Source organism: Gossypium raimondii, chromosome 1, assembly GCF_025698545.1.
Source record: "Gossypium raimondii isolate GPD5lz chromosome 1, ASM2569854v1, whole genome shotgun sequence".
NCBI classification, from domain to species: Eukaryota; Viridiplantae; Streptophyta; class Magnoliopsida; order Malvales; family Malvaceae; genus Gossypium; species Gossypium raimondii.
Window position 1 is genome coordinate 44,746,622 of NC_068565.1, and position 70,376 is coordinate 44,816,997.

A 70,376-nucleotide genomic window follows, 5' to 3' on the forward strand; every position below is an offset into this window, starting at 1 on the left:
ATATACTTATGGTACCAATGAGGGTACATTGGTTAGGTACTTATTAGGTTGGTTTTGATGTGTTTTTGGCTCGATTAATGTCATTTTGAAATGGTATTTTGGTTGGTATTTGAGTTTCTTAAGGTCCAAGCAAACTTGAAATGATGAACTTGTGATTTAAGGTTCATTTTGCGGCCACACGACTTGAGACATGGACGTGTGTCTTAGCCGTGTGTGACACACGACCATACGACAAGGCCATGCGTCCCCTATAGGTTCAAGGTATACAAGTCAGGCAGTCACATGGCCTAGCACTCGGCCTGATACACAAGCGTGTGAGGCCATTTCGAGGGTGACACGGCTTGGCACACGAAAGTGTGGCTTGGCAATGTGACCCAAGTTAGTGAGTTACACAGGTATGGGCACGGGATAGGACACGACCGTGTGTCCCTATTTTGAATGTCCATACGGCCTGAGACACGGGCGTGTGTCTCAGCCGTGTGGGTCACACGGCTGTGTGACCCCTGTAGTCTAAATATTTTCAACTTTTTCTATATATTTTTAGGGCCTCGAGGGCTCGATTAAGGGATATTATGAATGTTTTGATTGTAATTAGATTATGTTTGCATTGATGTATGAATTGAATGGTTTACTATTCCATTTGACTAGTAATGCTCTGTAACCTTGTTCCAACGACGGATATGAGTTAGAGGTGTTACAAACACTATGGCTCACTTAGCTCTTTAAAGGTGGGTAATGGAAGTCCTAGTAGCAAGTCTGATCGATCGATGGTTGGACACAATGATGACAACAGCTAGAGGGGAAGAGAGAAAGAGGAGAAGAACACAGAAGATGAAAACAAAATGAATAAAAGAAGAATTTTGTTAAACATTTTTTTAAATGATATCATCTATGACCTCATGCTTATGTGGCACACCACATAGGCTACTTCGTCGACCTCTCATGTTTCCTATTAAAATTGGGCTGATTTTTGGAAAATAGTAATGTTGAGGGTGTTAATCCAAAAGAAAAGGTTAAGGACTCAAATTCAAAACCCATAAACATTGAGGGTATTTTCGACAATTATGTCATCTCATTATAGGTTCTTATCATATCTGCTCTTTTTTATACAATGCTTAGAACTACACGTAACCCCTTCCCAACCCTTAAATAGAAGGATAATGGGTTTCAGCACACGAACTCACGTCCTCCTACACTTGCAACAATGTTGATGCCAATCGAGTTAAAACTCAATTGGCTTAATTCGACGATTTTAAATGTAAAGTTACTTTATAATTTATGGGCTGAAACATTATTGATGGTATGTTATATCCCTTCAAAAACATGAAGGCCTCCATGCAAGATGCTAAAAAATGGGTGGTATTCAAGTAAAGCAAAAAAACTAAACTTTTATTATCTCTCTTTGTTATTCTTAAAAAATTTTGGGTAAGTGAAATATAATATTTTGGTCGAATCGATTGGATTTAGTATCCATCAATATACTTTTCAAATAATTTTTTATAATATTTTTAAAATTTTATATGAACATATATAATTAATCAATTGTTATTGGACCATCTATCCAATCAACCAAATTGAATCGACACCAGCCCAATTTTTGAAACATAGGTGAAAAGTCGAAATTCTCTAAATTCTAAAGAGGCATTTACGTTTGGCAAAAAGAGAAGAGGCATTAAAGTAAAGTAACGGATAACGGTTAGAACCTGAACACGTGAGGGGTCCGTGCCAAAGCTTCATCTCTCATTCTGAGTCTCGACTCACTTTTGGCGTTTTTGGCCCCCCATGTTCAATCGATCAAAGCTTTTTCTTGTGCTTTCAAATTTCCGTTTCATTTCAATTAAAACCTTCCTTTTTTGAATTAAATGGAAAAGGCGATGATCGTTCTTTGATTTCTAACATTTTTATTTTAAATGAATTATGCTGATTATCATCAAATTGAGAGAAAGTGTAGTAGCAGATGAAGATTATAGATTATCTATTGGGCTATTCGCCTCCCATTTGGGCGACTTTTGTTGCTGGAGTTTTTTCAGTCATAACAATTTCCCTTTCGTTGTTTCTTATTTTCGAGCACCTTTCATCATACAAGAATCCTGAGGCAAGTTTTTGTGTTTTTCTTTTTTTCTAATTGAAATTTTCATTTTTTTTCTTATTTGGTTTTGCTTTTTTTTTTAAAAAAAATTCTGTGTTCTTGGATTGACAGGAGCAAAAGTTCTTGATCGGAGTTGTTCTTATGGTTCCTTGCTATTCTGTAGAATCGGTGAGTTTATTTGTATTAGTTGAATGGAAGCATTTGAATCTTACAGATACATATTTTATGTAATTCAGATCGTGACACTCCTAGTGTTTTGCATTAATTTCTTCTATATTGTTTGATTAAAATAAGAGTCTCTAATAATGTAAGGCTAAAATCATTATAAATTAAAATTTTTACAATGCTTGAAATTGTTGTTTATTGTTGCTCCATTTTCTGGACCGTTAGGTGATAGTTGGTTCTTTGGCGATATAATGGAATGCATGTCTGAGTGAATTCACTAGCTAAATGTTTTATGATCAATGCTGGAAACTTTTGCTTCTAAAGATGCTTGCAGTGGGAATTTTTGTTGTTAGACTCCTATGACTTCTTTTATGACTCTTTAACAGTCTGATCTGATGTTGCTAACATGCTTATTTGAAGCTATGAAGTTAATCTACATTGAAAGGTGTGGTTGTTAGTTGGATATGTTCGTTCATAAAAAAATTGACCTATATTCAACCTAGGTTACTATTTAAGTTTTGAGTATAGTTTTGGCACAGCATGCAACATGTTAATTTTGCACCATGCATCTGGTGTAATTATATGTTATTTTCAGTTTTACTAACCTGGATTATTTTAACAGTTTGTATCATTGGTGCATCCATCAATTAGTGTTGATTGTTCGATACTACGTGATTGCTATGAATCATTTGCGATGTATTGCTTTGGAAGATACCTTGTTGCTTGCTTGGGTATGTTCACTTCAAAGACCTTGAACTTCAAATAAAGATTTTATTTCTTATCTTTGGATCAGCCTTGCACGATATTTCATTTAGTTTACAGTTTCTGTGGTGACATTGTCGTTATTTGCTTTGCTTATGCCCTTGAATATGAATTTTGGACACCCAAATATTATTTTCAATGTCATTGAATAGTCATTTCAACACTTCGCTTTTTCATATCTTTACTGTTTTAGAATATATAGGTTCTTCTGATGTCTAACATACCATAATCATAATTCCCCTTAATGCACTAAAAGGAATATGCACTACTTTGTTAGTAAGCAAGGTACAGGATGTGATTTGCAGCTCTTCCCTTTAGCATTGATGACCAGCTCAAGGCTCGACATTGCACGTTCTACATGGTGGCCATAGGCTGTTTCAGTTACTAGCCAACAACTGGTTTTAGTTTTAAAGTTATTTGGTGCTAGCAATGTCTTGCATTGAGTTACTGATGACAAACATTTGAAATAACATGCCTTAAGAAGCACAACCATTGAGAAAAGGGATACGGTAAATATTTCATTAAAGAGATTTGAAAGAAGAATGGATAGTTCTGAACTTATGTCAAACTTATTTATACATGCTTTTTTTCTCTTCATGTATTTGACATTATGGATCTATTTGTCAGAATTCATAAATCAAAGCTAGTCCAAGATATATGAATTTATGGTTTATGGATCTTTCAAAGCTCTATCTTACAGGACACGCGTCAAAGTGCAGAAATAGTTTTTTGTGCTTTGACAGCACAGGTTAATTTTAAATATTTCATTTTGCATTGCTCTTCTCCCTTTTATTTTCTAATGCTCTTCATTTTTCGGCGTTAATATTGTTTATAGCTGTGGCTGATGTTGAGAAAATTTATTTTCTTATTGGAATCTTTCCTTCAATTTCTGCTTTAAGGTGGGGAAGAGAGGACAATTGCTTTCATGAGAAGACTGGGACGTGCAAGTTCTAAAACTCCACTATTGGGACACAGTTGTGAAAAAGGAACTATTAAGCACCCATTTCCTATGAAATATTTCCTAAAACCATGGAAACTTGGTCGATGGTTTTACCAAGTTGTCAAGTTCGGCATTGTTCAATATGTAAGTTCTCTTTAGCTTGAAGAAACTGAAATACTTATTTTTTATTTTGTTGTTGGTTTCCTTTTTTAATAGATTTGTATGCTTCCTTAACAGATGATAATCAAGATATTGACTGCTCTTTTAGCAGTAATTCTTGAAGCTTTTGGTGTGTATTGTGAAGGAGAATTCAACTGGGAATGTGGGTAAGATGATCTTAATGTAGAATGTTGCTGGTGATATTGAGGATTTTGTGTGATTTATCAGTAGAAAGACCTTTTTTTTCTGGTTAGAAGAAAGTAATTCTAAAAGATTGTGATCCACATTGATGCCTCTTTTGGTGCTTCACCCGTTAAGCAACAAGCCACCTAAAACCTAAACTTATGATGTTGTTTCACTTGTGAGCCCAAGTTTGTGTTTAAAATATTCTGGTATTCCATTGTTGCATTGAAAATGGTGAACATTCATTACTGAAACAGAAATATTTGAATGGCCCCTCTTAAGAAATTTCTCATTATCTTGGCAATTTGTTTCCTGATTGTGCAGATATCCTTATATGGCAGTGGTTCTCAATTTCAGTCAAACATGGGCTTTTTATTGTTTAGTTCAATTTTATACTGTTACAAAGGATGAACTGGCACCCATAAAACCATTGGCCAAGTTTTTGACTTTTAAATCAATTGTATTTTTGACTTGGTGGCAAGGTGTGGCGATTGCCCTTTTTTATGCTCTTGATCTGTTTAGACATCCAGTTACCGAAGGCTTGCATCTGAAGTCAAGTGTCCAAGACTTCATCATTTGTATAGAGGTAGATGTCTTCAATCACCAATGTATATCTTCTAGTTCGTACTTCGATTTATGATATGAAATGCAACTATGTAATAAATAAGCAGAAGATTTACCTATCCGTATGTAATCTCAAACAACTTGCAAATTCTAATACAGAACTTTGACATGTCATGGTATTCCTCCAGCGCAGATGGGCATTGCTTCTGTTGTTCACCTATACGTTTTCCCTTCCAAACCATATGAGCTAATGGGAGATCCCATTCCTGGAAGAGTTTCAGTCCTTGGAGACTATGCATGTGCTGATTGCGCTCCGGATCCTGATGAGATTAGGGAAAGTGAGCGACCCACAAAACTACGCTTACCGCAGCCTGACATAGAGGCTCGAAGTGGAATGACCATAAAAGAAAGTGTGAAGGACGTATTCATTGGTGGTGGTGAATATGTAAGGCCACTTTGTAAATGGAGATTAGTGGACATTATTACTAATGTTGAAACTGCTCTTTTGTTTTGCAGATCGTAAATGATGTAAAATTTACTGTAAACCAAGCAGTTGAGCCAGTTGAGAAGGGGATTACCAAGTTCAATGAGAAGCTGCACAAGATCAAAGACCGGAGAAAGACAAAGGATGATAGTTGCATTGCCACTGCCGAACCGAGGGTAATTCGTGGAATAGACGATCCCCTCTTAACTGGGAGCATGAGTGATAGTGCGGTAGCAAGGGGAAAGAAACATTGTAAAAAATCAGGAAGCACTACCAGTGCGGAAAGTGGAGACAGTAGCTGCTATCTAAACTCTGGCGGATATCTTATTAGGGGCCGTAGATGGGTCACAAAGGATTAAAAGCTTATATGAATTATTGTGGTTATATGATGAACTACAAACACACCTTGTGATGGCTTAAAATATAGTCATCTCCTACTCTTAGTTTCTGGACTGCTAGCTTGCTTCCCATGCCTAACAGCATTCATTATTTTCTGCCTAAGGCGGTTGAAGAACTTTTTTTTTTCTTTCACTTTCCTGAAATTTTAGAACCATTGTTCTATTTATAGTCCGTCTAGGCAAGTGTTTTCAGGTCGAATCAAGCTTGAGTAATGTCTGGAAATCATTGCCCAGGGAAAAAAGAGAGTTATAAACACATTAACAGCTGTTTTGTATTCTGGCTCTGAATATATATGTACGGTATTTGAGATCATTTTCCACATGGATCATCGTTTTCTTCCATATTTCTTGAAACTGTTTTTAATGTATATCTCAAGCTAGGAAAGGCTAAAAAGTGCCCAAATGATCTATAGTTTATACAATCAAGAAAAGTAAAGGTTGAAACCAAGTTCTTAGAAATTTCAATGCCTCCTTTGAATCTTTTAATTCAACCAAGACTTAATGTCTAATATTTTTAAATTATTATAAATATACTTATATTTTTATTATATAATAAATAATTATCAATAGACTAAGTAAAGATTTTTATTTAAGTTTTCAAATTTAAAATACATCATGCACAATTATATATATATATATGTGTAAGTATCTTAATACACTCATGTTTGGGAGTTTTAATCTAATCCTAATTGTATAAAAATAAAACTAAATTAACCATATAAGCTAAAGAAAAAAGTTATATTCGCCAAATAAACCGATTTTCCCAACTTTTCGAAAAAACGACTTATTACCAGTAATTTAGGCAAAAAAATAACGATGGAAAATTATTTTTTATTGAAGTTTTTAGTTCATTTTATTTTAGGGAAAAAATAAAAGAGGAAAAAGGGGTTGTCGCCCTACTAAAAAATTCTGTTCTCCCCAAGCTGAAGCAATACGTGAAGGTTTGTCGAAATCAAAGGTAGCAACTAGTGAGAACCCAAAGAAATCGAAGAATGTTGGTAAGATTAGTTTGAGTTCTTTAATTGTTTCCTTTCCTCTATCAGCTTCGGTATTGACTGGATTTTTGAGTACATACTCTCAATATCATTCACTCTTGCTTAAAATCAGTTTGGGTTTAGGGTTTTTACTGATATCGTTTGGGATTTTTTAAAAGGGGAGATGAGTTTACTGGGTTTTGATTTCGATTTTGATTGGGAATCAAGATGGTTTGAGCCAAAATCAAGACTATTTATTTAGTTTGGTTCTATACTCTTTTTAACATGGACTGCAGGTTGCAGTGTTTATCATAAAGTATAGCTCCCAACTTGGGCTACTGATGGAGTTTTAGCATGTTCAGCTACACTTGGCTCCACTTTCTGATAATTTTCACTCAAATCATGTCATGTTTTTGAGCGTTGTAATGTGCTTGTCAGTGTGTTAATCTGTCACTAATTATTTTCAACTTGTTCTGCTAACATAGTTTCTACTTTGAATGCTGTTTTGGTGTATACATATTCGCAGACACTGAGTAGTTATATGTTTCAAATTAGATGTAAGATAATTTCTTATCAATCTAATTACAGATGTAATTTGTTTCAAAAAAATGTTATCATGATATTTTTTTTTTTTTTTTGTTCTTTTAACTATCGCTAGTCTGTAGTCTGTGAAAGAAGATTGCAATTTCTGGTCACTTTCAGTCTAACCCGGATTTACTTAGTTAGTCGGGACTTGCTTCTTAGCGTGTAGTGGATCAACCAGGCTAGCTTTCCTGTAGTAGAGCGCGGGGGGAGTGACCATCAGGGCCTTGAATAGGGTGTGCCTTTTTTTCTGTACATTTTTTATGATTAGTACTCTTGAATGTACTATACAGTAGGTTCTCAGTGCCCTAAGATCCCAATCCCAGATCGAGTTCCAATCGCCGAATTGTTCTCAAGCGAATGGCTTTTACTCAACCTCAATTCATTCAGTTAGGACCTCCCTTTTAATCACTCAACCAATCAATTCCTACTTTAATTTTGGATCATTTTTACTTTTGAATTATTTTCAACCTTGGAGTGGTAATTTTAATTTTGTATTACTTTTAATGCCTTATTCACTCACTCAATCAGCTCCTATTTTAATTTCGATTATTTTTAATTTTGAATTATTTTCAACCTTCTTGGCAGTCCTGATTTGACTTGAGAATTCATTCTGAAATTTTCGCTTTCACCATCGTTGAATAAAGTCTCTCTCTAGCTTCCATGAAATATTAATTGTTTACTTTGTTAGTATTATTAGGACTGCAATTTAAAGACCAAAACTTTAATCAATCAGTATCTAATTATGTTTCATATCAGTTTTCCATGGTTGATATATGGAACGAAGATTAAGAAACTTTTTTCCAGATATGTATCAAGATTCAACTTAGTTTGAAATTATAAAAGCAAGTCCTTTTGTCAATTGAAGAAGAAGACAGAAGAATAGTGAGCAGAATCAGAAAGGTTGGTTGTTTTAATTTATTTTGGGTTGTTTTTTTAATAGTAAATTTAGTTTTTTTGTGGTTCATGAGCAAAATCAGAGATACCCTTTTTATAAATTTGGCTCCTTTTTAATTGTTTCCTCATTCCAGAATTATATCTAGGTATGCTGTCTTTTTTTTAAGTTTGTTTGGTTTGCATTATATTTAATAATTTGTTATATTGGATCTATAGGTATTATTTTTGTTCAATAAAGATTTGCCTCCTAAAGGAGGATGCTTTTCCAATTTTTTGTTATTGTTTGTGATTTTGCTCTTTAAATTTAACAAATTTTAAATCTTCTGGTTATGCTTTAATTAAAAATTGAGGCATGCTGTTTTTATGATGTAATAATGAAGAAATTCTTGTCAGTTTTAAGATCAAGAAGGTTTGATTTTGTTTTAGGATCATAGGAAAACATAGGAATGTAGGGAAAAATACCATTAAGGTTAAGAATTGAATTTAATATTGATCCAATCTTATCGGCTACAAATTAGTTTGCCACATCAACTAAAGTAAAAATATGAAGCAAAAAAAAAAAAAACAAAGCAAGTAAGACTTGATTGTATATATTTCTCTTTATCTGTATATACATATGTCTAATTACCTAAGTAGATTAAAAATTAGTATCTAATCACCTATCATATCAGCTTCCAGATCTGGTGGAATTTTCTGTAATATTTAGATTTTCCCTGATTTTTGTTTTAAGTAGATTAAAATTAGTATCTAATCACCTATCATATCAGCTTCCAGATCTGGTGGAATTTTCTGTAATATTTGGATTTTCCCTGATTTTTGGTTTTATAAAATATTTTTAATTTGAATGTTTACAAAAACTAGGAATTTCTAAAATTTTATAAATTTTCTTTTTTTAATTTACAGAAATTTTCACATTTTTGAATCTTTTATAAAAATTATAATTTTAAATAATTTATTGATGTGGCATATATGATAAAATAGTCCGGTCTGCATTTTAGTGCATGTACATCAGCAAATATCATTGACCATTGGTCAACTAACTGCCACATCTAATTCTGATTTATTTGATAAAGATTAAAAGCATTAGTCAACTACTGCCACATCTAATTCTGATTTATTTGATAAAGATTAAAAGATTAAGGTGGCAATAGGGAAAAAAAAGAATCAGTGCGAAATTCACAAAACAGTCAAATGTTAAGAGCAAAATTTGCAATTAGGCCTTTATTATTTTTTAAAGTAGCATAAAAAATTTGGACTTTTTGTTTTTATTTTTTTCAATATTCTTATTTGGAAATATATATAAAAATAAAAATTCATGGGCTTGATCCTAGTTGGCTAGCCTACTAATTGAAGTTAAATGTCTAACTTATACCCTAGACCCTAAGCCTCTCTTCCTGGCTCCTGCAGATACCTATTTTTGTAATGGCTTCTTCAATGTTCCTAGCCCAACGTCGGTGGTTCCTTTCCCTTCCAAGAAACCTTTCCAATGCTCGGTTCTTCTCTGCTTTACCTTCTGAACACCCTGTTTCTGTTTCTGGACCTCAAAACAATGTTGGCCCTGAATCTAACAAGTTCGAAAAGGCTTCTTCAGCTCCCTCTTCGTTGAAGGAACCTGAACTCGCCAAGTTCTCTGCAATTGCCGATACTTGGTCAGAAAAAAATTTGGGATTATTTCAGTTCTATTCAACAAAGACTTTGAAATGCTCTAAGATGTTGCTTTTTTTTTTTTAACTTTTTTATTATGTGCAGGTGGGATTCTGAAGGACCATTTAAACCATTGCATAAAATGAATCCTACCAGGCTCGCTTTTTTACGCTCTACTCTTTGTCGACATTTCCGGTATATATCACTTGTGTTTCAAAAAGACAGAATCTTTTACTAGCTGAACTTGTTTTGTAACTGTGTTTTGGAATACTGATTTCGACATTTATGGATTTTTCAATTTAATCCCTAATTGCATTCGTTTGTGCATGTTTGTTATTGTAGAAAGGATCCTCTCTCTGCTAGGCCCTTTGAAGGACTAAGGTTTATCGATGTCGGTTGCGGTGGTGGTATTCTGTCAGAGGTATTTACACATGTCTGCCACTGGAATTCATTTTTCTTATAATTAATATTCTTTCATGCTTAACATCATTAAATCTGGAAGAGCATCAATTTCTAGTTGGTCCCTGCCTTGTTCATTGAAAAGCTACAACGAGCACTCACATAAAATCTTGTTGGCATTCTCATTAAATGACATCTCTATTTGTTACTTAAGATTTCTTGAAAATCTAGTGTTTAGTGCCTTTTTATTGAATGGGCTACTGTAAGCAATTAATCCTCGTTAGGCATTTGACTGTTTTACATTACTTCCATTCATTGGTAATCTAGATTTCAGGAAATCTATGGAAGAATCGGTTAGCATAACCCTATAACAATATGATATTATGAGGTTCTCTATTGTCTTTTAAATTTGCACTTGGTTAACTATTGAGGATCAAGACGAGCTTGGGCATAGAGCAGTGGAAATGGTTGATTGGTCAACTAATTTGGGAAAAAGAAAAGGTTAATACCCAAATAAGCTAGTGATCTTTTACTACGTGGAACTAAGGCAAGTTTTTCTTTTTCCAATGTGATTATACCTATTAAATTTAAAAATGGCTGAATATAATTCAATTCAAAAACTATTAAAACAGCATCTCTTTAGTATTTGTCATCCAACTCAACTAAGTTTAGAAACACTTTTTCTATGGATACATAAATCATCCAACAGATGTGTAATATTTTGTAATGTCAAGGTTCTCATTATAGTCAAATGAAGTCCATGGTCTTTAATTCCATGCAATAAAAGATCAAAAGCATTTTTTTTTTTTACTCTTAGTGAAGTTAGGTATTTGGACATTATCCCCAAAGAGGTAACATGGAAACCATAAAGATGACTGGGAAACCTACTATATATTTTCAGGTGTTATCAGAAAAGAATATTCTTTTTGTAGCTATTATATTTGATTTGACTATGTTAAGGTTCAAGAAATATTGATCTAAATGCTTTTTTTCATTTTCCTTTTAAATTTATATTCTTTTGAGGAGTTTGTGCAGAATTTCAGATAGTTCCATCTACTTACGAAAACATCAAGCATCTGAGTAGGAAAATAACCTTTTTAAATTTCATATATTTATTAATGGATGCTATGATGCTTTATTCCACTTTTCTTTGTTTTTTCTTTCTTTCCTTTTTCCCTTTTTGCTTTTTTCTCCTAGTAGACATTGGTACAAACTTCTAAAGTTAGATCTGCTATTTTGTTGGTATCTATAATGTTCCTTTATCTTCTCAGCCGCTGGCTCGAATGGGAGCAACTGTCACTGGAATTGATGCAATAGAGAAAAACATCAAGATTGCCCGTCTTCATGCTGTATGTTATTTTCTTTTCAACCATTTCATGATATGTTGATGGTGTTATTTTTTGTACATGCAAGTGTAGTCTTTCATAATTTTCTTATTACTAGAAATATTCCAGTTTTTGGAGCATTATTTCTTCCATTCATGTTAGCCTGAGCATGTCTACATCTTAGGTTGATTTTAGTTATTACTGCACATGGGGTTGTAAGAAAAGATTATTATTTGCTTATTTAATGATAACTCCATTTTAGGTCTATGGTTTTGAAGATATTGTGTTGGCTCAAGGCTTTCTACTTGTCTTTGAAAGAATAAGGTCAAATAAGATTCTGTTACTTTATCAGGCATGACTTACTTTATATGAAAACTTCTTGAAATGGAAAGCTCTTAACTGGTTCTACCGTGGCAGAACTAGCTAGTTAGGTAGGTGAGTGGATATATGTTGAGTATTTTTCATGTAAAGAAGTCTTCAAGTTTTAAGCAACAGGTTTATACTCAATAATCAAATCATTCTAGCTTTTCCACAATATCTGAAATATTTTCCTAGTTGTTTTCAATTTATAAAATCATCCTAAACAAATTAATGGTTTCCTACCTTGTCTATCTGTGTCTTTCATTCATTCATTCCTATCATTCATTTAGTTTCTTTTGAAATAAATAGCTGGACCCATCATTTGAAAGCCTCCCTCTTAGAACTGTTACTTCTTAAGCAAGCAGAGTGTGACTTGAGTTCTCTTTCCAGCAATAATTTGGCATATGTTATCATTTATATATATTTGCTTCCTGCTACAAATTTTTTAAGATGAATCTTTTGTACCTGAATACTATTGCACCGAATTACAAGTCTAAAAGTTTACAGTTCTGAGTGCCTGTAACTCATTCATATTATTGTGTTCTAGACTTGAACTTGGATTTTATGATATACCTTCCTCTACAGAATTTGGATCCAACAACTTCAACTATTGAATACTGTTGTACAACAGCAGGTACATTCTAAGCTTAATTCTTCTGTAGGTTAATCTCTCTGCTAATCTAGATCTATAATTAGTTAAATGAGCGTTGCTTTCTGTTCTTTTTCAAACTTTTAAACCTTTTGAGATGGTGATGTTTCTGGATGAGTGGAATGTGAATGTGGAGGACATCAGGACAAACTACTTGTTGGGCTGCGTCTCTGACACTGAATCGGGTTGAAATGTGAATGAGAACATGCAGCCAAATTTAGTAGTAGTTCTCATGGAAATAAAATCATCATATGATAGAACTGCCATATGTAAAATTCTCTCAAAGTAGCCCTCTACTAGGAACTTGATGTTGTTGGATAAACTGTCGGAGCAAATAACCTGAAAAATTTACAATTGAAAAAAGGATAAATGCTAGCTGAGTTTTCTGTAGCCGGGATTTTTTACTCAAATTTACCAGAACTGTAATAAATTTCTTTGGTTAGTGGTGAACATTAGATTTCTTGGGATCAGTATTCCATCAATGTGATCTCTTCAGCGCTCTCTTCCCCTCTTACTACATATTTTCTGTGTGAAACCCATAAATACAGCTATTGCTGAACTCTTTGGTAACTTCTTTTTCCCCTCTTTTCATCTGAAAGATATTGAAGACAATTGAAATCATAACCATTTTCTTCTTGATGTCTGTGATGGATATATGTTCTTTTGTATCTATAAATGCTTGCCACTATAATTGATTGGTGAACTTTGATAACTGTCACAACATTGACAATTTGGATTGGTTAAACAATGATACGGAACTCTTTGAGTTTTCTGTCCTTTCCTGAGTTTTTTTGTTGTTTATTTTTAGTGATAGCTTACGTGGATACATTTTCATGAACAGAAAAGCTGGTTGAAGAGCAGAGAAAGTTTGACGCAGTGATTGCTTTAGAGGTATGCACTCTTTGGACAACTACGTCTCTCTCTCACTCCCTCCATTTGTCTCTATTGGTTGTTTAAAGACTGCTACATTTTTTATTTTGGTGTAATAATGATGCACTCATTACTGCTAAGAGCATTTTTATGGACTATTCAAGATTCAAGTTATCTAGCGTTTCACATACCTTGGTCATTTGCTAATTCTTTATATACTTTTCGTTGTAAATTTGTGTTGTTTTTTTTTTGGTAAATTATTAACTTTTACTTAAGGTGATTGAGCACGTAGCAGATGCTGCTGAATTCTGCAAGTCTCTCTCAGCATTAACTGCTCATGAAGGAGCAACTGTTGTTTCAACAATTAACCGCTCTATGAGATCATATGCAACTGCCATTGTTGCAGCAGAATACCTGCTACAGTGGGTATGATTCTGTCAATACCAACACTTTATTTATTTTTCTATTTCGATATGTAATTATGTATCTGTTCTATACAAATGCCTTGTAGAGATTTAACCCTTACTTTTAGGATTTCTTTTCGTATTCACATCTTGTTTGAAATTTGATCTAATTGGGATCTTATTTCCATACTTTTTCACATCTACATTTTTTAATTCATAGGCTAAAATGTTGAACATGGGTTTGAAGTTTTGTCTACACAATATTACAAATATAAAATTCCAATGAAATAGTATTGTTCAGAACTTGGATTCAGTGTCCTTCAAATCATGTAGGGGACCTTGTATTGAAACAGATTAGCATTGTAAGGAGAAATTGACATGTGAATACATGTGTAGCTATTGTCCCTGAAACTAGCTAAGATTACCTCCAAAAAGAAAATAGAAACCATTCCTTTTTTTATAATTTTAAAAAACAGTTAGTTCTAAGATATGCTTTGTAACTCAATGTCTGTCGATTCTATGCAGCTACCTAAAGGTACACATCAATGGTCGAGTTTCCTGACCCCAGAAGAACTCACCATGATTCTAAAACGTGCAGGGGTTGATGTAAGCAAACCAAGCAATCCCTTTGATATCTGAAACTGAACTAACCATTGTGCGTTATGACTAACCTCTGCGCTGCTGAATTGTTGGGTGAATAGGTGAAAGAGATGGCGGGATTTGTGTACAACCCTTTAACAGGGAGATGGTCACTATCGGATGATATTAGTGTAAATTTTATTGCTTATGGTACTAAGGAAAAGTAATGAAGAATAGGGTTGTTGAGGTGTGCCAGACTGGAACAACGTAGCGCCGCAAATTCGTTTTGAGTGAGCCTCATTTGATGAGGCACACATCTAGTGCGCCCACTCTCCCTTTTTGAAAGATGGTATGCGCATAATGAAGTTTTTTTTTTTTTTTATTAAATCACATGGTTGGAGTTCTCTAATGTATCTTTATTTTTTGATTTGTTGTATTGTCAAACTTTCGATTTTGTTTGTAATGTTTTTGAGTATTTAACAATAAACATGCGACTATAAGGAAATATTCAAATATTCGAAATAGGTGCAGATCTTGGTGGATTTCCTTGTGTCAAGCTAATATTTAAAGTCAATGACATTTTAATGATGGAAAACAATATAACTATGTTGTAGACTAGAACGGCTCGATTTTCCATGAAAGATTCGATAGAAGTAGTCTATGTTTTAGGAATTAAGATTTATAGAGATAGATTAAAAAGGTTGCTTGGACTCTCGCAATCTATCTTACGCATAGAAGATGCTACAATGGTTTGACATTGAATCAAATCAAAGAATGTAGGTGAAAACATCTTTGGCAAGTGTCACCGGTGGATGAAAGCTCACGACGAATGTTCACGGAATATTTTATGGATGTCAACTAATGAGTTGACTCTATTCATGGAAAATATAAAAAAAGTTCATCTACTTGAAGCTTATTGATTAGTAAAATATCTAAATGTATAGACTGTAATTCAGGAAATTCAATTATAAATAGAGACTTTCTCTTCATTTGTAGTCACTTAATCGTAATTTATTTAAAATATTTTATATGCATTGTTTTTTTTGTGACATTTTTTATTTTTTGCTGCTTTTCTTCTTTGGGGTTTGTTTTCGTGTCAATAAATCATTTAAAGTGGCACAACTTACCAGACTAACAATCACATTCCACTGAGGAAGCATAAAGGGATACTGGATTGAATTTCCTAGCACCTGCTCCTCTAAAGCGATGAAGTTGGGATCAGAGGTAAGGGTAGTTCTTTCACACAAGTGACCTAAGAATGCTTGTAGTAACAACTGATGGTTCCCTAACATGCTTTGTTATTGATGTTTGTGTCGAAACAGTGCTACTTTTTGGATTAGAAATTTTACTCACAGTCATGGCTACTAGTAGCGAAAGGTCCTGCACCCCTTCTTCCAAACTTCATACCTCTATGACTGTAAAACAAGCAGTGCATAAACTTGGGTTATATCGCAAGAATGTTTCTTTCATTACTAAAGACAAGAGTAAGCTTCATACGATTTCAATTAACCCTTGGGCACTTTCCCTTTAATATTTCTATTAAACTAAACATCACTTCTACTTAATCTAAATCAATTTTCACTTATATTTCAATCGCATAAACATTTAACTTATTATCAACCGACAGATCTTGTAAAAAATATACCAATGAAGCATGACAATCAAAGTGAGTCAACGATTAATCAATTCAAATTTTTAAAAAGAAATTATAAACATTTCATTTCTAAAATGTTATAAAAAAAACAAACAAAATAATTAATCAATGTATCAATGATAAATTATAGATGGATCAACTCCAATCCACATGAATGTCATATTGACAAAATAAGATATCACCAAATGGATGCAACAAAATTGAGACTTGTACTCAAAGAGCTCAGTTTTCCAGTCTCCTATGGCTCTCAATCTTCGCCAGAAACAAACAGGTAATTTTCTGTTTTGATCTCTCTTCTTCCGTTTCCCCTAAATTACCAGTACCCCCATTCCATTTCTCTTTCTAGATTTCATGTAAATGCAGTTGCATCGAACTCTCATTTTGACCCTGTTACAATTTTGTTAACTTTGATATGTTCTTTGAATGTGAATCTATCAAAGTAGCGTTATTCTACCGATTTTTTTGTTAAATTTTATAACCTTTCGGATTTAGTTTCGTCTGATTCTTCCTTTACTGGGCGGTTGAATTTGATCTGTCATTTTGGAGCTTTGATCGTATTGGCTGTTTTGGTTTGCTTTTACAGAATGTATAATCCGAATGCTTAATCTGAATCAACCTGTGAATTCCACTGGAACTGCTAATGATGAGGTTTACAAGATTTTGATTTATGACAAATTTTGTCAGAATATACTGTCCCCTTTGATACATGTCAAGGATCTTCGAAAACACGGTGTTACACTATACTTCCTTATTGACAAAGATCGAAAACCTGTCCATGATGTACCAGCTGTCTACTTTGTTCAGCCTAATCAATCTAATATCCAGAGAATCGTAGCCGATGCTTCGCGTTCTCTCTATGATAGTTTCCATTTGAATTTCTCTGCGTCTATACCAAGGCCGCTTTTGGAGGATCTGGCTTCTGGGACTTTGAATTCAGATTCAATCCATAAGATTTCGAAGGTTCATGATCAGTATTTGGAATTCGTGTCATTGGAGGATAATTTGTTCTCATTGTCCCAGAAGTCTACGTATGTGCAATTGAATGATCCATCAGCAGGGGATAAAGAGATCGAGGATATTATAGAGAGGATTGTTAGTGGATTATTTTGTGTTTTGGCTACACTGGCTGTGGTTCCCATAATAAGATACCCGCGCAGTGGACCGGCAGAGATGGTTGCTTTGGCATTGGATCAGAAGTTGAGGGATCATTTGTTGTCAAAGAACAATTTGTTTTCTGAAAGTGGGAGTTTTGCGAGCTCATTTCAGCGTCCGATTTTGTGTATGTTTGATAGGAACTTCGAGTTGTCGGCTGCCATACAACATGATTTTAGGTACTGCCCACTTGTACATGATATTCTTAGATTGAAGCTTAATAGGTTGAGTGTGCCAGGAGAGAAAGGTAGAATGAAATCATACGAGCTGGATAGGTCAGACCCATTTTGGATGGCGAATGGATCATTGGAATTCCCTGAAGTTGCTGTTGAGATTGAAACCCAGTTGAACACATATAAGAAAGATGTTGATGAGGTGAATAGAACTGGTGGGACTGCAGGAGCAGAGTTTGACGGGACAGACTTGATTGGGAACACGAAGCACTTAATGAAAGCAGTGAACTCCCTGCCTGAACTGACCGAACGGAAGCAGGTCATTGATAAACACACAAACATTGCAACAGTGCTCTTGGGTGAAATAAAGGAGAGATCTCTTGACTCTTATGTAAAGAAGGAGAATGATATGATGCTGAGAGGTGGCATTTACCGAAATGAGTTGCTGGCTGTACTTAAGGGAAAAGGTACCAAGATGGATAAGCTGCGTTTTGCTATAATGTATATTATCTCTTCCGAAACCATTAATCCAGCAGAAGCAGAAGCAGTGGAAGCAGCAATAGTAGAATCTGAGGTTAATACAAGTGCATTTCAGTATGTAAAGAAGATCAAGACATTGAATGTTTCATTGGCGTCTGCAAATTCTGCTAGTAGAAATAACATTGTTGATTGGGCTGAGAAGCTCTATGGCCAGTCAATTAGTGCTGTCACGGCAGGTGTGAAGAACCTATTATCTAGTGATAGACAGTTGGCTTTGACCAGGACTGTGGAAGCATTGATGGAGGGGAAACCAAACCCTGAAATTGATTCTTACCTTGTATTTGATCCTCGTGCCCCTAAATCGAGCTCTGGAACTAGTAGTAGCCATCTGAAAGGACCCTTTAAAAAGCTATTGTGTTCATGATTGGTGGTGGAAGTTTAGGGGAGTATGGCAGCTTGTAAGACCTTGTCCAGCATCAGCAACCTGTCAAGCATATTATATATGGAACAACAGAAATTTTAACCGGAATGGAGTTTGTTGAGCAACTCTCACTGTTGGGGCAGAAGATGGGATTGGGCAATTCTGTTGCTACTTCTTCAGCAAGCCATTAATGCAGCCTGTTGTTTAATTTGCAGAGCCTACAATTCGCTGGTCAAGTGCATAAAGAAGGCAGCATCATGCAAAATGGGGATAACATGCCATGTTACCAAGTAAACGCAGATCCGAAGGTGATTATCTGAGCATCCATGCCTTAATTTTCAGAGCCTACAATTCGCTGGTCAAGTGCATAAAGAAGGCAGCATCATGCAAAATGGAGATAACATGCCATGTTACCAAGTAAACGCAGATCCGAAGGTGATTATCTGAGCACCCATGCCTTATTTTTTCTTGCTGGTTTCAATCGTGATTTGAACCTTCAACTAACTAGAAGAACATATATTTTTGTTCCATTACAGTGAGTTTAACATGATTCATTTGTGTAATTTTGTAATTGTATTCTTGGAAAAATGTCAGGAACTACGTATTGTGCGTTTAACATGATTCATTTGTGTAATTTCTTTCCTGATTGGTGGTGTGAATGCACATGCTCATGGTTATGGCAATAAATTTTGATTACTGGATTGGATCAACAAAATCATTTGTCTCAATAAAATCCATTTTTGGACACGACAATAATTTATATTCTCAAACAATATATCAGCTCTAGATTAGCAAATCACTGATTATATTTCCCTTCTGACAAGGAGAAGAAATCACAGAATCAATTCACAGTATCCTTTAGACTCCTTTTATGTTTGAATTTATTATGCAAAAATATAAGTCACAAATTAAATTTGAAGGCAATTAAGAGTAACACGAATGATTTTCAAAGATTAGTCTCCAATATACAAGACCAAAATAACAGAACACAGAGTATGAACATATGATATAAAAAGAACTCATCTTCTGTTTCTAGGTGTTGCTAAATTTTGCAACTGGAAATTCCTTAGTCGAGATTAGATACTTAAAAAGTAGTCAACCCATGAACCGTCATCAAGCAGTTGTGTCAGGGATCTAGGAGAAATAGTGCTGGTTCAGTTTTTGCTGCATATCCAAACTTGTATGAACTATACTTTCTATGTACTCCCTTGAGTTTTCCGGATCCTGCTTTCTGATGGTAAGTAACCATCAACTTTGAACATTCCCTGTTGACATGCATGACAAAAGCATCCTTCATTAGTGTTCTACACAAAGGTCAAATAAAGCTAGGAAAGCCTAGCAATCCAAATATAATAACTTACAACAGCTGATCTTCTGTGTATTTAGTATGCCACTCACTGGTCTTTGTCCAGTTCTTGAACCGGAAAAGACTGCACTGTGCTGTGTAAATTGCTGCAGCAGCTAGCAGAGATGGCTGAAACTTGAGCATTTCATATTCAACCATGCACAACTCAATCAGGAAGAACGAGAGAAATTCAAGCTGGTATGCCACAGGGTAATGTATATATCTTATCAGTTTTTTTTTCCTTGTGTGAGGCTTAACTAACAAAAAAGGTTTAACAAACAGTAATCCATTATGAATTATCTACCTTTTTCTCAGATTGGGCTGCCTTGAGAAATCTCCTCATGAAAACATATGGAGTTGGCACAGACATGTGGAATTGTAAAGTGTTCACCATTAATTTCTCCTAGAAACATAGAGATTACTATTAAATATGTCTAGAGAAATGCAAGGAAAATACAGGACTGCTGTAGGAAATTACCATATCTAGAACATCCTTCCTGGTATATGCTTTATCTGAAATCAGAACAAAGTCCTCCACTATTGGGACAGAAACTTCCTCATACTTGCATGCTAATAACATGGCTGTCATGCCAACCAATTGAAGCTTCTTTCGGATCACAGTGCAACGCTCTAAGAATCTGTCTATGAGATTGATTGTAAGGAGCAATGTTTCTTCCATAAGATCAAATTTGTAGTGAACCTGCTCAAAATGATATTGTTAGTAATCTCTAGACATACCTTGAACAACAATTAAGTACAAATTTTTCAAGTCAATAGTAGTAGCACATCTTTCCAATGAGACAGTTCTACTGCATGCAAAGTATATTCTTGATTGCTGCACCCTAATTGCCTTGAGGAAAAAGAAAACAAACTAAGGTTAGACCATACCTCAATGAGCCAATCAATGAGGATGGCCCTCATCTTCTCATTGATGTCAAATTGCCTGTCCATGTAATTTGGAGAAACACAGGAAGAAACCTGCACAAATGAACCCTAAATAAGTAACTCAAAAGACCAATAATTCCAAAGAATGTTTCTCCACCTACTCTGCCATAAATTGCCTCATTGGCAAATTTAAATCAAAGCTTACCTCAGTTTTCTTGTAGTAAGCATAGATGTCATCTACATACTCAACAACTGCAAGTGGATCTTTTGAATCACTGCAGTCAATATCAATGATAGAGTTCTCCATATCTTCCATTTCAATGTCCTATATATTGTTCAATATAAAGATGATGTAGTAATCATGCTGCTTTGCCTTCCCAAAAAATAACCATTTTCAATAGTTAATAAATACACATACCATTTCATCAGTTTCATCTAAGACTGCCTCTGTGTGTTTCACAAACATAGGGAGTGTAACATCATTACCCTCCCCACACTGTTCCACATCAACGGTTTCGAAATCGTCTAGACCACCGGGCTTCACTGTCAACTCACTTTGGTTCTTAGCTTCCTACAATACATTCAATCCAACAATTTCTATTTAGTTTCCTATGGTTTTGGTTTCTACAGTGATTTGAAGTTGCTTAACAAATAGTTTAATGGAAATCATAAAGCTTCCACAATATGTGGTCAGTGTAGATAGTACTTCTAGGAAGTGATGCTGGTTGCTAACCCTTTCAACAGCCAAACTCCTAAACATATAAAAAAGAAATTTTAAGTTTTTGAAGCAAAATTTACCCAAAAAAAAAAAAAACAAAGAGGTCAAAGCATAAAGGACAGAAAAGCAAAAAACAAAGAGCCAACTAGATAGAACCTAGTGTCTGATCTTTGTTCCAGAGCTGATTTCTTATTGCAAATTTCATCTTTCCTGTGTAAGACACAACTCAAGTCAATCCCAAGATGTACAAAGAAAACTGTAATAATGGAGCTTGGAATTTTGACAGTTGAAAGTACCCTGGAAGTTCTCTTTTATTAACCACACCAGAGTGGTGGAGTGAAGCTCCTATAATGTTCTGATTGATGCTACTCAGTGCCCTTCTTTGATTTTGTTCCATGTCCTTTACCATCTTGGCACCACCCATTCTCTGCCCATCTTTCAGTTTACAAAAGATTCCAATAAGAACAAAAGGGAAAAAAATATTCATGAAAAATGGAACAAGTGTACAGGTAGTGTAGAGTAGCAAGGAGCTCGATGTCCCTTATGCAAGGTCTCGAGTTCCTGCATTGAGAGAATTTGAACCTACAAATGGGATCCGACCTAACTCCACTCTGGACTTAGTCAGGACTGATCATATGATAAAAGAGACTTACCATTTGGTGCTGCAATTGAACCTGGATTGTTCTCCTTTGATCTTCTCATTCTTTTGTTCTTTTGTTTTTCTTTAAGACTAAAAAACCCCACTTCCAAGACCCTTCAAGAGAACCAAGAATATCAAACAAACTTTAGATTCATTGGAAAAAAACACCCATTTTCTAAAAGAATTAAATGGAAGAAAAAATAAAGAAAACTAAGCTAACTTGATCACCTCCAATTAAACGAAACTGTAAAATCATGAATTTTTCAAACTAAAACAAATCCTTAATTTTGATATTGAAAACAAAAAAGAAGGGGAGACGAGACAAACCCCCAGTGATTAAGCCTTGTATCTCTCTCTTTATCTCTGTTTGATGAAAAGGAAAGGAAAAGAATTAGGAAAGAGCCAACAAGTGGTGTGTGTTTTTGCACATTGATCCTTCTTTTTATTTGAAACCTCAACGGCTAGTAAATGGTTACCGTTGGATGTAAATAAAATTGAAAAAAAAAAGTCACGATGGTTCATTGGACTATTAAAATTACGCCACGTTGTTAAAAGCCTTTTCGGCTAAGTGGGGTCTGGATCGAACCCAGGAGCTTAATATCGAGCCCTGCTTACGCTCTTCTCCACTATAAAAGAGCTGAGAAGTCGGTTTTTGTCAAATTATCACTTTCGTCCCTTTACTATGTTCATGTTTGAGATAGGTCCCTATACTTTATGGCAATATCTGGGTTTTGGACTTTTGGTTCACTCGGCCCCTCGTGTCTTTTAAGGTTCGAAAATGTTTTTAATATAATGAATTAGAAAAATTATTGTTTTTATTTTTATATTTATAAAATTAAAACTAAATAAAAACATATTTATTATTTAAGTCCAACTTCACCAAATTTATCAAAAGTCTCATCTGATTCCAATCTAAATTCCGTTGAATGAGATCGATAATTCAATTTAATTGAATCCCTGGATTAAACCAATAATATGATTTTTGGATAGGTTTAATTTCGCATAATTATTTATGTGGCTCTCTAATTTTATTAAAAAAATCATTTTAGCCCCCATTTGATTTTTCACATCTTTTAGCTTTTGAACTAGCATTTTTTGTTAAATCATCTCAAAATTGATGGAAAAGTTAACGTTTTTTTTTTTACTTTGCCGATGTGGCATAAACGTGGATGACACATCAAGATTTAATTAAATTTTAAAAATATAGAAAAATATAGAAAATAAAAATCATTAAATTATTTAAAAAGTATAAAATATTTTAAAAATTTTAATTAAATGTTGACATGTTATGTTAGCAAAGTTATCGTTAACTTTTCATCTAGTTTGAATGATTGAACAAAAAATATATGTTCAAAAACTAAAAGAGACGAAAAATTAAATAAAATGTTAAAATATATTTTTAATTGAATTAAGTAATTTTATTTGTGCGTTGTTCAACAAATTTATGAGATTAGAATTTAGAGGAACAAAAAATGTCTAAAATATTGTTAGTTAAAATATAATATGCAAGTCTTAAAACACTTGCAAATAATAAAAATTTATTACTAAGAATTATTAAATCGTGTAAGAATACTACAGTTATTATTATGTAATTTATGTTCCAAATCTTGTAATAATTTTTTCTAAAATAAACATTTTATTTAACTCATAAAAGGAAATTAGCCAACTAAATTATTAGTCTAGCGATAAAAAATTAATATAAGAGATATTATACTAAAGGTGGACTTGCGGTTAATGTAAAATAAATTAAATGTACCACCCATACGCTCATTCAAATTTACCGTAAATTACTTGACATTAAAAAAAAAAAAAAAGGGGGAAAAAGGATAATTAATTGGAGTTAAGAAGGGATGAGTGTAGAAATATAAATAAAATATGAAGGTGAAGTAAACTTCATTGATTGATTCTATATTCTTATATTACGTAAAGGAAGAGGCAAAATGAGCTGGCACCATTATTTGATTCTCAGCTCCAACTTTAGTTTTAATGGCGGCCCCATTCCAACGGAAATGGTGGGGAGAATGAGGAAGAAGCCTTGGATAGGATCCCCCACCCACGCCCACTGTGCAGGCAGCCCTTCTTCTTGCGTTCAAACCTACCTAACGCAAATCGCCTCACCCTCCCTTCTTCTTCTCTGCATCTTGTAGTTCGGGACACCCACGTTCCTTTTTCTTTTTTCTTTTTAATTAATTTTTAAATCAGATCAAAAAATAAGACTTAGTTGACAAGGCGAAGTCAGAAATTTTAGAATTAAATTATATATTTTATAATAATAAAAATATAATTTTATTATTTTAATAGTTTATATTTTTATAATTTTTAATAGATTAAATTAATTTTTATTATTTTAAAATTTCATAAATTATAAAAAATCTAAATAAATTTTTTTTTTTGCGAGCCCACATATTTGTAGCATAAGTTTTAATTTCAATTTCAATTCTACGTAACTTAAAAAGAAATATTAGATTGACAACCCTCATTTTTATTGTTATTAATATTTCATACACTATAATCGTGAATGAGGATATAACATGAATTAACAAAATTCTTTGCAAAAAAGTTAAATAATACTAACAATTAAGATGTTAAATTTGTAGTTGCTTTAGTATTGTTATATCACTATAATCCGACTCTAAATTTGATTCGGGGTCCAATCCGATTTAATAAAAGTCGACACACATCTCAAAAGGGAGGGGGCTTTCTTTTTCCTCTAATTTAACCACTCAACTCTATCTTATTCCACAACTGTTGATCTGGTATAGCAACAAGTATGAATAGATTACGTAAAAAAAATTATTAGAGGATATTAAATTTAAATTTCAAATTTATTTAGGTATTAATTTTAGGTAAGATAAATAATTCCTAATATTTATCATTGTTAAAAGATCTTATAGATTGCAATCCAATCTAAGTATCATGGCACCGAAATTGAGACTCAACATATTACTTTACCTTTTAATTTATCACAATTTTGTCCCTACTTTAAAAAAGTTTTAATGTGGTACCTCTATTTTTAATTTATTTAATGATTTTTATTTAGCCTATCAATGTGATGCTTTTATTTAACGGTGTTAATTTCGATACCATTTGACATGTAACCTAATGATAAGCTGTCAAGTGTCATTTTCATCGGAATTTTTTTATGTCAGAATATGCTAACAGTCTCAACTTAAATAATCCAAACAAATAAATAAAACATTTAAACCTCAAAAATCATTTAACATTTAAACAATAATTAAATAAAAATTCAAAATTTGAAAATCCCGAATTTCATCATGTTCTACATCTCAACTACAATTTCAACATTTTATCATGTTAAATTCAGTTTTCTTGTACTAAATTTACACTTTTAGTACATTTTTCATAAATTTTCAATTTAATTTTCACTAAAATTCACTATTCATTCATTCTTGTCCAATTCAATTTTTTTACGCTGCTATTATTATTCAATCGATAAATTTTTATTTTTGAGAAAATTTGCTATTTATCTTTCGAAATACTGTTATTAGTGACACTACAATTTTTAAGGTGTTACACTTCTCTTCCAACTCCCTTTCGGGCTTCCCTTAATCCTCAAACAATGACTTTTCTCAAGTAAACCTAGGTCGATTAAAATGAGGAAGTGTAACAAAAACTCAATTTTTCAAATCCAATAATCTCAATGGAGTTAAATGAAATAAAAAAATTGTTGATTTCTAATTTGTTAAACAAATTAAAGCAAAAAATAAAAACCTAGAAATCGTTATTCCCAAATCCCAATCTAGTTAAGCAAATTAAAACAAAAAATAAAAAACCCAACAATTGAGTTAAGCAAAAACCCTCTGATTTTTTTTTATTTCCAATTTGTTAAATAAAATAAAAACAAAAAAAATCGTTGATTCCTTAATCCCAATCGAGTTTCCCAAAATTCTGAAAAATTAGCTATTGGGATGAATCATTCTTATAGCTCAAAGGGAGCTCTTTGCATGGTGAATGACACTGATTGAGAAGAAACAATGAGCAAAGGATTTAAGAAAAGCGAGAAAAATATGTTAGAGAATAAAGAGAAGAAAATTTGAAGAAATAAATCATTCTTTTTACTGGCAAAAAGAACAATTTTTATTTTTATTTTTTACTTTTGGCTTTTAAAAAAAAAGGAGAAATTTTTTTTAAGTCCTCTTTTTAACCGTTTAAGTTGGGTTTGATGTGCTTTTATCTTCAACGAATGGCCTAGCATTCAATGCGGGTCAAAGCATACGGTTGCCTGGCTGGTTAAATGTTGTTAATGAATCTTCTACTTATTTGATGGAATGGTTAAGAGATTATCTATAGTTAAACTCTTCATAACTTATCAATGGGTATAACCTATTTGGTATGAATAGTTTATCAGCCTAGGCGTGGATGTTCTTATTTGGACATCTTACGGATTTATGTTCTTAATTTATTGGCGCGGATATTGGTAAGAATTGATTGAAATTGTAGTGCTTCAAGTTTTTGTGGCTTATCTTCAATTAATAATTTAGGAGATCTCATATAGATTATCACCTGAATTAGATTCAGTCTTTTTTAATCTCTATATTGCAATTCCCTCGACACCATAAAAGAGTCTCATATTTTTTGTACATAATTCTTGATACAGTCTTTTTTTTTTTTTATCTTCTTATAGACCTTTGAAATACTTTTTAGATTGTGAAAACTAAAGAGAATGATGACTTTGGGTTGTACCAAGTTTGAAACTAAGTGGATTTATTTTTTGTCCTATAATCCTCCACTACTATATATCAGGATATCATTGACCCAAAGTGCCACGTGTCATTCTTTCATTGGAACATGTGTCATTTTGCATCAGAAATTAATACCGTTAAATGAGAGTACCATATTGATAGACGGAATAAAAGGTCAGATACCACATTAGACAAATTGAAAGCAAAGGGACTATATTGAAAATTTTGTTAATGTACAAAGGAATTTTTTGCAATTATCCCTTTCATAAAATATGAATAGTTAACTTTTCAATTTTATAAAATAGAGAAATTTAATTTTTTTGTTCAAAGGTTTCCCGTTGACTTTGTGAATTGTTTTAATGAGCACAAATCAAGACAATGATGGTAAAAGATTCAACTCTCAATCGAAATTTGGGTGTGAATTTTATTAAACTATAACAAAATCAAGTAAATTTCATATCTAAACCAATCTCAAATATTACTAACTTAGAACCCCTTTTTTGCCAAATTAAAGTTTTGGGATTTTTATATGACAGTTTGTCAATTTAGATGGATGAAATCCAATCAAATAATGATGTACCTTCATGATGATTTCCCGCTGTTCCCTACTTTTGTTTTTGCACCAAAAATTCATAACCATCCGTGATATTATCAACCCCTCAATTTCAAGTTGTTGTTGCTCGAAGATAAAAATAAATTTATAAGAAATTAGCTCAACGGCTATTTATATTTTGTATTGACAAAAATAATTCACTGAGTATTGAGCGGAGCATAGCAATGATATCAATTCTTATAAAGAATTTTTACTGTAATTTTTTATAGAATAATCTAGGAATATAAAATATGATGGGAGAAATAAAAAGAGACCTTGTTTCTATGGTTTTAGGTGTGTCGTATAAATGAAATTTTGCTCTTATAAATAGTGACATAATTATTTAATAGAAATAGTACCAACTTTTAATTATTGGTAACTTTTCATTTAAAGTTAGCAGATATAATGAATATATTCAGTATTGGAAAAATATAAGTTCATCAACAAATGGTTAGGTGTAATAATAAGGAGAAAAGAACTTAAATTAGAATATTAGAGATAACATTGTTAGAAAGAACAATCATAAACTCGGGAGAAGAGGATGTTAAACATGAGGGAGTTGATAAAAAGGGAAAGGAAATTCCGAAGGTTTGAATGAGTTGGAGATAGAGATGTAGAGCGTGGGTCAGTTTGTAAAACAGGATTTGCACGTGAATACGCGTCACAATGTCAAAAAACCGCGTGAACTCCATTATTTCCCTTTTCTTTTTGTCTTTGACCTTGGTATCTCAATATTTAGCATTAGATTCATTTGATTTTAGTTAATTTATTCGATATTATTATATAAAAATAAGATCTTCAAATTTTGATTAATACTGGTTCATGTTCTAACTCAAAATCTTCAGTAAAAAAAAAATCAAAATTTTATCATTGGCAATAAGAGCATTACTGTTTGCTTTCAATTACATCTTTTTTGCTGATTCCAATTTTAGTAAACCGGAAATCCCGCGAACTAACCGTTATTAATCATCCTCATCAATAAAACCGCCAAATTAAAAAAAGAAAATGACCATGTTCATTGTATTAATGCTCACACTATCAGCTGACACACCCCCTTTTTTTTTCTTTTTACTCAAAGATCACAAATTTTCTGAATACCCTTTGGGGATTTAAGCTTGTTGGTTCGAAATGGAGAGGCAAATTGTGATGGATTCGAGTTCATCGAGTGAATTAGTTAGGGAAATGATGGAGGTGATAGAGACGGTTGGATCCTACGCTGGATTCAGGGTAACTCAAAGGAAGGAGTGCTTGAATTTGGTGAGGAGATTGAAGCTTTTGGTGCCACTTTTGGAGGAGATAAAGGAGCTTGATTACTCAGTTTCGGGTTTGGGTTTGGCTTTCAATTCTCTGCTTAACTTGAAGAAAGCACTGCTTGGAGCAAAGAAGCTGTTGAAGAATTGTAACTATGGAAGCAAGATATATTTGGTAATCATTTATAATGCCGATTGATTTGCCTACTTTATTTGTATTTTTTTTCAATTTTTTCATTTGGCTGATTCAAGATGTTGCATTTTTTCTGTTTGTTAAAATTAGGCAATGGAAAGTGAGGCGGTGATGTGTAGATTTCATGCTGTTTATCACAAAATAAACCAGGCGCTTGATAACATCCCTTTTGATAAACTTGGAGTTTCAATTGAAGTGAAAGAACAAGTAATGTTTCATTTATGTGTATCTTAATTTCATCTTTCTAAATAGATTGCTTGAACTCCCATTTTTTCACATTGTTAAATCAATATATACAATGAATCATTGCCTGGTTTGGTTTAGTTCTTAATCATTGTTTCAACCGATGGACAAGATAGATACTCTCGTTCCTCTATGCCGCACCGTATCGTGTTCACAATCGGGACAATACCAGATTACAGGCACGGCATTAAACAGCACAGGGAAATGAGTGTATCCAATTAGCCGCTTGTACTTGTGACACTTCTTATTACATTGGTTGAGTTTGTGAATTAGCCCTGGAAAAGACCCATTTTTCCTTTTAGCTTGTTCAATAAAGGGGTGGTTATGTTTTTTGATTGAATTCCTTCAGGTTGAGCTAATGCGAATGCAACTTAAAAGAGCAAAGAGGAGGACAGATACACAAGATATGGAGTTAGCAATGGATATGATAGTGATTTTCTCTAAAAAAGATGAAAGGAATGCAGACATTGCTATACTTGAAAGGCTGGCAAACAAGCTAGAATTGCATACCATTGCAGAGTTGAAAGCTGAAAAAACAGCTATAGCAAAACTGGTAAAGCAAAGAGGTGGATATAATGAAACCATGCACCAAATTGTAGATCTCCTGGGAAAGTTCAAGCAAATTGCAGGGATTGATGAAACCGTTTCACTTGATGGTCCTATTTCAACTAGAACTGCCCAAACATGTCAATCTCCTTTAGTACCTCATGAATTTGTCTGCCCAATTACGTTGGAAATCATGACAGATCCTGTTATTGTAGCAACTGGACAGGTAATCCTCACATTACTGCATTTATTAATGTTCCACTTTTTTCAAGCAAACTGAGAAAGGTTTTTTGTTTTTGTTTTTGGTTGAAGACTTATGAAAGAGACAGCATTCGGAAGTGGTTAAATTCCAACCATCGAACCTGTCCAAAGACTGGACAAACTTTAGAACACTTGTCTCTAGCACCAAACTTCGCACTCCGCAACCTTATTCTGCAATGGTGTGAGAAGAACAACCTTGAACTGCCCAAAAAGGATAATTATGCATCTTCAGTTAATTATTCTGCAGAAATCATGGAAGAAATCTCTTCATTGGTTCTAAACCTATCTTCTAGTCAGCCAAATGTGCGTAGAGATGCCATTGTGAAGATCCGTATGCTCTCGAAAGAGAATCCGGAGAACAGAATTTTCATTGCCAACGATGGAGGAATCCCACGTTTAGTTCAGCTATTATCTTATCCAGATTCCAACATTCAAGAACACACTGTCACTGCCCTCTTGAACTTATCAATTGATGAGACCAACAAAAGGCTTATAGCTAGAGAAGGAGCTATTCCTGCCATTATTGAGATACTGCAAAATGGAACTGATGAAGCTAGAGAGAACTCTGCAGCAGCCTTATTTAGCTTGTCAATGCTTGATGAGAACAAAGTTCTTGTAGGGAACTTCAATGGGATCCCACCATTAGTAGCTCTGTTGAAAAACGGGACAATGAGGGGTAAAAAGGATGCAGCCACTGCACTTTTTAACTTGTCTTTGAACCAAGCCAACAAGTCCAGAGCCATTAAAGCTGGCATTATACCACCATTACTTCACTTACTGGATGACAAAAATCTGGGTATGATTGATGAAGCACTCTCCATCTTGTTACTTCTTGCATCTCATCCCGAGGGCCGGAACGAAATCGGTCGATTGTCATTCATCGAAACTCTGGTAGAAATCATTAGAAACGGGACCCCCAAGAACAAGGAATGTGCGGTTTCAGTTCTGCTAGAGTTGGGGTTAAAAAATTCATCCCTTATTTTAGCTGCTCTCCAGTTTGGTGTTTATGAACCCCTAAGAGAAATCTCCATATCTGGAACAAACAGAGCTCAAAGAAAAGCTAATTCGTTATTACAACATATGAGTAAGTGTGAACATATTCCTTGAACTTCCTCAAATGGTTCCAATTGCTAATATATTTTCCCTTGTTTCAGTCTGTCATTGTAAAATTTGCAGCTTCACAACGTATTAGAGATTGTGATTTTTGTGTCAGTTAGTTGTTCAAACAACTTGTTTTTGGTTTTTTTTCTAATATTCTTAAAATATTTTTTTTTCTAAAGGTAACTCTCTTGAAAAATTATTTCTTAATAGTGACACAATGAAACTAGAAAAATACTTATGCTATAAAACATGGTTAATTTAGGGACAACAATTTGGATTGCGGATCGAATATTCACAAATATCCAATCCAAATAAGGGTTACAAAATGTTTATCATTTTGCTTCTAGCATGACCTTTTACAAGGGAAGGCTATAAATCTGTTTAATTCATGTTTAATTTATAATCCCTCCCCAACCTTTAAATAAGAGGATATTGCGCTTTAACGCATTCAAACTCACTTTCTTCTACACTAGCAATAATTGTTGAAACATTTTCAAATATTTATAGTGTTCCAACTATGAATGAATGGGTGTAATTAATTAAAAGATTATATTATTTAATTTTTTGAAAAAAAAATTATAACCATCTAAATAATATTATTTGAATAGTTATAATATTAAATGAATAATTATGTGTTTATTTTAAAGACATTATTATTCAGAAAGACACCTATTGATGAAAGATGTCTCTATGAAGAGACATGAAAATTCCTATAAATTGGAATAGGATTTCATTTGGAAAACACACCAACAAATTTTAATATTCTTTCCATCCTTCATTTTCTAATATTATTAGATTATTCTATAAAGTATTACGGCAGAAATCCTTTGTAGAAATTGAGTTTTTGTTATACATTGCTCAGTGCGTAGTGGACTATTCTCGTCAGTGCAAAACGCAAATAGTCATTGGCTTCATTGTATCCTCGAGGTTAATTTGCTTAGAACTCATTTGCACACCGAAGATAGGTAAGGTCGAATATAACCTTAAAGATAGTGGCTTGAAACACGCCTTGGAGCCTTGTCCTATTTTTTTCTGTTTGAGTTTCGCTCGTGTGTTCGAGATTTTCCTCACCGGAGATTTGAACTAACAATTTTAAGGTTATAACATTCATGATGACTACCACAACACATGAAAGTGGAACAATAAGGGAGTTGGCTTCCAATTTTGTCAAACTTGATCGGTTTGATGGTGGCAATTTTCGACGATGGCAGAAAAAGATGCACTTCTTATTATCAACTTTGAAGATTGCTTATGTTTTGGATACTCCAAGACCTGAAGAGAATGATAACGAATCTGTTGCTGTAACCCGAGAAAGACAAAAATGGGACAATGTTGATTACATGTGCATGGGCCACATATTGAATGATTTATATGATGATTTGTTCGACACCTACCAAAACGAGGTCACCGCTAAAGAATTATGGGACAAATTGGAGACAAGATACATGACTGAAGATGTTACAAGTAAGAAATTTCTTGTTAGTCGTTTCAATAATTATCAAATGGTTGATGGTCATTCTGTTATGGAACAATTCCGTGATATTGAAAATATGTTGAATCAATTCAAGCAATATGATATGAAAATGGATGAAATGATTGTTGTATCCTCCATAATAGACAAACTTCCTCCATCTTGAAAAGACTTTAAAAAGAAGTCTAAAACATAAGAAAGAGGAAATATCTCTTGAGACTTTGGCAAATCATCTTCGTATTGAAAAAGAATATCGAAAACAAGATCAGAACCTAAATTCTAAAAATGCCAAAGTGCATGTTACGGAGGAAGTACAGACTACAAAACCATTCAAGAGAAAGTTCAAACAGACTGATAGAGCACCTAAGTTCAAAAAGAAACAAAAGGGCTCATGCTATTGTCGAAACCATTTTTATTTTTGAAAAAAAAAAACAAAATTTAGTTGTCGATGAAAATTTAGAGTCGCCACCAATCTTTTATTAAGGTGTGATTGGATCACCTAGAATGACTTTGGTCTACGAGTTTTAGAAAAACAGGTTCGTCAGTCAGTTACGTACGAGGAAGGATTAGCACCCTCGTAACGCCCAAAATTTGGTACCAAGTTGATTAACTAGTGTCGTAATGTCGAGAATTAATAAATACAATCCTTAGTTAAATTAAATTATTTATTAGGACTTTCTCATTTTAAAAAAAGAAAATATCACACCCAATGCGTTAGGGCACAATATTTTATTCCTTTCAAGATGAGTTGGTCCTAAAAACTCGTGTAATAAAACTTAAGAAAACATTTAATTGTTTAAAATTTATGAAGAAATCGCAGCCCAATACGTTAGGGCACGATTTCCTAAAATCCCAAACATTCAATATTTCCTTTATTATTTTATTTTTTTTAAAAAATCTTTATCTCGAGAAATCAACGTGTCACATCCAATACGTTAGGACACAACATATTGAATTCCCGATGACAAGTTTTATTTTGTTTGATCAAAGAGTAATTCTCGATTGTTAGATTTAACGAAGAAAATCGGAACCCAATACGTTAGGGCTCAACTTTCTTGAAAATCCTAAATACGAGTATTATCTCTATTTTGAAAAGTTCTATTTTAAATTCGAGTAAAAAGATGATGTGATTGAATGTATGCATAAATGTTACAATAACAAATACATCAATGGCATAGAAATAATATAAACAAATAAATAAACGAAATTAATATAAAAAAACAATAATCCATGATATGCAAAGTAGGGTTGTGCATAATTCGGTTAACCCGATTTTTTTCGGTTAATCGACCGAGTTCGGTTAATCGGTCGGTTAACCGAAAAAATTTGGTCGGGGGTCGATTAATTTTTTTTTATTTTTTCGGTTAACGGTTAAATCGGTTCGAAACCGGTCGGTTAACCGAAAAAAATCGGGTAAACCGAATTTTGCAGGGTAGGGCCTAAAATAGGTCAAATTAAACCCGACCCAATTTTTTCTCAAGCTCAACACCGAACTTTTTGGGTAATTTTCGGGTAATTCGGGTAATTTTCGGGTAATTCGGTTAATCGGGTAATTCGGGTAATTCGGGTAATTTTTAACCAAAAATAAAAAACACATAATTTTCGATTAATTCAGTTAACCGACCTTATTAACTGAAAAAATTCGGTTCGGTTAATTTTTTTTAAAAAAATTCGGTTCGGTTAACAGTTAAAAATTTTGGAAGGTCGGTTAATTCGGTTATAGCAATTTCGGGTCGGTTTACCAAATGAACACCCCTAATGCAAAGTATCAAATAAATGAACAAAATATAAATGAAAACATAAATCAATAAACAAATGAAGGAAATAAAAAATAAAAAAATACAAAATATATACATTAAAATTATGAGGAATAAAAGACAAACATATGATTTGCATATAAAATTTTGGATTATAAATTTATACAAACAAAATACATAAGAAAAATATATAAATATATACATATAAATTATAAAATATGCATTAAAAATATAAGTATGTATTTAAGCATTTTCAAAAATAAAAAATATAGATATATATGTATATATATAAATATAAAAAATATTCATTAGAAAAAATATATAAATATATACATGTATATATATACAAAAGTAAAAAAATTGAAACTAAATATAAAAGTATATATATGTATATAAAAGTTAGGAAGTAAAATAAAAATAAAAACATATGTATAAAATATATATAAGCATACGTATACTATATATAAAACAATATATATATTACATAAAAACGATGCATGCATGAATATAAAAATAAAAATAATAATAATAATCATACAAGACTAATGATGCCACATAATAATATTAATAATATGAAAATAATTAATTTAATAATAAAAAACTAAAATAACAAATAGAGCATTAAATAGCATCAATAATCAAAGACCAATGAATTTAAAACAAAGAGTATAAAAAAATATAAGGCCAAATAAAATGTAAACAAATTTAAAAATAATGAATTTGAAAATGAATAATAAGGGAAAAAGAGATTTGAAATCAACAATATACAAATCAAATAATAAATTATACACAAATCAACAAAATAAGAACGCAAGAGAGAGATAAATTTGAGTAAATACTCTTAAGAATTATTATTACTCCCCACTTTCGTATTTTACAATGAAGGGAGAGGCATCTATTTATAGTTGAGCCTCCCCAAATCCAACGGTACAGATTAATTACATCAACGGCTAAGATTAAAAGGTATCTACAAATTAAATCTCTAAGATTACAAAATCATATCTTCTAAGATTGCATATCATATCTAAGACTACATATCATATCTAAGATTGCATATCATATCTAAGATTGCATATCCTTGAAGATTATGTTTCCATATGCATCAAGCTTGTAGATAGACCTTCAACCTTTTCAAGTAATGGGCCATCCCGATCGGGCCAAATGATATAGTTTTGGACTTTGTTTTATTATTTTGGGTTTATTATTTTTTTATGAGCCCGGGCTAAATTGGCCTATTACAGCTATTATTGTGGAAAGCCGGGACATTTCAAGAATGAATGTCGATTTTTAAAGAAGAAATCATCTTCTAAGGTTAATAATAACGAAAAGTTCGTTGCAATGATATCTGAAATTAATATGGCACAAGATGATAATACATGGTGGATTGATATTGAAGCAACCAAACATGTGAACAAAGACAAAAGCATGTTCACAAAATTCACACAATGTGAAAATGACAATGTATTGTACATGGGAAATTCTTTCACCGCAGCAATCAAAGGCAAACGGTTTGTTGAATTACAATTCACTTCTGGAAAGGTTTTAACATTAAATGATGTAAATTATGTACCAAAAGTTAGGAAGAATTTAGTGTCTGGAAGTTTGTTAAATAAGTTTGGTTTCAAACTTGTTTTTGAGGCAGATAAGTTTATTTTGTCTAAGGGAGGAATTTTTGTGGGGAAAGAGTATACGTATGAGAGTATATTCAAACTCAATATTATTAATAAGAATAAAAATATTACTTCTGTTTATATGGTTGAATCTTTTTGTTTGTGGCATTATAGATTAGGTCATTTGAATCATAGAAAATTGAATAACATGTATAAGTTAGATTTAATTCCTATTTTTAATAATAATATTGAAAATGCAATACATGTATGTTGACTAAAATTACAAGAAACCCTTTTCCCTAAGGTTAAAAGGAAAACAAAATTGCTTGATTTGATACATAGTGATTTATGTGACATACATAATACTCCTACATTAGGTGGAAAGAAATATTTTGTTACTTTTATTGATGATTGTTCTAGATATTGTTATGTATATTTATTGCATTCAAAAGATGAAGCGCTTGATAAATTTAAAGTTTATAAATCTAAAGTTGAACTTTAGTGTGAATCATTTATCAAGTGCTTAAGATCGGATAGAGGTGAAGAATACTATAATCCAAGTTATTTTGAATCCACTGGAATTATTCATCAAGTTTCAGCTTCTTACACACCACAACAAAATGGTGTAGTTGAAAGGAAAAATAGAGTCTTGACTGAAATGGTAAATTGAATGTTATCATATTCAGGTCTTGGACAAGGTTTTTGGGGAGTAACTGTTCTAACAGCTTGTCATATATTGAATAGAGTTCCTAATAAGGAAACTAAAATAAGCCCCTATAAACAATGGAAGAAAAGGAAACCAAACCTTAATTATTTGAAGGTTTAGGGTTGTAAAGCTATTGTCAAAGTTCCAACACCTAAACATAAAAAATTAGGTAAAAGAGGAATTGAATGCATATTTACAGGTTATGCACATAATAGCAATGCATATAGGTTCATGGTAATTGAACCAAATGATTCAATTTTAATTAATACTGTTATTGAATCAAGAGATGCTATTTTTTATGAAAATAGATTTAATTTTATATCAAGACAATTACAGCCACAACAATTGATTCATTCTTCAAATAAGAATGAGATTCTATTGGAACAAATTGATAATAATGATGAATCTTGTCAAGAATTAAGAAGAAGTAAGAGGATTAAAAAGGTCAAAGATTTTTGATCAGATTTCATTATGTTTCTTATAGAAGGAAAATGTGAAAGTATATGCAATAAGATACCTTATTGTTCTAATACGGAATCTGATCCTATTACATTTGAAGAGGCAATGAAATCTTAAGACTCTGCTTTTTGGAAAGAAGCAATAAATGATGAGATGGATTCAATAATGGGAAATCAAACTTGGATCTTAGTTGATCTTCCACCAGGTTTCAAACCAATAGGTTGTAAATGGATCTTCAAAAAGAAAATGAAGGTCGATGGAACCATTGATAAATTTAAAGCAAGGTTGGTAGCCAAAGGTTTTACTGATTACTTTGATACCTATGCTCCAGTAGCAAGAATTGCTACAATTAGACTCTTAATATCACTTACCTCTATATATAATTTGGTTGTTCACCAAATATATGTTAAAACTACATTTTTAAATGGTGAATTGGAAGAGGAAGTGTACATGGAGCAACCGGAAGGATTTGTTGTCCCAGAACAAGAGCATAAGGTATGTAAGCTTGTTAAATCTTTATATGGGCTTAAACAAGCACCAAAACAATGGCACCAAAAGTTTGGTAAGGTTGTTTTAGCTAATGGCTATAAAATAAATGAATCCGATAAGTGCATATATAGCAAATTTAAAAATGGAAAAAGTGTCATAATTTGCTTATATGTAGATGACATGCTCATTTTTGGCACGGATTTGGAACAAATAGAAAACACAAAGAAATTCTTGTCAAACAACTTTGCTATGAAGGATATAGGTGTAGCAGATGTTATTCTTGGGATTAAAATAACCCGAGATGAAAGCACTATAGCTTTATCACAATCACATTACATTGAAAATGTGCTCAAAAAGTTTGATCTTTTCAACTGTATACCAGAATCTACACCTATGGATCCTCAAATAAAATTAGTATTTAATGCTGGTAGGAAAATTGATCAATTAAAATATGCAAGTCTAATTGGTTGTCTTATGTACATAATGACTTGTACAAGACCAAATATTGCATATGCTATTGGAAAATTGAGTAGGTACACAAGTAATCCAAGTAGTTTGCATTGGCAAGCTTTGAATAGAGTACTTAGGTACTTAAAGAAAACTATTAACTATGGATTGTGTTATAATGGATATCCTCCAGTTTTAGAAGGGTGTTCGGATGCTAGTTGGATTACAAGTTTGGAAGATCATGCATCTACTAGTGGAATAGGATTTCATTTGGAAAACACACCAACAAATTCTAATATTCTTTCTTTCTTTCCTTCATTTTCTAATATTATTAGATTATTCTATAAAGTATTACTGCAGAAATCCTTTGTAGAAATTGAGTTTTTGTTATACATTGCTCAGTGTGTAGTGGACTATTCTCGTCAATACAAAACGCAAATAGTCATTGGCTTCATTGTATCCTCGAGGTTAATTTGCTTGGAACTCATTTGCACACAAAAGATAGGTGGGGGAGAATATAACCTTAAAGATAGTGGATTGATACAAGTCTTGGAGCTTTGTCCTATTTTTTTCTGTTCGAGTTCGAGTTCCGTTCATGTGTTCGAGATTTTCCTCACCGGAGATTTGAACTAACAATAATGTTGATGTCAACTTAGTTAAAACTCAATCAATAATTTGAGATTATTCTTTTTATTATTTGAATCAATATATTTGGATGGTTTACACAATGCAAGTTTAAAAACTGCAATTACACGAAACCAAGCTGAATTCTATTTCTTATTTCATAAATAAATCATTTTTATTTTTATTATATAAAAATATTTTATATTTAAAATAGTGAAAATAATTTAAAAGTTCTAAAAAATTTTAAAAATTTAAAACAAAAAGTAAAACAACGAAAAATCGAGAACCAAACCAACTGAATTGAGTTGAATTATGATGGACACTAAAACCTAATTGAAACAAACGATATCATCCCTACATGTAAATAACTTTATCGTAGATTTATAGTATATACAATTAACACTATATAATTAAGGTAGATTAGTAATAATGTGTAACCCTATATAGTATATACAACTATGTTACTATAATGTACATTTGTATATTAATGATACGTAACCTTAAACCTTAAATGTGCAACTAACCTTATCGTATATTATTGTTATACTTATATCCTTACCTTATATAGTAATAATGTGTAACCCTATATAGTATATACAACTATGCCACTATAATGTACATTTGTATATTAATGATACGCAACCTTAAACTCTAAATGTGCAGCTAACCTTATCATATATTATTGTTATACTTATACCCTTACCTCAATTTAGACCCAATTGGACTCTCCTTTGAGCCATTCAAGATCCAATGAGTGGCATAATTGGGTAAGAACCCTCGCCTGCCTATAAATACCCTAAGGACTAACATAGTAGGGAGACTTCTTTTCAACTATCGACCTTAGAACAAGTGAACTAACCTTCTTCAACACCACCCCCTCTCATCCTTCTCTACTTCCATTGATATTGTGTATTAACAATTATAATATATACAATTAGCATTATATAATTAAAGTAGATTACTAATGATATGTAACCCTATACAACTAAGTTATTATAATGCACATTGTTATATTAATGATCTTAAAGCTTAAGTTCAAATCTTGTTCTAGTATTATTTTACTAAAAATATGAAAAGATAAAATATCCTTACAACGATATTTGTTAATATGTAAAGTAATAGTATTTTAGTAATTTTTAACTGAATTGGTGCTTAGTTGACTTATCACCAACTCAATCGAAGTTTAATATAAGATTATAAGTATAAATATTAAATAATGGACCCATTGACAATAATATAATAAATAACACTTGAAATTTAAAATCTAATTTATGATTTTTTAATATGAAATTTTAAATACTATTAAATATTATTATAATTTATACAATTTTAATGAAAATAAAATTTTTATTAATTCTCTTTAAAGTTGGACATATAAGTATTAGCCCAACATAAACCTACAACAATTTTTAAAGAAAATTCTACAATGCCCAATTTATTAAAAGAATTTTTTTCCCCCAATTGAAACTCACAGCCATTGACTTCCAAGTCCCATTTCAAATTTCCCAAAAGGTCAAAACCTAAAATTTCCCCCAAATCCCCCAGCCCTCGACTCTCAAGTTGTCCTAACCACTGTCTAGTACTGGTCAAGCACCGTCAACTGTTTACCGTTGACTATTAACCACCGACCTCCAATTTCTCGTTTAACTGGTTAGATTTTTTCCTCATTTGACTATTTATGTGCATTCTTGGAACCATTTACTAATCAATTATTTAGCTAATTTCATTTGTAAATTTTCTCAAGAAGAGGAATAAGCAATGACTTGAAGGATGGAATGAAAAGGGCATAAAATGTGATCGTAGAATTTTGTGAGAAAATAAAGTCAGGCGTCAAAATAAAATTCAGAAATAAAAATAATGTTGAAGAAGACGTAAGAGAGCAAAGTAATGACATTAATTGCATTGATTATTGCAATATGTCACTGCTCAGTTCTATTCCTTCCTCTACAACCCTGATCCATATCAGTTTTCTTCAAATATTTCAATGAATTTTCTGTAATATTTGGATTTTCCTGATTTTTGTTTTTATAAAATATTTTTAATCTGAAAGTATGTTTATAAAATATAAGAATTTCTAAAATTTTATAATTTTTTAATTTACATAAATTTTCACATTTTTGAATTTTTTAAAAAATTATAATTTTTAAATAATTTATTGATGTGATATATATGATGAAATAGTCCACTCTACAATTAAGTACATGTACATCAGCAAGTATAGTTGATCATTAGCCAACTAGCTGCCACATCTAATTCTAATTTATCTGATAAAGATTAAAAGATTAAAATTTGCAATTAGGCCTTTTATTTATTATTTTTAAAGTAGCATAAAAAATTTGGACTTTTTGTTTTTATTTTTTTTCAATATTCTTATATGGAAATATATATAAAAATAAAAAAATTCATGGGCTTGATCCTGGTTGGCTAGCCTACTAATTGAAGTTAAATGTCTAACTTATACCCTAGACCCTAAGCCTTTCTTCCTGGCTCCTAAAGATACCTATCCCTGTAATGGCTTCTTGAATGTTCCTAGCCCAACGTCGGTGGTTCGGTTCTTCTCTGCTTTACCTTTTCAACACCCTGTTTCTGTTTTTGGACCTCAAAATAATGTTACCCCCAAATCTAACAAGTTTAAAAATGTAACACCCTTAACTCTTATCCGTTACCGAAATAGGGTTACAGAGCATTACCAAACTTTTCAAATCAAATACGAACATTTCATATCCATTAACACACATATCAAAAACTAATCATAGTCACTCATATTGTCCCTTATATGAGCCCTCAAGACACAAAATATGCACTTAAAATGAATCGGAACTAAACTAGGAACTCAAAGAATTTTTCACAGAACTTCAAAACGTTTCCTATGTGTAGGGGACACGCACCCGTGTGGCCAGGTCGTGTGGCTTACACGGTCAAGAGACACACCCGTGTCTTAGGCCGTATGGGTACTCGAAGTGAGGCACGCAGCCTGGGCACACAGGCGTGTGTCCCCTGCACCTAGGAAAAATTTTGAAGTTTTGTGAAAAACTCTCTAAGTTCCCGATTTAGTTCTGATTCATTTTAAGTGCATATTTTGGGCATCGATGGCTCATATAAAGGACAAGATGAGTGACTATGATTAGTTTCTGATATGTATGTTAATTGATATGAAATGTTAGTATTTGATTTGAAAAGTTTGGTTATGCTCTGTAACCCTAGTCTGGTGACAGATAAGGGTTAGGGGTGTTACATTTAGTGGTATTAGAGTTATGGTTTAGTTGGTTCTTGGATTGAACATAGCATGCGAAATGTCTAGAAACACATGTCATATAAATGTGTGATAGTGTGAGGTGTATGATCCAATCTAACCTTTGTTTTCTTATAAATTGTATAGATGTTAGATGGATCTGAACGTGCTGACCATGATGAGGTCAGTAGTAGAGCACCGACTGCTGAACATGGGATGAGTAGTAATGTCTCAATCCCTCTGGCTCAGGAACAAAAACATAAAAATATATTCTTTGGGTATATGAACCAGTGGTTCAGTGAATTTATGCAAGAAAGAAATCTGGCTCAACAACTTCTACCCTCTACTGTACCGCCTGTAGTACCTCAGGTTGCACATCCACCTCCTCCAGTGACTGAATCTAGTAAATGTACTCCAATTGAGAAACTCTGAAAGTGTGGGGCTGAAGAATTTTAAGGTAGGTCAAAAGATGATCTAGTTAAAGCCGAGTATTGGCTTCAAAATACAATAAAGGTCTTTGAAGAAATGGCTAGCTCCCCTGATAATTATCTTAGATGTGTTGTTTCATTACTGAAAGAGGAAGCAAATAACTGGTGGTTGACAATAGTGGCTGTAGTGTCAAAGGAGAAAATTTTTCGGGAATTTTTCCAAACTGAATTCAAGAAGAAGTATGTCAGCAAAAGATATTTAGACAAGAAGAAGAGAGAATTTCTTGAGTTGCGCCAAGAAAACAAATTAGTAGTTGAGTATGAAAGAGAATTTGTATACCTCAATAAATATGCTCGAGAAATTGTGCCAACCGAAGAAGAAATGTGCATTCGATTTAAAAAAAAGTTAAATGATGAAATTCGAATGATGATTGGAGGCAATGAAATTCGAGAATTTGTTGTTTTGTCAGATCGTGCACAGAAGATGGAAGAGGTGTACAATCAAAAAATGCAAAGGGATAAACGGAATCGAGAATCTTATAAAAGAGGTTCTTCTAAAACATTTTTGGCATCACCTGCTAAAAAGTCTAAAGATAATTTCAGTCGAGCTATCTCATTGCCTGAACGATCAAATAAAAACAAGATGATTCAACCTGATTACGGGGTATCTACTAGACTCGCTTTTAGTATGGGTAGTATGCAAAATACTCCTAAGCCTAAATGCAGATATTGTGGGAAATACTACCTTGGCGAGTGTAGAAGTAAAGTAGGGGCTTATTATAAGTGCGGAGCAACTGATTATTTTATCCGAAATTGTCCTCAATTGTAAAAAGAAGAAGAAGAGCAGAAAGAAAAGTAATTGCCTACTTCACAGAGAAGTAGATGTTCGGGCCAAAATAGTGTCACTAGGACCGCTCATTCGGGTATGAAATATATTACTGCTCGGTCAGAGGCTAGAGCACCTATGCGTACCTATGTCATTCGAGTAAGAGAAGAAGCTACGGCTCTAAATGTGATTACTGGTACATTCTATCTCTTTGATGCTACGGTGTATGTATTAATTAACCCAGGTCCACTCATTCTTATAGTTGCACTACATTAGTAACGAAAAAGAAATTGCCTGTTGAATCTACTGATTATGATATTCAAGTTACTAATCTATTAGGTCAAAGTGTGATAGTTAATTTAGTGTGTCGAAATTGTCCACTGAAAGTTAAGGGCTGTAAGTTCCCTGCTGATTTGATGTTGCTACCTTTTCTGGAATTTGATGTTATTCTGGGAATAGATTGGTTATCTATGCATGATGCTGTAGTAAATTGTAGACGGAAACAGAATGATTTGAAATGTCAAACAGGAGAGATGATTTCAGTTGAGTCTGAGAATTTGAAAGATATTGTTAGAATTATTTCATCATTTTCTGCTCAAATATTGATGCAAAAAGGTAATGAAGCATTTTTAGCATACATCCTTGATACTCGGGATTCAGAATCGAAGTTAGAACAGTTACCGATTGTTAGTGAGTTTGTTGATGTATTTCTTGAAGAATTGTCGGGTTTACCACCTGATCATGAAGTTGAGTTTGTAATTGATGTGATTCCTGGAACTGCTCCGATATCAGTAACACCATACCGTATGGCACCAGTAGAACTAAAAGAATTAAAGGCACAATTGCAAGAGTTATTAGATCGAGGGTTTATCAGACCGAGTATGTCTTCCTAGGGTGTACATGTTTTATTTGTGAGAAAGAAAGAACGTGATTACAGACAGTTGAATAAAGTCACAATAAAAAATAAATACCCTCTGCCTCGTATTAGTGATTTGTTTGATCAACTCAAAGGTGTCGCAGTGTTCTCGAAGATAGACTTCAGATCCAGGTATTATCAATTGAAGGTTAAAGAACGTGATGTACCAAAGACTGCTTTCAGAGCTCGTTACAGTTATTATGAGTTTTTGGTAATGCTATTTGGTTTGACTAATGCCTCTGCTGCTTTTATGGATTTAATGAATCGAATTTTTCAACCTTATTTGGATAGATTTGTGGTTGTGTTTATTAATGATATATTAATCTATTCCAAGCTAAAATCCGAGCATGCACAACATTTGAGGATTGTAGTACAGACTTTGAGAGAAAAGCAGTTGTATGCAAAGTTTAGCAAATTTGAATTATGGCTTCACGAGGTTGGATTCTAGGGACACGTAGAATCAACTGAAGGGATTTGGTTTGATCCGAGTAAAGTTTCTGCTGTGGTGAATTGGAAAACTCCAAAAAATGCTTCAAAAGTGTGAAGTTTTCTGGGTCTAGCAGGTTACTAGCGACATTTTGTCAAAAAAATTTCGATTATTGCTTCGTCATTAACCCGATTATTACAGAAAAATGTTGAATTTGTTTGGTCCGATTAGTGCCAGTAGAGTTTTGATCAGCTGAAGAAGATGTTGACGGAAGCTCTAGTTTTGGCTCAGCCAGAATCTGCCGTACCATATGTTGTTTATAGTGATGCGTCTTTAAATGGTTTGGGTTGTGTACTGATGTAGTCAGGAAAGATAGTAGCTTATGCTTCTTGATAATTAATGCGGCATGAGAAGAATCTAGCGTACCGTATGTTGTTTATAGTGATGCGTCTTTAAATGGTTTGGGTTGTGTACTGATGCAGTCAGGAAAGGTAGTAGCCTATGCTTTTTGAAAATTAATACTGCATGAGAAAATTTATTCTACATATGATCTTGAGTTGGCTACAGTCGTATTCGCTTTGAAGATTTGGAGATATTATTTATACGGTGAGAAATGTTACGTGTTCACAAATCACAAAAGTCTAAAGTACTTAATGACTCAGAAAGAGTTAAATTTGAGACAGAGACGGTGACCAGAATTACTGAAAGATTACAATCTGGTTATTGACTACCCCTCGGGAAAGGCTAATGTAGTTGCGGATGCACTTAGTCGAAAGTCGTCATCGTTTGCACTTCGAGCGCTGAACGCTCATTTAACTTTTAATGAAGATGGTACTGTATTAGGAGAGTTGAGAACGAAACCTTTGTTTCTTCAACGAATTCGGGAATTGCAAGATGGTGATTCGAAATTGGTGTTGAAACAACAGATGGTTCAGGACAATCTGAGTTCAGAGTATAGTATTTATGATAGAGGTATGTTACATTATCACAATCGAATTTGTGTTCCAAATAATTCAAGTTTGAAAAGTGATATTCTTTCTGAGGTTCATGGTAGCATGTATTCTATTTATCCGGGTAGTACAAAGATGTATTGTGATTTAAAAAGGATGTATTGGTGGCCGGGTATGAAACGGGAAATTTTTGAATTTGTAGCAAAATGTTTGATTTGTTAGCAAGTGAAAGCAGAACATCAGGTACCAACGGGCTTACTACAACCTGTTATGATTCCTGAATGGAAGTGGGAGCATGTCACGATAGATTTTGTATCTGGTTTACCTTTAAATCCGAGAAAGAAAGATTCGATCTGGGTGACTAAGTCGGTACATTTTATTCCAGTCAGAACAGATTTTACACTTGAGAAATTGGCGGAATTATATATATCTGAGATTGTGAGGTTACACGGGGTTCTAACATCTATTATTTCAAATCGAGATCAGAGGAGTAAACTGCAAGAGGCTCTACGTACTAAGTTTAATTTCAGTACAATATTTCATCCTCAGACTGACGGACAATCGGAACGAGTGATTCAGATTCTGGAAGATATGTTAAGATGTTGTATACTGGAGTTTGGAGGTAGCTGGGAAAGGTAGTTACCGTTAGTTGAATTTGTATATAATAATAGTTATCAATCTAGTATAAAAATGACACCGTTTGAAGCTCTTTATGGGAGGAAATGTAAGATGCCATTGTATTGGTCTAAATTGAGTGAATCTAAACTAGTAGGAGTTGATTTGATTCAAGAGACTGAAGATAAAGTTCGGATTATGTGGGATAGTTTGAAAGCTGCTTCTAATTGCTAAAAATTGTATGCAGATTTAAAAAGAAAAGATATAAAATTTGTTGTTGGTGATCGAGTATTCCTGAAAGTCTCTCCAAGGAAGAAAGTATTACGGTTTGGTAAGAAAGGGAAACTGAGTCCAAGATTTATCGGACCGTATGAAATTATTTAAAGAATTGACCCTGTAGCTTATAGATTAGCTTTGCCTCCTAAACTTGAGAAAATTCATAATGTGTTCCATGTATAGATGTTGAGACGGTATAGATTTGATCCTTCACATGTGATTCCTCATAATGAGATTGAGTTACAGCCAAATATGACGTATTCAGAAGAGCCGATGAGAATTTTAGCTCGAGAGGTTAAAAAGTTACGGAATAAACAAGTACCGTTAGTAAAAGTATTGTAGCATCGACATGGTTCTGAAGAAGCTACTTGGGAAAATGAAGAATAAATAAGAGTACAGTATTCGAATTTATTCTTAGGTAACAAATTTCGAGAACAAAATTTCCTAAAAGGGGGAGAGTTGTAACAACCTAATTTTTAGTGGTGTCAAAAATAGTAGTTCGAGACCACCAAATCCAACGAGTAAGCTCGTAAATTGTATTATTTAGTATTTACATGTCAAACGTGGTTTTAGAAATATTTTTGAATTAGTAATTAATGTATTATAGTAAACTATTAGGTTTGAGTGGTAAAAACCTAGGTTAAGTGGTTTTAGAAAATGAGGTATCGAGACCTCATTTCTATAAATCGAGCCATAAATATTTTTATAAATATTTACGGAGAGTCATTAAGGTAGTATTAAAGTTTCATTAGAAAATTTTATCGTTTCGATAGTTAATTAACTAAAAATGGCTAAATTGAAAAATGTACAAAACTTGCTAATTAAAAGAAATAGTGATTAAATGGCTTAAATGGTAAATAAAGGAGGACTTAAAGAGCTATTGAGCCTAAATTAAATGGCTGAGGCCACATAGGCACAAAAATATAATAAAATGATGAGATTTAAGGGCAAAATTAGAAATAAAATAAAATTAAAATAGCCAAAATTAGAAATAAAATTAAAATGATGAAATTTCAGAGAATAGTCCCTGAACTTCTGCAAATCTTACAATTTAACCCAGGTAAGTTCGTATGGTTAAACTTTAATATTTATATTGAATTGATTAATGATATTATGTATTTATTCTATTGTTGAAAATGGAATATTGTTTAAATTATAAATTTAAAGTGAATATTCGGGTTAAATGGAACGCGGGATTTGAGTACTATCATTGTGTGGCGCAAGACGGCAATGGAAGAATTGACGGAAAATTACCCAAGTAAACTGATGTTCAGCATTTGTTGCGAACTTTTGTGTTTACTTTTCGTTCAACTCTCGCGAGCTTCTGTTTAACTCATATGAGTTTCCGTTCAGCTCTATTGAGCTTCTATTTAACCTTATGAGTTTCCGTTCAGCTCTTACGAGCTTCTATGCAGCTCTTACGAGCTTCTATTCAACCCTTTTGGGTTTCTGTTTAACTCTCATGAGCTTCTGTTCAGCCTTAGGGCTTCTATAAACGATGTGCTCTTATCCGTAAGCCGTTCTCCGATTTGGTAAGATTTGGTAAGTGACTTATATAATTGAAATTGAAAGACTTATTGTTTATTATTGGTATTGATTAGAAATAAGTGTGTTCATCTATTAAAGTTGTGATTGGCAGAGAATTTACATTGAATGAATTTATTTAATTGATGTGTTGTAGTAGGTTCGATAAGATTTTTGTTTAACCCATCGAACTTACTAAGCTTCATTAAGCTTACTCGAGATGTTTAATGTCTTTATAGATTTTTGAGAGGTCAGAAGATCAGATCAGTACATCAAGTCACACTATTCAGTTTATTCCAGTAGTTTGAAACGTACACTATGGTTTATATGGCATGCATAGGGTTGGAATGGTTTTGAATAAAGTTGGTTTGTGTAAATATTATGAATTACATTTTGTTTATATTTCCAATCAACTTATATATGTATGTGTAGTCTTATCATGCTTGGTATATGTTTGGGTGTAGTTAATTGATGGATGGTTTACAGGCATGTTGGTGAATGAGATAGTATAGTATAGATGGTATAAATATGTAAATATATGTTTTGGTCAATATGGTAAATTTGAAATGCTATGATATATGAGATAATATGACATGCTAAGAGCTTGAGTTGAGTGTATTGAAAGTCTTGTTATGGCCTATGAGTATGAATTTTGAAGTTTTAGGTTGAAATCAAATATGGGTGAGAAATGTAGCCTTCAAATGACCTATTTTTGTCACATGGGTAGAGACAGGGACGTGTGTCTCAGTCGTGTGTGACACAGGGCCAAGCACATAGGCATCTGGTCTGGCCGTATATCCCCTGCATCTTTAAAATTGAGAAATAGAATGCCCAGGTATTTTCACATGACCTAACACACGGGCGTTTGGTTTGGTCGTATGACCCTTGCACCTTAATTTTACAAGTCAGTATGCTCACATGACCTAGCACACGAACGTGTGGCTCGGCCGTGTGACCTAAGTCAGTAAGCACCCTAAATTAGACATAGGTTGGGATACGACTGTATGCCCCACATCGAATACCCAAACGGCCTAAGACACGGGCGTGTGTCCCCTGCACCTAGGAAAACTTTTGAAGTTTTGTGAAAAATTCTCTGAGTTCCCAATTTAGTTCCGATTCATTTTAAGTGAGTATTTTGGATCTCGATGACTCATATAAGGGACAATATGAGTGACTATGGTTAGTTTCTGATATGTATGTTAATTAATATGAAATGTTTGTATTTGATCTGAAAAGTTCGATAATGCTCCGTAACCTTGTTCCGGTGACGGATAAAAGTTAGGGGTGTTGCAGAAAAATCTTCTTCAGCTCCTTCTTCGTTGAAGGAACCTGAACTCGCCAAGTTCTCTACACTTGCCGATACTTGGTGAGAAAAAAATTTGGGATTACTTCAATTCTATTCAACAAAGACTTTGAAATGCTCTAAAATGTTGCTTCTTTTTTTTTTTTTAACTTTTTTATTATGTGTAGGTGGGATTCTGAAGGACCATTTAAACCATTGCATAAAATGAATCCTACCAAGCTCGCTTTTTTACGCTCTACTCTTTGTCGACATTTCTGGTATATATCACTTGTGTTTCAAAAAGACAGAATCTTTTACTAGCTGAACTTGTTTTGTAACTGTGTTTTGGAATACTGATTTCTGACATTTATGGATTTTTCAATTTAATCCCTAACTGCATTTGTTTGTGCATGTTTGTTATTGTAGAAAGGATCCTCTCGCTGGCAGGCCCTTTAAAGGACTCAGGTTTATCGATGTCGGTTGCGGTGGTGGTATTCTGTCAGAGGTATTTACACATGTCTGCCATTGGAATTCATTTTTCTTATAATTAATTTTCTTTCATGCTTAACATTATTTAATCTTGAAGAGCATCAATTTCTAGTTAGTCCCTGCCTTGTTCATTGAAAAGCTCCAACGAGCACTCACATAAAATCTTGCTGGCATTCTCGTTAAAAGACATCTCTATTTATTACTTAAGATTTCTTGAAAATCTAGTGTTTAGTGCCTTTTTATTGAATGAGCTACTGTAAGCAATTAATCCTCTTTAGGCATTTGACCGTTTTACATTACTTCCATTCATTGGTAATCTAGATTTCAGGAAATCTACGGGTTAGCATAACCCTATAACAATATGATATTATGAGGTTCTCTATTGTCTTTTAAAATTTGCACTTGGTCAACTATTGAGGATCAAGAGGAGATTGGGCAGAGAGCAGTGGAAATGGTTGATTGGCCAACTGATTTGGGAAAAATAGAAGGTTAGTACCCAAATAAGCTAGTGATCTTTTACTACGTGGAACCAAGGCAAGTTTTTCTTTTTCAAATGTAATTATTCCTATTAAATTTAAAAATGGCTGAATATAATCCAATTACAAAAACTATAAAAACAACATCTTTATAGTATTTGTCATCCAACTCAACTAAGTTTAAAAACACTTTTTCTATACATACATAAATCATCCAACAGATGTGTAATATTTTGTAATGTCAAGGTTCTCATTACAGTCAAATGAAGTCCATGGTCATTAATTCCATGCAATAAAAGATCATGAGTGTAATACCCATTTTTGCCCGGCCCATAAACCAATCATAAACCCAATAAAAAAATAGTCCAATTACAATTGAAGCCCAATCACTAAATCCAATTACAATACCCACATAACCCAATATCCAGAAAACCCAATCAGCCCAAGTCACTAACCCTAACCCAACACAAAATATTTTTCAGCCAACAGAAACCCTAGCATCAGCCCTCCTTCCAAAGACTGCAGACCATCGAGGCCTCCCTCGCGTGATGCGCCTCTGCAGCGATGCACCTCCATCTGACCATACTGCAGCAGACACAACACAAACAAAGAATGAAACAACCACGCAAAAAAGGAAAATAACAGCAAGGATAAATTAGAATTTTATGATTGTATTTTTAATTTTTATTTGGATCCGGCTATATAAAGCCGTGTTTGAATCTGTAAAAGGGGTTCTTCCTCTACGCAAGATCAATTAAAAAAAAAGAAATCAAATACCAGTTTTGCTCGAAGGTAGTCTCTGATTTATTTTAGATAGTTTCTTTTTTTTTCTTTTTTTTCCTCTCTTTTCTTTTTGATTCGAAAGAAGAAGCGGAATAAAGGAGGGAAAGTCTAAAAAGCTTACATTTTTGCCATCGTGACCAAGGTTCGCCGATTCCCATGAAAATCAGCTCCTTTTTGCCTTAGAATCAAAAAACGAGGGAAAATAGAAATTTTTTGGGTCTCCGGCGGTCGTCGACGCGATCGTTTGGCGAGCTGGCCGGCCGGATTCTGGGTTTTGAAGGAGAAAGAGATAGAGGTTTCTCCGGGTTTTTTTTGGAAAATAAAGGAAGAAATGAATTTTTTTTAAGAAAAAATTTGGTATTATAGAGGACATAAACGGCGCCGTTTTGAGCCTCAACCTCAATGGCCAAAAACGACGTCGTTTGCCCATAGCGACCCGCGCGGTGGCCCTACCCGGGGAGGATCCGCGCATTTTTGTTGCGTGGTCTATTTGCGCCTTCGATCCCTCCACTTTACTCCATCTTTTTAATTTCATCTTTGTTTTTTTTTTGTAATTTTCCCGCACAAATTTTGAATTTATTTCAATTCGGTCTTGATTTAAATGCTGCGTTTTGAGGGCACGGGATTATTTCCCTTTTTGGTCCCCAATATTACGCGCGTACTCTAATACGGCCCTTAGACATTTCTAATTGCATTTTCTTTCCCTTAAATTTGGATTTAACTTTATATTTAGTCCCCCTTGCGCTTTTTTAAATTACTTAACTATTTTTATTATTATTGTTATTATTATTAATGTTACTATAATTATTAGTATTATTATTTGTATTAGTTTATGTGTTTATTTATTTATGTACATATATCATTATTTTTATTTATATTATTTACTTTAAGTTTTGAATTATTATCATATATTAATAGTTAGTTTCATTACGTATTTTTTTATGTAGTATTATTTTATATTATAAATAAAATTGCATTACCACTTTGGATTTATTATACATTTGTTTCAAAATTTATTGGGTATTATTGTTTAATCTTCATTATATATTGTTATTATAAATATACGTACATATATGTATTATTTAATGTACTTTGATTTATTTTTACATAATACTTACTTTAAAATTTATTTGGACATTATTATTTTATGTAGTATTTATCTTTAACCGTATTTTTAATTTATTTCAAATTTTCATTTATGTATTACTTATTTTAAATTTATTTTAATATATAATTTCCTTTCTTTCATATTTTTAGTCATTTCAAACTTGTACATTGGGTTGGTGTTTGTATTAATTCACTTGTTTCTTAGTATTTTTTATTACTATTAGCCTTTAAATGTTAATGTTGATATTTACATGTGATGTGAAATTATTGTCTTTATGCGTATGGTATTTGTTTATTGGTATTCATTTATTATTAGTGTTTATTAACTTATATTGCGGTTTATGAATTATCGCCTCACGTCGTGCATTGTTATTCCATTGTGCTTTATTCGTTCAAAAAGTCGTGTTTAATATGGTTTAATATCAAAACCGATTTATTCAAAAACTTTCAAGATAATGCAAAGTTCGGTATTTGGAATCTTCGAAAGAATTGAGCCCTAACATATTGGGTTCCAATTTTCCTCGTTGAATCTAAATAATCGAAGATTTTCTTTAATTAAAACATAAATAAAAAGCTCATTCTCGGGAATTCGATACGTGGTGTCCTAACGCATTGGATGTTACATATTGTTTTCTCGAGATGAGGATTTTTCTAACAAATGAAAATAATGGCAATATTCGATATTTAGGAATTTTGTGAAATCAAACCATAACTTACTGGGTTTTGATTTTATCATTTGACCCAAATAATCAAATACCCTTCTTAAAATGCAAAGGTTTTGAAAATCGAGAGATAGACTTAATTTTGAGGATTTAAAATGTTGCACTCTAACTTATTGAGTGCGACAATTTATTACTTTGAAATAAGTGAGTCTCATCATCCAATTTATTTATTCAAATTTTCTTTTCAAAGGATCGTATTTTAAAATCGTTTCAAATTCTCGACACTAAGACATTAAATAATCAGTTCGGTAACAATTTTGGGCGTTACGATGGTGCTAACCCTTCCTCGTGCGTATTTTCTCAAGATTTGTAGACCTAAAATCGTTTTCAAGGTGATCCGATCACGCCTCATTAAAGATCGGTGGCGACTCCCATTTTCGTTTCGTTTTCAAGTCGATAACAAACTTTTTTATTTTTCAAAAAAAAAGTGGTTTCGACAATGAGCATATTTTTTTTACTCTTACTGAAGTCAGGTATTTAGATATTATCCCCAAAGAGGTGATGACTTGGAAACCTCCTATATATTTTCAGGTGTTATCAGAAAAGACTATTCTGTTTGTAGCTATTATATTTGATTTGGCTATGTTAAGGTTGAAGAACGATTGATCTAAATGCTTTTTCTTCATTTTCCTTTTACATTTATCATTCTTTTGAGGAGTTTGTGCAGAATTTCTGATAGTTAAATCTACTTACGGAAACATCAAGCATCTGAATAGGAAAATAACCTTTTTAAATTTCATATATTTATTGATGGATGCTATGATGCTTCATTCTACTTTTGTTTGTTTTTTCTTTCTTTCCTTTTTCCCTTTTCCGTTTTTGCTTTTTTCTCCTAGTAGACATTGATACAAACTGCTAAAGTTAGATCTGCTATTTTGTTGGTATCTATAATGTTCCTTTATCCTCTCAGCCGCTGGCTCGAATGGGAGCAACTGTCACTGGAATTGATGCAGTAGAGAAAAACATCAAGATTGCCCATCTTCATGCTGTATGTTAGTTTCTTTTCAACCATTTCATGATATTTTGATAGTGTTATTTTTTGTACATGCAAGTGTAGTCTTTCATAATTTTCTTATTACTAGAAATATTCCAGTTTTTGCAGCATTATTTCTTCCATTCATGTTAGCCTGAGCATGTCTACATCTTAGGTTGACTTTAGTTATAACTGCACATGGGGTTGAAAGAAAAGATTATTATTTGCTTATTTAATGATAACTCTATTTTAGGTCTATGGTTTTGAAGATATTGTGTCGTCTCAAGGCTTTCTACTTGTCTTTGAAAGAATAAGGTCAAACAAGATTCTGTTATTTAATCAGGCATGACTTTCTTTATATGAAAACTTCTTGAAATGGAAAGCTCTTACCTGGTTCTACCGTGGCACAACTAGCTAGTTAGGTAGGTGAGTGGATATATGTTGAGTATTTTTCATGTAAAGAAGTCTTCAAGTTTTAAGCAACAGGTTTATACTCAATAATCAAATCATTCTAGCTTTTCCACAATATCTGAAACATTTTCCAAGTTATTTTCAATTTATAAAATCATCCTAAACAAATTAATGGTTTCCTACCTTGTCCATCTGTGTCTTTCATTCATTCATTCCTATCATTCATTTATTTTCGTTTGAAATAAATATCCGGACCCATCATTTTAAAGCCTCCCTCTTCGAAATGTTACTTCTTAAGCAAGCAGAGTGTGACTTGAGTTTTCTTTCCAGCAATAATTTGGCATATGTTATCATTTATATATATTTGCTTCCTGCTACAAATTTTTTGAGATGAATCTTTTGTATCTGAATACTATTGCACCAAATTACAAGTCTAAAAGTTTACAGTTCTGAGTGCCTGTAACTCATTCATGTTATTGTGTTTTAGACTTGAACTTGGATTTTATGATATACCTTCCTCTACAGAATTTGGATCCAACAACTTCAACTATTGAATACTGTTCTACAACAGCAGGTACATTCTAAGCTTAATTCTTCTGTAGGTTAATCTCTCTGCTAATCTAGATCTATAATTAGTTAAATGAGCGTTGCTTTCTGTTCTTTTTCAAACTTTTAAACCTTTTGAGATGGTGACGTTTCTGGATGAGTGGAATGTGGATGTGGAGGGCATCAGGACAAAGTACTTGTTGGGCTGCTTCTCTGACACTGAATCGGGTTGAAATGTGAATGAGAACATGCAGCCAAATTTAGTAGTAGTTCTCATGCAAATAAAATCATCATGATAGAACTGTCATATGTAAAATTCTCTCAAAGTAGCCCTCTACTAGGAACTTGATGTTTCGGAGCAGATAACCTGGAAAATTTACAACTGAAAAAAGGATAAATGCTAGCTGAGTTTTCTGTAGCCGGGTTTTTTTACTCAAATTTACCAGAACTGTAATAGATTTCTTTGGTTAGTGGTGAACATTATATTTCTTGGGATCAGTATTCCATCAATGTGATCTCTTCAGCGCTCTCTTCCCCTCTTACTACATATTTTCTGTGTGAAACCCTTAAATACAGCTATTGCTGTACTCTTTGATAACTTCTTTTTCCCCCTCTTTTCATCTGAAAGATATTGAAGACAATTGAAATCATAACCATTTTCTTCTTCACGTCTGTGATGGTCATATGTTCTTTCGTATTTATAAATGCTTGCCACTGTAATTGATTGGTGAACTTTGATAATTGTCACAACATAGACAATTTGGATTGGTTAAACAATCATACGGAACTCTTCGAGTTTTCTGTCCTTCCCTGAGTTTTTTTGTTGTTTATTTTTAGTGATAGCTTACGTGGATACATTTTCATGAAAAGAAAAGCTGGTTGAAGAGCAGAGAAAGTTTGACGCAGTGATTGCTTTAGAGGTATGCACTCTTTGGACAACTACGTCTCTCTCTCACTCCCTCCATTTGTCTCTATTGGTTGTTTAAAGACTGCTACATTTTTTATTTTGGTGTACTAATGATGCACTCGTTACTTCTAAGAGCATTTTTATGGACTATTCAAGATTCAAGTTATCTAGCGTTTCACATACCTTGGTCATTTGCTAATTCTTTATATACTTTTCCGTTGTAAATTTGTGTTGTTTTTTTTTTGGTAAATTATTAACTTTTACTTAAGGTGATTGAGCACGTAGCAGATGCTGCTGAATTCTGCAAGTCTCTCTCAGCATTAACTGCTCATGAAGGAGCGACTGTTGTTTCAACAAGTAACCGCTCTATGAGATCATAGGCAACTGCCATTGTTGCAGCAGAGTACCTGCTACAGTGGGTATGATTCTGTCATCTTTTAAGTACCAACACTTTATTTATTTTTCTATTTCGATATGTAATTATGTATCTGTTCTATACAAATGCCTTGTAGAGATTTAACCCTTACTTTCAGGATTTCTTTTCGTATTCACATCTTGTTTGAAATTTGATCTAATTGGGATCTTATTTCCATGCTTTTTCATATCTACATTTTTTAATTCATAGGCTAAAATGTTGAACATGGGTTTGAAGTTTTATCTACACAATATTACAAATATAAAATTCCAATGAAATAGTATTGCTCAGAACTTGGATTCAGTGTCCTGCAAATCATGTAAGGGACCTTGTATTGAAACAGATTAGCATTGTAAGGAGAAATTGACATATGAATACATGTGTAGCTATTGTCCCTGAAACTAGCGAAGACAAAGCTATCACCCCCAAAAATAATGGAAACCATTCCTTTTTTTATATTTTTAAAAAACAGTTGGTTCTAAGATATGCTTTGTAACTCATATCGTCTGTTGATTTTATGCAGCTACCTAAAGGTACTCATCAATGGTCGAGTTTCCTGACCCCAGAAGAACTCACCATGATTTTAAAACGGGCAGGGGTTGATGTAAGCAAACCAAGCAACCCCTTTGATATCTGAAACTAAACTAACCATTGTGCGTTATGACTAACCTCTGCGCTGCTGAATTGTTGGGTGAATAGGTGAAAGAGATGGCGGGATTTGTGCACAACCCTTTAACAGGGAGATGGTCACTATCGGATGATATTAGCGTAAATTTTATTGCTTATGATACTAAAGAAAAGTAATGAAGAATAGGGTTGTTAAGGTGTGCCAGACTGTGGAACAACGTAGCGCTGCAAATTCGATTTCTTGAAACATATCAATGAATATCCCTATGGGTTGGGCTGGGCTGGGTCGGTCGGGTTGAGTTGGGTCCAAACTAAATTTTTGGCCCATTTGTTAGGACCATCTCAAAAAATAAGTCTAAAATATTACCAAGTCTAGCCCGAATAAAAATGTTAAAATTTGAAATCGGCCCGATCCTCTCATATTAAAATCCTTTATATATTTTTAAAATATATAATATATAAAAAATTCTAAAAACTTTAAAATAAATATTTCCTAACAACTTATAAATAAATTAAGATAGGTACAACTTAACAAGCAAATGTCTACAATAAAATAAGAGTTAGTTAATATCTAAATAATAACAACAATATAGCAGCAATATAAAAGTGAAATGATGGTAAAATAGTGAGAAAATGACACGAAACAGCAAAAATAGTAAGAAAACATAAAAAAAATTAATAGTTTTTTTTGGCAAATTTGGATCGAATTGGGCTCTAGTCAAAAAATTCTTACTTGAGGCTTGGTCTATTTTCTAAATGAGTTTTATTTTTTTGTGTAAGCACATTTTTTGGGCCTATAATTTTACCCAAACTCTTTAACTTTTTGTGCGGGCTGGGTGGCCCGACTCATGGAGAGTTCTCTATCTAATTATTTGAATTTTATATTTTATAATTTTTTATGATTCTTATAACTTTTTAATAATCAGTAAATAATTCTTAGAATTTATTTTTATGCATTTTAATCATTTTTAATATTTTTATAATTTTCTTGGAATTTTTAATAATTCTATAATTTTTTAAAAATATTTTATATTTTTTAATAACAACTTTCAAAATGAATTTAGATAAATGAGAGTCATGAACTTGAATGTCTATTTGTCTAAATTCGTCTTGACTTGCATTTAAAAATAAATAAATATTTTTTATTTTTTAAAATATATGCCACATCATCATACATCCATGTAGTATGCCATGTATGAGTTTTTCATTGCTTTTGTCGATCATGTTAACATCTATGCCAATGACGATTACTGTTATTGAAAGTGCCTAGTTTTTTTTTTTCATTACTAAAAACTCATTTGGATATAATTTTTATACGAGCTTAATTGATTTTTCATTTTTTTTTTGTTAAAATTTTTTAACCCTTTAACATTTAAAAACAATTGAATATGTTATCAAAATAATTAAAATTAATTCATTAGGATATGAATAAAATAAATTTCTAAAATTCAAAATTAAGAATTCATTTAGTTTTGATTCAACTTCACTTTAACACTAGTTATTATTGTCATATTTATGTGATCTAATTCTTAATTAATTTTATAAATATTGTACTGTTAATTAATGCAATTGATGTAAAATTAATTTTATTCAAATTGTTAAATATAATAAAATATATTAATTTATTTAACATTTTTTAACATATTCAATGTACAATTCAATTTTACTTCATATAATTAATGTAAAGTAACATTATTCAAAATAAAAATAATTAACATATATCTATATGTAATTCAAACACTAATCCAATTCTTACAATAAAAATATAAAAAAGAAACATACTGTTGTAAAGTAAAGCTCTCAACAATAGACAATGTAAACAATTGAGTTTTCATCAAAATAATTCTCAAGGAAATCTTCCCACAAGATAACTTATGAAAATTCTAAATTTAAAGAATATATAAAATGAATATTTTAAAACTAAAAATTAAAATTAAAAATCAAAATGTATAAAGTAAAAAGATTAATTACCCGTCATTAACAATGATAAATTCTCTTTTTAATATTTTTATATATTATGCATTAGAATTCTATTCAATATAAAACTCAATTGAGCTAACATTTTGGCTTTTGTATCCTAATAATATGAAATAAATAAAAAAATTACTGAAATAAGATAGGTAAAAAATTAATTACCGAAATAGACAAATGCAATAGTGTTCGTTGGTGCCGCCTAACACACCAGCGGCATCATCCCATTTTCCCCCAATCATTCAGCACCAATAATGTTCTTAATAATTCTTTAGTTGGTAAGATAACAATTTGGTTCTTTTGGTAAGATGGTTAAAAATGTTAACGATGCCACCTATCACCGTGGCGGAACATTAAAAAAGGAAGAAGCCAATGATGGCCAAATGATTGGGAGGAAAGTGAGGATGGTGCCGCCGGTGTATTAGGTGGCATCGACGGGTACTATGGCATTTGCCTATTTCAATAACTAATTATTTATCTAATATTAGTAGAGTAAAAAAACCTAACATTTTACTTTATATTTAATGAATTTAAATTAAATTATAAAATATGAATTATTATTTAAATTAAGTTAAGGTGATCAAAAACTTGAAATAGCCTATATTTTTCAAGAATTTGAAATACACTCAAGATTTGTTTGATATAAAAAATAGGGTAGATTCAACCAAATCCTAATTACTGTGTTTTAGTAATAAATTAAATTTTAATTCAGTTTATGTTAAATAATTTTATGGCTTTTAATTCAATTTCAGCTTTTATTTGGTGTTGTGATTTTTCAAACATATGGCCCCAATTTATCAGCTTGGCCCAACAATTGAACTTATCATTGCAATTTTTCGGACCATATATTAATAAAACTTACGAATTACGTGAAAGGGAGAAAGTTTTTATCAATTATTTTAAAAATAAACTAATTTATTAAATTATATTATAATTATATTTAGGTCTCAATTAATAACATGATAGAAAAAAACAATCTTCTCATTGGTTTAAATATTAAAATTTATTTTCTTCATTGAACAAAGAAAGTAGATAACAAATATAGACTATAATTGTGACACATTCCAACTAGAACTAATCATGTATTAGGTTATCCGTCCAGGTCCGAAGGTTTGCTTGAAAAGTGGGAGGATTTGAACAAAAAAATATAGGCTCAATAAATGAGTTTAGACAAAATAATAAGACTGATTGGGTCTCGGGTAGGATGTTTTGGCCCGACCTCGGCTTGAATAATCCTAAGATTTCTTTCTGCTGCAATTTTATTGTTGTTTTGCTGCCATTTTATTATTATATTGTTGCTATTTTGTTATTATTATTTGAATATTATATAATTTTTGTTTTATTATTAATTTTGCTACTATTTTAGAGACATTTGCTTGTTAAGTTATAACGTAATGTTATTTAACTATAAAATTTTCTTAATACATTTTTAATTTGTTGGGAAACATTTATTTTAATATTTTTATTGTATTTGATATATAATTATTATTTAGATAAAAATAATAATACGAGCGGATTGGGTTCAAATTTAACATTTTAATCCAAGTTAAACTTGAATAGGATTTTAAGATCATTTTTCAAGTCAAACTTAAAATTTTACATTAGTCTGACCTAAACTCGACCAAGGATGAATCTCCACATTTCTCAAAAAAAAAAAAAAAGCGCTTACATACTGTGGTAAAACAGGAAACAACAAATAGAGCGGAAAATAGACACATTTTGACCTACCAAGGTACCATCAAAACAGACACCTAACAAGCCAAGCATTAATCTTAACAAAGTAAAGCGAGCAGTACAAAAGAAAATGTATGTATGTATTTATCTATATCTATATTAATTTTTTTATTTTAATAAAATAAAATAATTTTATCTTTGATTAAAGATCAAACCTTGAACTTTTATCATGTCAATAAATTTAAAATCTATTTTAAAATTATATATAATTGTTGTTTCTAATATATAAAGATAAGATAAAAAAACCTCTCTTAGTATAACCCCGAACATAACGTTGTTGGTGCGAAACTTGGAAATTGGAATCCCATTTTCTTCTAACCTAAAATTAAAAATCTCTTCTTTTCCTTTTTCTTTTTCATCCTACTCTTATAAACTTAACCAAATACTTTGATATCTCATTTATTTTTTTAAATATACTTTTAATTCTCTAAATATAAGGGAAATACTAAGTTATACAGAAGGAAAGCGAAAGGAATTTCTTTTTTTTTTTTCGTATTTATCCAAATTTCTAGGGTTACATTATTTGATCGATCTGAGAGAGGGAGGCTATGGGTGTGGAAGGCGATTCGAGTGAGTCACGACTCGGTACCAATGGAGAAGATGAGGGAGTGCTGGTTAACATCCGTTGCTCAAATGGTTCAAAATTTACGGTGAGGACCAGCCTCGAATCAACCGTTGGAGTTTTCAAATCTCTTTTGGCTCAGAATTGCGATGTCCCAGCTGATCAGCAACGTTTGATTTATAAAGGCCGAGTCTTGAAGGACGACCAAACCCTTCAAAGTTATGGTAAGTTCTAACCGCCTTTAGATTTTTTCCCTTTTTTTTTATAATTTAGGTTGGTTTTTAATTTTTCGTTATTTCTTTTATCGATAGAAATATAATAGAAATAATTCAAAATGGTGAAACTTGTAAGAAGTACTGAATTGTAAGTTTTGAAAGTATCAGTAAAAATGAAATGCTTATTTTACGAAATTGTTACTCTGAGAATATGCAAATTTTGATGGTTTGGCATTGTTTTGTTGAGCTGTTTTTGATCTGATTTAGATGGCCATGTATTTCATTTTCTAATCAGGAGTCACTGAAGATTGTGACATGATCACAGATGTTTTCTGTTGGATCACTATATCCATGTAATCCGAAGAATTAGAATTTGTCAGCTGAAGCCATTAATACTACCCTTGATTTGCGAGTCATCTGAGAACTGATGATATAGTTTTTTTTGGTTGATGAGTTATGCTGGTTTTGCTTCCTAGCTGAAGGAGGTTGGGAAACTATTAAGTAATTTTAGCATTTGACATAAGAAGCTCTTTAAACAGGGGACGAGAATTATGCTGTGCATGTGCTTGCTAAGCCCTTGTTTCTTTTATCTAAGCACATAAACTCTAGGTTACATTGAATATTCCCTTGCTGTATACATAACATTTTTATGAGGTCTGAACACAAAAATGATTAGTTAAAATAGCTGTATTTGATAACTTAATAATACATTGTTATATATTTCATGGCTCATTAATCACTATCATGATGCCTTAACACCTGAAAATAATAAATTATGCCTATGGAATGATTACTTTAGAAGATAAATCTATTTCATATGAGGGTTGGAAGCAACTTTGTAATTTGTACACCCAGATTTTGCACATAATACTTAATGATTGCTCGACCATTTCACTCTTTTCACCCTTATTGAAGGTTTGCAAGCTGATCATACCATCCACATGGTTCGTAGTTTTACCCCATCTTCATCTATGCCTCCTCCTGCAGCTACCACAAATACTGCAACTCCTAATTCTACTCCAGGGGTCACACGGGGTGTTGGTTCTAATGAGGGTGCTGGTCTGGGAGCATCATCTTTCCCTGGACTTAATGCACTTGGTGGCAATGGAGGTTTGGGTTTGTTTGGGTCTGGACTTCCTGAATTTGAGCAAGTACAGCAACAACTAACTCAAAATCCAAACATGATGAGCGAACTAATGAATACACCTGCTATTCAAAGTTTGATGAATAACCCAGAGTTAATGCGTAGTTTGATTGCGAGCAATCCCCAAATGCGTGAGATCATTGATCAAAACCCAGAGCTTGGGCATATACTTAATGATCCTAGTATTCTTCGGCAGACATTAGAAGCTGCAAGGAACCCTGAGCTCATGCGTGAAATGATGCGGAACACTGACAGGGCTATGAGTAATATTGAATCCTCTCCCGAGGGTTTTAACATGCTTAGGCGTATGTATGAAAATGTTCAGGAACCATTTATGAATGCTACAACTATGGCTGGAAATAATGGAAATAGTCCGAGCTCAAACCCATTTGCTGCTCTATTGAGCAATCTAGGTGATTCTCAAGCTAGGGGCTTACCTAACAACACTTCTACAAATGGTTCAGAAACCACTCATGGACAAACTTCCCCAAACACAAATCCTCTTCCTAATCCTTGGGGAAACACTGTTGGTGGCGGTAAGTTTCGGCATTCTTTACTTCATTAAGGCATCTTTTCTGAATAGCCATACTCTGTGGTCCAATGTGCACATTTTTTTTATTATATGCACATACAATCCTATGGTAGAGAAAAAAGGCTGAGTAGAAATAAAAATGCTACTGGTTGGCTAGAAAAAGAATACGCAAAGAAGCATAATCCTGAAAGCTAATGGTTTGGAAAATTTTGAACAGTTTGCTAAAGTGGTGTGTCCTATAATATTTTACCACAGATGGTGCATGAAACTAATACATGGATAATGGATGTTATACTAAGTTTATTTGGTTGTCGGATTTATGATTTGTTTGAAACTCGTCTAATATTTATGTTGCTGTCCATATTTGCATGACTTTGAATTACTTTAATCTTTTGTTTTGAAGTTTTCCAATATTAATGGGATTCCTTAAAACTTAGGAAGAAGAAAAAAAAATTTATTGTAATTTCAGTTGATTTGTCTGTCACTGTTTTACCACAATTGCAGCATGGATAATGTATGGTGAAGCAGAAATCTATATCTTTGTCTTCTTTAAATGCATTTTACTACTGTTGAAAATATGTACTAAAAATACTGAAAATTTTATGTTACAAATTCTCAGGGGGCGCCCAGACCAATGCTACTGCAAGGTCAAATCCTGCTGGAGATGCTAGGGCACCAGGTCTTGGTGGTCTGGGAGGCCTTGGACTTCCTGATGTACCACCCATGATGAATGGAATGCCAGATGCTTCTCAGTTGACTCAATTGTTGCAAAATCCAGCTCTATCACAGATGATGCAGAGCATAGTGTCCAATCCCCAATATATGAATCAGGTACTTTCAAGAATCACTTAGGTTAAGAGATTCTCATTTTGGTTCGGTCCATTTTGTTAAGAGTCTGTTTTTACTTTTAGATTATGAATCTCAACCCGCAACTACGCGGAATGTTTGATTTGAATCCTCAATTGAGAGAAATGATGCAAAACCCAGAAGTACTTCGTCAGATGTTTTCAACCGAGACAATGCAGGTATATTCTATGCTGTTATGCATTTCTGAGCTCTCTCGTAATAAATGCTTAGTTCTTACATGACTTAATGTTTTTGAATCTTTCTTTTCTATAAGGTCACCTAGCTCATATGGTCTTCTAGGCATGTTAAGGCTGCCGTACTGGATAGTATCAGATTTTTGTTTACAAGCACTATTTTGACATTAAGTCTCCTACCTTTCCCTTGTTTTCTTTTATTTCTTGCAGCAAATGCTAGGTTTACAGCAATCACTTCTATCCCAGCTCAATCAACAGCAATCTACCTGGTAAGTGATAGTACACCTCCTTCTATTCCATTGGTAACAAAAGCATCAATTGCCTTTTTGCATTTTGAGGTTGTCCTAAGTACAATACATGCATATCAGACTTTTGTTCTTAAGTGATTTATATGTCTGTTTTTTAGATAACTGTAGATATCTTGTACCCTATTCAACAGTATTAGATAATTATTTCTAAAATATTGTTTTAAATTGGGCCCTTTGAGGGATTTCAAAATTGAATGAAGCTCTCTCTGTTTTTTATATGGTAATTTGGCCCTAAGATGATTAATCTTGGCATATTTTTAGCTTCATAGGTTTTAATGTGCCTTTTATGATTCACGCCTCAATGATTAAAACTTCTTGGCTTTCTTGCAGGGATTCATCAGAGACTGGTGCTACTACAGGTACGAAAAAAAAAAAAGGGTCCAAACTGTAGTTATAAATTTTCTATACAAAGGGCACAAAGAGTACCTCCTTGAACCATTAATGGCTTTCTCTAATTTCCTTTGCCACCTTCCTTTACCAGCTCTTCTTTCATATATCTTTATGTTTTACACATTCATTCGGTTTACTTGCATTTTCAGGAGCTCCAGGTGCTGCTGGTCTGGAGTCGTTGATGAATATGTTTGGTGGTCTAGGTGCTGGAAGCCTGAGTGTTCCCAACCAACCTGATGGTTAGCATTCTTATATGTTTCTGCGTCTTTATGAATCAGAGTTGCTACACTTATGAGCCGCTACTAATTTTATCTTCATTCTTTTCCAGTTCCCCCAGAAGAACTCTACGCTACACAATTATCACAATTACAAGAAATGGGTTTTTACGATACGGTAGAGAATATCAGAGCACTACGTGCTACTGCTGGAAATGTCCATGCGGCGGTTGAGAGACTTCTAGGTAACCCGGGGCAGTAATTCCTCAAGATAATGCTTTTAAATTTGAACAAGAACTGTGATGTAAGATTAGTTGATTCGGCCTGCTGACTTAGCAAACCCACAGATTATGCTGATTCCTTTTTTGGGCACACGTTTACTGGTTAATGACGTGGTAAACAGGATGATGTACCTAGAGAACTTGATATATAGGCTTATGCATATTCTTGGATCATTCCATCTTTTGCCCACGCACTTGCCTGTGTACATACACCTTGGATTAATTTTGAGAACTTTGAAAGGATGGTTCCAGCATCTTCAATTCATGCACTCTGTTGCTGTTCGATTCTACGGGAGTCGATGAACTGTGAGTTGCATGTATGTTAGTGTGTGATGTCCTGTGTATATAAAGGGACGTGGATTGATAAGTGGCACTTACATGGTGAAATGTTTTTCTTTTTAGAGTTTTCATGGTGAAATGTTTTTGATAAGTGCGATTTTTAAGATTCTTGATAAAAAGTAATAATTATATAACATTGTTAGAATTGGACTGGATTGAACTAGAAATCGGTAAAAGTCAAAAGTTGAAAACTAAAAAAGCCAGAAATTATTTTATTTTTAACAAAAGAATTTTGGTTTTTTTGGTTGTTTTTTTCTTTAATTTTGTAAATATAATTTTCTTAACTCTTAAATATATTTTGAATTTTTAATTAAAGTGATTGAACTATCTAATTTAAACTAGGAAACATATATTTGACGATTTAAACTTTTAGCTTGAATTTATTCAAGTTGCATTTGAGTCCACAAAAATGCGCGCCGATCCGTCCACTCCTATTGAAGAAATGTACTGTTTGCTTTTGAGAAACAAATCCAATAATTTTGTAGTATTGATCTGAGATTGAGGGTGATATAAACAATTGCTACAAAGTTTTGGGGAACTTTTAGAAATACTCCAAAGATTAGGGCGTCACGTTGGAAATTTCCCAAGACTCGTTAGATAAACTAGAAAAAAAAGAAAAGTACAGAGGACTAAACGGTAAATTGAACAACCCGGTTTAGAGGCAAAGTTCCTTACTTTTGAAACCTATCTTTCATTCTCACTTTCGCTCCTCCGTGTTTTCGATGAGCTAAGGTAAATGTCTTTCCGACTTTGTTTTAATTCTAGATTTTCTTCATTTCTCTCTTGTTTTAATTTTTTTTTTTTGGCAATTTTGAGCGTGTAGAATGTGATCAACTTTCTTTGTTGCATAAATATTTCGATTTTTGTTCAAATTTCCGCATTTTGATTCAATGGGTAGTATTCTTTCAAATTTCAATGCATTTTACAAATCCTATGTACCAAATTTTTTTTATTTATTTGTGTTGAATGTAATGCCTAGGTTACTGGGTCTTTAGAATTTTGCTGTCTGTAATGTGTTTCTGTTGATAGAATCAAAAAGGAATTGAAAGAATGGTGTTATTAGTGTGGATGTGTTTGACTTCACCTTTGATTCTTTCTGTTTTTGCCAGTTAGTTTCTGCTTTTGGTTGATGCAATCCCCAATTCTACAATTTATTATTCAAAATATTATTTGTTCAATGTCACTGGCAATAAATTAATTGTACCACTGTCACATTTTGGTATGCGAAGTCTGTTTCTTATTGCTGTGAAAAGAAAGTTAAACCTAAATGCATGGAGGATGCGATGCAGTGGAGCTCCTTGGGAACCTACAGTTATGCTTTGTTTGGAATTGAAAAAATTATTGATTTTAAACATGAGGATTCAATTTCAAATGTATTTTAGTATAAACTTTATTCTCACATGATACAAGTTCCATTTTTAATTTGGTTTCAAGTTACGGCCCTAGTACTGATACGTTTGTTGTCTATGGTGGTTGTTAATAGTTAAAAGATGTACTGGTAATTAAGTTCATATTTTCATAATCAGATAAAATGATCCATATAGTTTCATACCGTCTACTGTATTGCCTTTCTTGTGGAAATAATGATGCCACGGTCTGCTTGATTTGCTTCTATGTGCGTGGTCAATTTTCTGATCTGTTACTGGTGACTGATCATAGCTTTGGAATTTGCTTCGTTTGACTTAATTGTTATTTCCACTTTAAGCCAAATCTGAGCTCTGCTGGTTATTTATGGTAAGCATATGTATTAGATTGCATAAAAGGTATACTTAGTCATTCGGGTTGCAGACGTTATGTCTTCAAAAAGCTGTTTTTCTTTCTTCAGTTCAAGAACCGAGCAGTTAGTTTTAAATTGGGTTCTTTTATGATGACCATGGTCTTACCAGAATCAAACATCATCAGATGGTTCAACAAACGCTAGACCCTAAATTCAGTGAATATGGAATGCTGAAACCAGAGAATAACTCACCCATTTGTGATGAGCAACCTCCAGTTGGTGTGAAGAAGACACCATTGAGAGACCTCCAGAACGAAAATAGAATCGTGCCCAACTCTACAGGGAGCTCTCCATTTCCTAAAGATAGAGGTCCTGGTATTGATCCTATCAAGGTTTCTGGAACTAAGAGACCATCCCCTGAATGTCCTGTGAGCCCCTCGCAATGCCAATCTCCAAGCAGTTGTGCTGCAAATGGGCACCTTGTCTATGTCCGGAGAAAATGCGAAGCTGAATTAGGCAAAAGCAGTGTTTTTGATTGTACCAGCACAAGTAATTGCCAACAAATGAGGCAAGTTAGACAACCGGAGGAAAGTAACCAACTAAAATCCCAAATAAAGGAGTTGAGAGTTCCTTGTTTTCCAACTCTTGCGCCACTACCAATGGCATCACTGACAAGTTCATCTGCCAAACCTTCCGTACCTTTACCTCCTGGAAAGTCTGCTATGAAATTAACACCCTCAGAATCCAGTCAACATCCAGTTGTTACTCCTGCTCCTTTTCTGGATAGCCTGAAAGGAATTAGGAAACTTCACTGGGAAGAGCGATATTATCAATTGCAGATGCTACTGAAAAAGTTGGACCAATCCGATCAAGAGGATTATACCCAGAGTATGTCCATGTGATGAATCAGTCTTCCAATAAACTGCTTTTCCAGTTATAAAATTCTTACAATGCTGATTTACAATTTATTTATGTTATCTTGTCAGTGCTTCGATGTCTTTCTGCAGTTGAACTCAGCAGACATGCTATTAAGCTGGAAAAAAGATCAATTCAGCTCTCACTGGAGGAAGGTAATTTATCTGTCTTTCTTTTTTGGTTTGTAGTTTGGACTTTGGGTGGAAAGGTGGCATTTAAGTGTGTATAGATGGATGTATAGATATAAAAAGATTCAGTTTTTAGGAGGTCAAATGGATACCATATTTATAACATACCACCTTTGCAATTAATTGGTTATTTCCAAGACAGCATATTGTAACTGGACGTGGTTTGATGTCCACAATCTTTGTTATTAGTGGCATTCTTATGCTGCCATCTGTTTCCTTTAGTTGATCCTTTAGCACCTATGACTGCATCTGTGCATCGTGGATCTGATATAATCTGATCTTCTTTTCCCAGCAAAAGAGTTGCAGCGTGTCAACATTTTAAATGTCATGGGAAGAACTATGAAGATGGTTAAAGCACCCTCCACTCAACCAGATCAGTCATACAAATGAAAGGGCATCAAGTGCAAGGTAGTCAGTGTAGTAAGTTGTAACCGGTCAAATGAAAGTGGGCACTCGTGCTTGGTTCTTCGTTCATCCTAGTTTTTTTCCTGCAGTGGTCACTCTGGGGTGACTATCTGTTATTCTGTGGGTTTCAACTTGGATTATTCATCTGTGTGTTTTTCTTAGAAAAACTGCTGGAAAGTATCAAATTCAAACTGTACTGACATATTGTAGTGAAATGATCCTCTTTTTCTCATATTTGTCCTAGTCAGTCCTTCCTGCTAAATTGGCTTCTTTTCTATTTACTTCTGAGATTTAACTATATGGGGTTTGGCTAAATACAAAGTGGATATGTTTTTTAAAATATGTTTTTCGGAAATTATTTTTCATAGAACCTTGACCGGCAGTTATACCATTTTTTACTTCATCGAATGGAATATTGTTTCATGAACTGAAAATTAGTGGTTTGAGTGGTTTGATCATTAATCCGATTATTAAGACATTGGTAATAATTGTCTTTTTTTTTTTTTTAAATATAGTTATCCTTGTTACATTTACTTTTTTTCTAATACAATTGTGACACTAGGCTATTTTTGAGGTGTGTTAAATATACTTTTGATTCCTTTATAAGTAATTTTTTTTAAAAAGAAAGTAACTTTTATCCATAAAGAAAGTGGCATGCTTATAGGGTCTACCGTATGCACCAAGTAACATATTATACTTGGTGAAAGCAGTGAAGCATAACCCAAATGTAAACCACCCCATGTTTCCAACATCCTAACTGAAAAAAACCGCTCACTTGATAACTTCCCTGTCCCATAACCTTAGTAACTGCCCTCACTCCTACATAAACGCCACAGCCTCCATTTTTACAATTTTTCCTTCTTTCAACTCTCCATTGTCTCTTTGATATTTTCTTCTCTCTTTTCTTTTTACTGAAAATGAACGAAAACATTGATTCTGATCATGGGTTTCGATTCCTTTCTTCTGTTACCCAACATAACGTCACTGTGAATTATGATCCAAAACCCCGCAAGAAACGTACAAAAGTGGTAAAGGTCGACGTTGGTCAATTCCCGACTTGTTCTAGCACCACCGTTTCCAGGCCTAAATATACCAAAAAACCTGACCCTGCTGCACCAAAGATTACACGTCCTTGCACTGAATGTGGCAAGAAGTTCTGGTCATGGAAAGCACTTTTCGGACACATGCGATGTCACCCTGAGCGACAGTGGCGTGGAATTAACCCCCCTCCTAATTATTGCCGCCCTGTTAAACCCGCAAGTAATGTGGAGACCTTGATGACTGAGGACGATCATGAAATTGCAGCCTCCTTACTGATGCTGGCAAATGGTTCCACCGCTAGTGAGAGCGAATGTGGTACAAGTTATCGACCCGGGGTTCAAGAAACCGAAGCTTTTTCTCAACATTTGGGTACAAATATCCGTTTCGAATGCTCGAGTTGCAAGAAAGTTTTCGCGTCACACCAAGCATTAGGGGGTCACTGGGCTAGCCACAAGAATGTCAAGGGTTGTTTCGCGATAACAAGAAGCGAGGGCTACGATGTCAAGGATCATAGCTGTGATGAGGATAAGATGATGATGGTGTTGGGTCACAAATGCAGCATTTGTTGGAAGTTGTTGTCTAGTGGTCAAGCCTTAGGTGGGCATAAAAGGTATCATTGGGGGAAAGGGGATGATGAGGCATCATCACTCAACCTTTTGACAGCAAAGGAAGATTGTGGATTGGACCTGAATTTACCACCTGCTCCTCTTCAAAATGATTCATATCCCTCAGGCTTAGCTTTGGATTTGAGGTTAAGTCTCTGAAGAACTAAAGTTGTATGTGACTTGTAACCTAGGATTAGAATTATTCTGTATACTCGTATATTTGACACTGATTTCCTTTTTATTTAAACACTAAACCCAACTTAGTACTATGTTTAAATAACATTTCCAAATTTTTATTTGCTTTTTGATCTTTAATTCATCCAACAGTTCATGAAGGTGATATCTAAAGTTGACACACTGTAAACAAAAGTTTGTTTCTTCTACCATGTAATTTCTGGGTTTCCATTTAAACACCTTGCCACCATTGATTTAGCTCAAGTAAAAGTCAACTATTCTTGTCTGATTCCAGATTTCTAAATCCAACATATAATAATA

General features: G+C 33.1%; 8 protein-coding genes across 10 annotated transcripts; 7 read left to right on the forward strand and 1 right to left on the reverse strand.

The window, feature by feature from the left end:
- Window positions 1-1,715: 1,715 nt before the first annotated feature.
- LOC105785985 (protein LAZ1) lies at window positions 1,716-6,064 on the forward strand. Its single transcript, XM_052634196.1, has 7 exons — window positions 1,716-2,257; window positions 2,877-2,985; window positions 3,916-4,100; window positions 4,194-4,282; window positions 4,623-4,884; window positions 5,056-5,307; window positions 5,379-6,064. The coding sequence occupies exons 1-7, from the start codon at window positions 2,231-2,233 to the stop codon at window positions 5,703-5,705; spliced, it is 1,251 nt and encodes a 416-aa protein (XP_052490156.1). The 5' UTR covers window positions 1,716-2,230; the 3' UTR covers window positions 5,706-6,064.
- Window positions 6,065-6,505: 441 nt separating this feature from the next.
- Window positions 6,506-14,969, forward strand: LOC105785987 (ubiquinone biosynthesis O-methyltransferase, mitochondrial). 2 transcript variants are annotated; one of them, XM_012612201.2, is made up of 11 exons: window positions 6,506-6,742; window positions 8,060-8,203; window positions 9,605-9,846; window positions 9,947-10,036; window positions 10,184-10,262; window positions 11,512-11,589; window positions 12,511-12,559; window positions 13,416-13,465; window positions 13,721-13,870; window positions 14,374-14,454; window positions 14,550-14,969. In XM_012612201.2, exons 3-11 carry the CDS (start codon window positions 9,620-9,622, stop codon window positions 14,652-14,654), a joined length of 909 nt encoding a protein of 302 aa, XP_012467655.1. In that variant the 5' UTR covers window positions 6,506-6,742; window positions 8,060-8,203; window positions 9,605-9,619; the 3' UTR covers window positions 14,655-14,969. The 2 variants fall into 2 exon arrangements, with proteins under 2 accessions (XP_012467655.1, XP_012467654.1); XM_012612200.2 differs by having other exon boundaries at window positions 8,108-8,203.
- A 559-nt stretch (window positions 14,970-15,528) lies between these two features.
- LOC105785988 (SEC1 family transport protein SLY1-like) lies at window positions 15,529-18,923 on the forward strand. The gene is made up of 2 exons (XM_052634202.1): window positions 15,529-16,352; window positions 16,665-18,923. The coding sequence occupies exons 1-2, from the start codon at window positions 16,322-16,324 to the stop codon at window positions 18,308-18,310; spliced, it is 1,677 nt and encodes a 558-aa protein (XP_052490162.1). The 5' UTR covers window positions 15,529-16,321; the 3' UTR covers window positions 18,311-18,923.
- Window positions 18,924-19,231: 308 nt separating this feature from the next.
- LOC105785989 (G2/mitotic-specific cyclin-2) lies at window positions 19,232-22,374 on the reverse strand. Its single transcript, XM_012612203.2, has 12 exons — window positions 22,223-22,374; window positions 21,909-22,009; window positions 21,552-21,690; window positions 21,412-21,465; window positions 21,244-21,289; window positions 20,956-21,108; window positions 20,743-20,862; window positions 20,541-20,630; window positions 20,131-20,352; window positions 19,957-20,055; window positions 19,669-19,847; window positions 19,232-19,572 (listed from the first exon to the last, which is right to left on the reverse strand). The coding sequence occupies exons 2-12, from the start codon at window positions 21,955-21,957 to the stop codon at window positions 19,434-19,436; spliced, it is 1,290 nt and encodes a 429-aa protein (XP_012467657.1). The 5' UTR covers window positions 21,958-22,009; window positions 22,223-22,374; the 3' UTR covers window positions 19,232-19,433.
- Window positions 22,375-27,969: 5,595 nt separating this feature from the next.
- Window positions 27,970-30,895, forward strand: LOC105785990 (U-box domain-containing protein 15). The gene is made up of 4 exons (XM_012612207.2): window positions 27,970-28,615; window positions 28,724-28,840; window positions 29,226-29,648; window positions 29,735-30,895. The coding sequence occupies exons 1-4, from the start codon at window positions 28,319-28,321 to the stop codon at window positions 30,788-30,790; spliced, it is 1,893 nt and encodes a 630-aa protein (XP_012467661.1). The 5' UTR covers window positions 27,970-28,318; the 3' UTR covers window positions 30,791-30,895.
- Window positions 30,896-60,254: 29,359 nt separating this feature from the next.
- LOC105785991 (ubiquitin domain-containing protein DSK2a) lies at window positions 60,255-65,079 on the forward strand. Its single transcript, XM_012612208.2, has 8 exons — window positions 60,255-60,770; window positions 61,677-62,441; window positions 63,057-63,268; window positions 63,349-63,462; window positions 63,688-63,746; window positions 64,116-64,144; window positions 64,325-64,414; window positions 64,504-65,079. Exons 1-8 carry the CDS (start codon window positions 60,533-60,535, stop codon window positions 64,650-64,652), a joined length of 1,656 nt encoding a protein of 551 aa, XP_012467662.1. The 5' UTR covers window positions 60,255-60,532; the 3' UTR covers window positions 64,653-65,079.
- Window positions 65,080-65,601: 522 nt separating this feature from the next.
- On the forward strand, window positions 65,602-68,467 carry LOC105785994 (uncharacterized). 2 transcript variants are annotated; one of them, XM_012612210.2, is made up of 4 exons: window positions 65,602-65,742; window positions 66,897-67,615; window positions 67,714-67,797; window positions 68,123-68,467. In XM_012612210.2, exons 2-4 carry the CDS (start codon window positions 66,913-66,915, stop codon window positions 68,218-68,220), a joined length of 885 nt encoding a protein of 294 aa, XP_012467664.1. In that variant the 5' UTR covers window positions 65,602-65,742; window positions 66,897-66,912; the 3' UTR covers window positions 68,221-68,467. The 2 variants fall into 2 exon arrangements, with proteins under 2 accessions (XP_012467664.1, XP_012467666.1); XM_012612212.2 differs by having other exon boundaries at window positions 65,637-65,742; window positions 66,913-67,615.
- Window positions 68,468-68,575: 108 nt separating this feature from the next.
- Window positions 68,576-70,191, forward strand: LOC105785992 (zinc finger protein ZAT3). The gene has a single exon (XM_012612209.2). The coding sequence runs from the start codon at window positions 69,153-69,155 to the stop codon at window positions 70,038-70,040; it is 888 nt and encodes a 295-aa protein (XP_012467663.1). The 5' UTR covers window positions 68,576-69,152; the 3' UTR covers window positions 70,041-70,191.
- The last annotated feature ends 185 nt before the right edge of the window (window positions 70,192-70,376 follow it).

Excerpts from the sequence above, each read along its gene's own strand:
- LOC105785994 (XM_012612210.2), top strand. The coding sequence starts at position 66,913 with ATGGTTCAACAAACGCTAGACCCTAAATTCAGTGAATATGGAATGCTG. Across the intron at positions 67,616-67,713 it reads TCAAGAGGATTATACCCAGA|TGCTTCGATGTCTTTCTGCA; the intron begins GTATGTCCATGT and ends TTATCTTGTCAG. Across the intron at positions 67,798-68,122 it reads TCAGCTCTCACTGGAGGAAG|CAAAAGAGTTGCAGCGTGTC; the intron begins GTAATTTATCTG and ends TTCTTTTCCCAG.
- LOC105785985 (XM_052634196.1), top strand. The coding sequence starts at position 2,231 with ATGGTTCCTTGCTATTCTGTAGAATCG. Across the intron at positions 4,283-4,622 it reads GAATTCAACTGGGAATGTGG|ATATCCTTATATGGCAGTGG; the intron begins GTAAGATGATCT and ends CTGATTGTGCAG. Across the intron at positions 4,885-5,055 it reads ACTTCATCATTTGTATAGAG|ATGGGCATTGCTTCTGTTGT; the intron begins GTAGATGTCTTC and ends CCTCCAGCGCAG.
- LOC105785992 (XM_012612209.2), top strand. The coding sequence starts at position 69,153 with ATGAACGAAAACATTGATTCTGATCATGGGTTTCGATTCCTTTCTTCT.
- LOC105785990 (XM_012612207.2), top strand. The coding sequence starts at position 28,319 with ATGGAGAGGCAAATTGTGATGGATTCGAGTTCATCGAGTGAATTAGTT. Across the intron at positions 28,616-28,723 it reads ATGGAAGCAAGATATATTTG|GCAATGGAAAGTGAGGCGGT; the intron begins GTAATCATTTAT and ends TGTTAAAATTAG. Across the intron at positions 29,649-29,734 it reads TTATTGTAGCAACTGGACAG|ACTTATGAAAGAGACAGCAT; the intron begins GTAATCCTCACA and ends TTTTGGTTGAAG.
- LOC105785988 (XM_052634202.1), top strand. The coding sequence starts at position 16,322 with ATGGCTCTCAATCTTCGCCAGAAACAAACAG. Across the intron at positions 16,353-16,664 it reads TCTTCGCCAGAAACAAACAG|AATGTATAATCCGAATGCTT; the intron begins GTAATTTTCTGT and ends TTGCTTTTACAG.
- LOC105785989 (XM_012612203.2), bottom strand. The coding sequence starts at position 21,957 with ATGAGAAGATCAAAGGAGAACAATCCAGGTTCAATTGCAGCACCAAAT. Across the intron at positions 21,466-21,551 it reads AATAAAAGAGAACTTCCAGG|GAAAGATGAAATTTGCAATA; the intron begins GTACTTTCAACT and ends TGTCTTACACAG. Across the intron at positions 19,848-19,956 it reads CAGCCCAATCTGAGAAAAAG|CTTGAATTTCTCTCGTTCTT; the intron begins GTAGATAATTCA and ends GTGGCATACCAG.
- LOC105785987 (XM_012612201.2), top strand. The coding sequence starts at position 9,620 with ATGGCTTCTTCAATGTTCCTAGCCCAACGTCGGTGGTTCCTTTCCCTT. Across the intron at positions 11,590-12,510 it reads AGATTGCCCGTCTTCATGCT|AATTTGGATCCAACAACTTC; the intron begins GTATGTTATTTT and ends CTTCCTCTACAG. Across the intron at positions 12,560-13,415 it reads ATACTGTTGTACAACAGCAG|AAAAGCTGGTTGAAGAGCAG; the intron begins GTACATTCTAAG and ends TTTCATGAACAG.
- LOC105785991 (XM_012612208.2), top strand. The coding sequence starts at position 60,533 with ATGGGTGTGGAAGGCGATTCGAGTGAGTCACGACTCGGTACCAATGGA. Across the intron at positions 64,145-64,324 it reads AGAGACTGGTGCTACTACAG|GAGCTCCAGGTGCTGCTGGT; the intron begins GTACGAAAAAAA and ends TTGCATTTTCAG. Across the intron at positions 64,415-64,503 it reads TGTTCCCAACCAACCTGATG|TTCCCCCAGAAGAACTCTAC; the intron begins GTTAGCATTCTT and ends ATTCTTTTCCAG.